Raw genomic sequence first — 58657 nt, 5'->3', positions numbered from 1 at the left:
GATTGTGAAACCATATCTTTAAAGTTTAGAATTTAACATAGGTTACAGCTATCTTTAATAATCACTTTGCATATTTTTATCAAATTTTAAGCAGGATAAAAGAAACAACGATTATGAGCATGAAAATATCGATTTGTTTTTTTGTTTCGACTGAAATTTTATTTTAACATCTTAACAATTTATATTTTTGTCCAATTGCGTCAAACAATTCAAAAACTTTAAAAATAACGATTATGACTATTGTCTTATCTAGGGTATATCTTCCCTGAAATATTATTATAACATGTGAGCAATTTATATTTTAGCTCATTTGCTTCAAAAAAATTTAAAAACTTTTAAAAATAACGATTATGACAATTGTCACTTTTATATAGTACATCTTCATGAAATTTTAATTTGACATTTTTACAATCTATATTTTTACTCATATCAAAAAATTTCAAAAAACTTTAAAACAACGATTATGACAATTGTCACTTATCTATGGTACTTCATTGATATTTTATTTTAACATGTTGCAATTTCTATTTTTGCCCATTTGCGTCAAAAAAATTCAAAAAATTTTAAAAATAACAATTATGACAATTATCACTTATCTAGGGTATATCTTCACTGAAGTTTTATTTAAACATGTTAGCAATTTATTTTTTGCCCATTTGCGTCATAAAAACTTAAATAACCTTAAAAATGATTATGACAATTGTCACTTATCTTGGGTACATATTCACTGAAGTTTTATTTAAACATGTTATCAATTCTTATTTTGGCCCATTTACGTCAAAAAAATTTAAAAATAACGATTATTACAATTGTCACTTTTCTGTGGTACATCTTCATAAAATTTTAATTTAACAAGTTTACAATATATTTTTACCCATTTGCAACAAAAAAATTCAAAAAAGTTTAAAAATAAGGATTATGACAATTATCACTTATCTAGGGTACATCTTCACTGAAATTTTGTTAACACTACTTATTTTAGCCGATTTATGTCAAAAAAATTTTAAAAACTTTAAAAATAACGATTATGATAATTGTCACTTTATGGTGCATCTTAATTGAAATTTTAATTTAACATGTTAAAAATACATATTTTACCGTAAAAAAAATCTAATATGTTTAAAAATACCGATTATGATAATTGTCATTTTTTTAAGGATCATCTTCAATAACGAGTATAAAAATTGTCAGATTAAATTATTTTCCTTAAAAAGATCATATAAAATAACATAAAATAAGTTAAATAAAAATATTTTTAAAAAATATTATTTAGAAAACTTAATATACTTAAAAAATAAATAATTTTACAAAAATGATAAAAAAACTATAAAAGATTTCACCTAAAAGATTGTTTGTTTATAATAAAATTCACAAAAGAATTCCTCGAAGAAGAAAATTTTGGTCGTGAAAATCACCAATAAATTGTAACAAAAATAATATTACAATAGTAGCTTATCATTTTTTTTATTAAAAATATATCAAAGAAAAGTAATCCATTTATTATTTCATAATATAATAATATAAATAAAAAATATATATCATATAATATGTTTATTTGTTGATAAATAAAATATTAACATTAAATATAAATTAAATAAATTATTTTAATAAAAAAATAATAATAATAGGCCGCGTTATATTTCGCTAAATAGTTTTCGCTATATTGTATTCGCGATTTATGTTTCGCGATATTGACTTCGTTATAAAATTTTCGCGATTATTGATTCGCGATAAATATTTCGCTCTAATATATTCGCTTTAAAGGTTTCGCGATAAGAGTTTCGCTATAAAAAATGCGCAATATTTGTTTTCGCTATATTGTCTTCGCGGAAAAGTATTCGCTAATGTGGATTCGCGATAAAAGTTTCGCTATAAAATTCATTCGCGATTAACGACATTCGCGATAGAAGTTTCGCTAATAAGTTTTTCGCGATAAAAGTTTTGCTGAATTGACATGGAACCATGTCATCATCTGTCGGAAAAGTTTCCAAGCTTAATTTTCTTTTGGCTAAAATATCGAGTTAGCCTTTTATCTTTAATACTCATATTTTGAAATAGGAAAAAAGTTGATTTTATAAATAATGATAGTAATATTTTTTTTAAGATATTTCATTTAATTTTTTTATTATAATTGCTTTCTTTAGATTCTTTATTCAATCTAAATTTGATTCAAATTTTTGAATTTCTAATAACTTTTGGTTCATCATACTTAAAGGTGTGCTATTGTCTATTTCTCTTATTAAAACTAGTTTTTGTTTGTTGACTAGAAAAACTGATTGATGGAATAATAAGCACTAATCTGGCATTTCATATGGTATGAGCTCACCCAAAAATATTTGTTTGTTTTCGCATATTGCCAATCATGGCAATTTTATCTTATTTTGTTGTTAAAAACTATCTACCAAACGAATTGAAGAATCAATGTAATAAATTTAAATTACTGATTTAAAGATTAAATGCTTCCAGAAATTTGGTTGATTTTACGCTTTAATGGGTGATATAGATTTTATTTCTCTTCGGTTACCTTTTTGTGTGTGAAAAAAATGAATGAAGAATTAATAAATATTAGCGCAAACCAGCTATTTTCCATTCTATCATTAATGCCAAATTAGGCAATTTTTCTTATTTTGCTAATAAACTTTTTCTTTATACAGTCTATTAAACGAATTAAATAATAATTAATACGGAACATCGATAAAATTTTCAGAATAAATTATTTCAGTCGCATAAATCATAGATTTGCCAAAATTTTGTTACTAATAGTTTTTTCCTTTTACGAGCTACTATACTGGTTTTAATACTCAATTGGTACTAATAAAGCAAGAAATATTGATATAATTTACAATTAGTTGGTAGAACTATTCAGCCGCCAAATTTAACGGCGCTGATATTAAAATATATAAATCTTGTCTATTCCTCTGTTTTTAACACAAGTGGAAGCATATAAAGAAATTACTCAGAATTATCAAATTATTATGGTAGTTATAGATATAAATAGCTCAAACCTTTGATTTTGAATGATACGATCAAGTTAGAATATTTTGAAAGAATTAAATAAAAATGTAAATATAAGCTTAAAAAATATGTAAAGATTTATTTTTAATTCTACATTTAAATGCTGGCTCAGAGATGAGTTTAATGAATATGATTAGGCGAAAAAATCCTTCTTCGGTCTCATTTGATTTATTAGAGGCCGAGAATTATGACATGAATTGCGAAGAGGTAAAATTTATTTTCATATATAATAAACTTTTAAATAAAATAAATTCCTTCCGATAAATATGTAGATTTGGATCTAATTTTTATATATTTTGACTTTATAAATATGGATAATATTCAAATTCAAATTTAAATTTATAAATTATAATTTGAAAAAAATTATTCACCAATATTTATATATAAAAGGATTGCAGTTGTCGCGCTTTCCCGCTTTTTACACTTTTAGTCATTAAAAATCCCACCTCACTCTTAGAATATGGGAGGTATCGCCGGGCCTAAAAAATTTTGCAATTAAAAAATGAGAAAATTGAATAAGACACCTATTTAATCTATAATTAAAATATAGCCACTTTTTATAATTATTTTTTATTATCCTTCATTTATATACTCTTCTCAAAATTTAGAAAATGTTTTTAACAAACCACCCCCCCCCCCCTCACCCTTGTCGTGGTAAAATATGTAAGAGTAAATAAATAAACACTCCATTTTGCTCTGGTTTCCCGATATTGGAATATCTTTATTTTCTTGATTTGGAACATTTTCTATTTATTTTCAAAAATTCCTGATTTTTTTTAATTCCATTTTATTAGAAAAAATGAGTAAAAGTGTGTTGTTGTAAATGTTAGATTTAATTTGCATAAAGAATTCTTTTGGATTTTGTTGTACTTTATATTTAATTTGCATAAAGAATTCTTTTGGATTTATTATTATAACGCGTGATAAAAATATTATATTTGAATAGTTATGAATATTAGTTATAAGAAGATTGAAAAGAGTATAAAAAGGCCAATTTTTACCATACAAAATGATCTTTTTTTTATAATTATTAACTTTTTGTATTTTATTTTTTAATTTTATTTTTTATTAATCTTTTTTATTATTTTTACTTTTATAAATTTGTTAATTTGATAATGTTATAATTTTGAATAAAGAGATAAATTGATTTCATGATTTCGTGATTCCTAATTATATTATTAATTTCTTTTTTATATATATATTTCTTTTTATATTTAGGTTTTGATTAACAATGACAAATCACCTCATTGTGACAATGGTGTTGGAGAGAGGAGGCGACAGTACCATTACAACTTTCAGTCTAATGCCAACCAAACTCCATACAAAAGAAAGAAATTCAAAACGGAAAAGGGGTAAGAAAAATATGAATTTGACAAGATGATATTTAAAATGTAGGTTGAAAAAGAGAAATTATTTTGATAAGATTAGGTTTATGTAGGAATATAAAATCTAAAATTAAAGACAAAGGTAACATTCATAGTAGATAAGATATAATTGTGTTTAGTTATTTAAAGGTGATAATTAGGAATTTTATATTTAGAAGTTACTGGTAAACTAAAAACCATTGGAATTTGAAATTAATAAAGACTATGATATTTTAGATTTTAGAATTATTTTAATTGATCACTAGAAATAATTATGACAAAGAAAAAGAAACATAAATAATTTGCTAAGATATAATAATTAAAAAATTCGGTGAATAAGATTAGAATATAACTTTATTGTTAGGAAATAGTTGATTAAATTCTTATTGAAGATTTACGTTTAACTTTTATTTTAAGGGCTGCGAGAGATAAAACAGCCTTAAGGATTAATGTGAATGTAGTATAATTAGAAAATTTATGCCGCAATCGAGCTCAATTAGAGATCGGATTTTTATTTTTTTGAATCATAAATAAGATTTGAGATCAATTATGCAACATTATTCTAATAATAACAGAAAGAAAAACATGCTTTAGAAATATACATATCAGTTTTCAACAACGGTTGTTCGAAAAATTATAATGATTAGAGTTCATAAGTTCTTCAAAGACGTGGGGTGAAAACCATAGTGATTAGAGTTAAAGGGTTGTTCATAAACGTTAGTATGAAAACTTTTATGATTAGATGTCATTGATTTCTCAACAACGTATGTATGAAAAGAGATTTATATATTTCAGCAGTTTTTTTTTAAAGACTTGAGTGTCAAAGAGTACATGAGGAAATAAATACACAATGATAATTTTTTTTAAAAGATAGATTTTGATATATATTTTAGAATAGGATTTTTAGATATAAATTTAGTATAGACATGGCTGAAAAGAAGATGAGGATCAATAGCTAAAGGATGAGTACAAGTATATTTTTCAAATATGGGTCTAAGCTTCATTAAGGGGAAAAAGGGGTGATAGAATTTGATATATTTTTATAATTTATTATATATATTTTTGTTACGTATTATAAATGTAAGATTTAGTATAATTTATGTAGATTAGAGGAGATAAATGTAGACATTAGGATGAAGTTGGTATATTTATATATTTTATTAGTATAATTGTATTAGGTAGTTTATATTTGAGAATAAATATAAAAAGTGATAAAATATTTCAGAAGTTATTTAAATAGATTATTTTAGGTAGAAGTAGATTAGATGTGATTACCCGATATCTCAGCAAGGGCAAACTGTCGTAGAAGACCCGGAAGTCTAAAAGATAGATACGATTACAAGAATTAGAGGCAACAACCAATCGATTACAAGAGAATGATAGGAAACAAGCTACGATAAATTGTAAAAAAGATTAAGACAGACTAGCAAAAAACAAGAGAGGAAAAGAAACTGGTTGTCATCGATAATCGTTCATCAATCGTGGATAGTGGAAAACAGGCGTGTATCAAGTTCGTCAGTGGCATACAGAGATAAAAAGCTGATCGTTTCACAGGGTGACAAGCGACAGAAGATAGAATCCAAAAATTTCAAGCGACAATCGGAAAGATTAAGAAGAATAAGTCGAGATCGAAAGAAGATAGATCATTCGCAGAATGTTGGGTCTAATTTAAGTAGGGAGGTGTTGTAAATGTTAGATTTAATTTGCATAAAGAATTCTTTTGGATTTTGTTGTACTTTATATTTAATTTGCATAAAGAATTCTTTTGGATTTATTATTATAACGCGTGATAAAAATATTATATTTGAATAGTTATGAATATTAGTTATAAGAAGATTGAAAAGAGTATAAAAAGGCCAATTTTTACCATACAAAATGATCTTTTTTAATTATTAACTTTTTTTTATTTTATTTTTCTTTTTTTTATTATTTTTACTTTTATAATTTTGTTAATTTGATAATGATATAATTCTGAATAAAGGATGAAATTGATTTCATGATTTCGTGATTCCTAATTATTATTAATTTCTTTTTATATATATATATTTCTTTTTATATTTAGGTTTTGATTCACAATGACTAATCACCTCATTGTGACAAAGTGTTTACAAATTGAGTAGAAGCGTTTAGCGGTGTTTTTATAAAAACGCTGTGATTTAAATTGAAATGGTATTATTTTAAAAAATGATGAAAACTATTTTACGTTTTTTAATTTTTATATTGTTTAGTTAGACTGAAATCAGTAAAAATAAAAAACTAAAATAACTGAAGATCTAATGATTTATTTCCATAATTTATTCTTCATAAATATTATTAATTTATGTAATCCAATAGAATATTTTGAAAGACACCTATTTAATCTATAATTAAAATATAGCCACTTTTTATAATTATTTTTTATTATCCTTCATTTATATACTCTTCTCAAAATTTAGAAAATGTTTTTAACAAACCACCCCCCCCCCCTCACCCTTGTCGTGGTAAAATATGTAAGAGTAAATAAATAAACACTCCATTTTGCTCTGGTTTCCCGATATTGGAATATCTTTATTTTCTTGATTTGGAACATTTTCTATTTATTTTCAAAAATTCCTGATTTTTTTTAATTCCATTTTATTAGAAAAAATGAGTAAAAGTGTGTTGTTGTAAATGTTAGATTTAATTTGCATAAAGAATTCTTTTGGATTTTGTTGTACTTTATATTTAATTTGCATAAAGAATTCTTTTGGATTTATTATTATAACGCGTGATAAAAATATTATATTTGAATAGTTATGAATATTAGTTATAAGAAGATTGAAAAGAGTATAAAAAGGCCAATTTTTACCATATAAAATGATCTTTTTTTTTATAATTTTTAACTTTTTGTATTTTATTTTTTAATTTTATTTTTTATTAATCTTTTTTATTATTTTTACTTTTATAAATTTGTTAATTTGATAATGTTATAATTTTGAATAAAGAGATAAATTGATTTCATGATTTCGTGATTCCTAATTATTATTAATTTCTTTTTATATATATATATTTCTTTTTATATTTAGGTTTTGATTCACAATGACTAATCACCTCATTGTGACAAAGTGTTTACAAATTGAGTAGAAGCGTTTAGCGGTGTTTTCATAAAAACGTTGTGATTTAAATTGAAATAGTATTATTTTAAAAAATGATGAATTTCTATTTATTAAAATGCGAATAGAAGAAAAAGGAAAGGTCAAAATATTCAAATGAATTAGTTACTATTATATCAGAAAGTTATATCGATGTGCATTATCTAAAAATTGTAATTAGGAGGCATTAATTATCAATAAAATCTTCTATAATTTTTAAAAATAATCTGAGAAAATCAATAAAAAATTCTTAGCTTTCAGTATATTTTTTTATCTAGATTGGAAAATAAGTATTTCATTTACTTTAAATGACATAAAGCACACTTTAAAATTTTATCTTGGAGGAGAGAGGTTAACTTATTCTGGTAAAAACTTAACCCAAAATGTCCCCTCCATATTCACAACCATAAGTGAGTGAGTGAGACCAGAAAGACTAATATATTTTTTATCACATCAGATAGAGGTTACATGCTTATTAAAAACAATACGTAATAAAATATTCTTAAAACATTCGCGTTTATGATATAAGAAACTTCGATTGGTAAATTCATATTGAAAATATCAATTTTACTTAAAATGAATTCGCAATTTGGTCATGCGCTCGCTATAATAATTTCGCGAAATACATTCGCGATAGAAAATTCGCTATAAATGATTCGCGATTAAAGTTTCGCTATAACGAGTTCGCTATCAAAGTTTCGCTAAAATATATTTGCTCTAAAGTATTCGCGGTTTAGGTTTCGCGGAAATAAATTCGTGATAATGAGTTGCGATCAAAGTTTCGCCAAAATGTACTCGCTATTAAGTATTCGCGGTTAAAGTTTCGCGAAAATAAATTCGCTCTAAAGTATTCGCGGTTTAGGTTTCGCGGAAATAAATTCGTGATAATGAGTTGCGATCAAAGTTTCGCCAAAATGTACTCGCTATTAAGTATTCGCGGTTAAAGTTTCGCGAAAATAAATTCGCTATAACGAGTTCGCGATAAAAGTTTTGCTAAAATGCATTCGTGGTTAAGGTTTCGCGGAAATAAATTCATAACGAGTTCGCGATCAAAGTTTCGCTAGAATGTATTCGCTATAAAGTATTCGTGGTTAAGGTTTCGCGGAAATAAATTCGCGATAATAAGATCGCGATATTGTTTTCGCTATAAATGTTTCGCGGAAAAAAAATCGCGGAATTGGTTTCGTGATATTACCTTGCTATAAAATTCCTTCGCGATAAACGACATTTGCGAAAAAGTGTTTCGCGATAAAAGTTTCGCTGAATTGACCTGATATGATAAATTAGATATCTTTTCTTCTCTTTTTTTTATGTGTTTTTAGGATAGCTATTTTTTTTTCTTTGAAAAACAGTTTTAAGTTAAATTTTTAATACGAATATATTTTTGATATTATTACAATCTACTATTATTTTAAGATATAATATACCAACTAGAGGTGGTGCGACAATAATATATAAAATCTTAATTACTTTCATCATATCGCTCTGGTTCTTATTTATAGTTACAAAATGTTTCATTTCTAATATGGCATTCTTGCCGTGTAAATAACTCAAAACTTCAATATATTTGCATAATTTCTTATAAAGATTTTTGCTGTTTTTGTTTTATCAATTTATCTAACATAATAAATTCTGATATGGGTTACCATCGTGAGTGTCATGTCTATGACTGCAAATTAACCAGCATCTATTATTTGTGTGGCTATGTAATTTAAGATTATTACTACAGCTGCTGAGAGCATATGATTGCATATTTTAGATAAGCAATCATGGTCAACTGTGTAGTCGTTTATATATATGGAAGATAATCTTTTAGAAATTTAATATCTCACAAAAATTTTCTTGATTACTTATCTAGCTTCCATCATGTCATCTAAGAGGAAGCTCTAGCCACCCATATAGTTTTATGATTTGGATTGGTCGTTTATATTCTCTTCTTCAAGAATTGCTGATTTGGTTAGGCCTATAAAATTTTCCTTATTCGTCCATTTTATAAAACATTGTCTAAAGTGGTAACAGAGAGTTATATTAGTTTCATGACCTATTGTCAATGTAACTTGCTAGAATTATATAGCCTTATATGGTTTTTAAAACCATTTTCAATTGAGGCATATGTATGAATTAATTAACCTTTTTTATCATTTGTAATTCTTTAGGCAAAATTTTTTTATATCAGCAATCGAAAATATTTTATACTGTAATAAATAGATTTTGTATTAAAAAATATTATTTTTAGAAATGTCTTATATTGCTTTAATTATTTATATGCTAGTTTATTTTGTATAAAATATTATTTTTAGAAATGTCTTATATTGTTTTAATTATTTATATGCTAGTTTATTTTGTATGTAAAATATTATAAATATATAATATATTAATATAAAACCCGGCCGAAGGCCGGGCAAAAGCGGGCCAAAGGCCCACAAATTGGGGAATAAGGGAGGCTTCGCCCCCCATAAATTTTTTTTTAGCTGAACCCCCTGAGATTGTAAAGGCTAGCGATGCCCCTGATAAAAAGGAAAAAATATTTTAAATATTAGACTTAAGTGTATCGAAAATATCTTAGTGACATCAAAACATGAAAATCAACCAATGCTGCTCCCAAAATCTTTTTTTCATAATAAAATTTATTCCCCTATTATTTGTAAAAATAATCATTATAGTAATATTTAATCTTGTAAAAAAGGATGAATCTTATACTTTTTGTATTATGACCAATTAGAATTATATCTATAAATTATTTTTATTACATTGGTTTATTGTGGTTTTTTAGACCTGGTATATCTTACGTATAGGATCAATGTCTTTGGTCATCGAGTCGTGTATAAGATCAATGTCTATGGTTATCGAGCTTTGCATAGGATCAATGCATCATTTCGCCTCTCTTCCTTCCTCTCTATTTTTTAAATCGGAATCGTCGAACTTATGTTTTAACTTATTAATATGTCTTGTCCATTAACCTAATTTAGTCTTAGCTAAAAACATTGTTGGTCCTGTTCTTTTAATGTTGATACCTAGCATCATAATATCTTTTTTTAAATCTTTTGCATATATTTTCTCATTTATATTAAAAACCCTGGTAACTGGTATATGTACGGATGAGGATAAATTGGTTTTATTAATTGTAAAGGTCCTATGGGTTGAAATTTATTGGTCATTATTTTGTGGTTATTTGCGGCGTATTTCGATAATTAAACATAAAATCTTTTATTTTATTAGAATCATTATGTTTTTTTTAAATTTTTTAAAAAGTTTGTACTACCCGCCCCGCTTCTCTCTCCGTTGGGGTACGGGGCACTATATACATTTCTAATTGATGATTTTTTGCAAAATAAACTGAATTCCCTACTTTAAAATAGGGGCCCATTATCAGTAACAATCGTATTGGGGTAACCGAAAATAGCATAAGTCTTAACAATATTTTTTCTTACTTCAGTAAAATTATTTGCAGACAGTTTTTGTAATTAGGCCATTTACTAAAACCATATATTATTACTAGATATGTATCTCCGTTAATTTTCCGGCAAAATCTAAATTAATTCTTACCCATGGTTTATTTGCGGAGAGCCATTTCCCTGTGATCATTTTATATCCAGGATTATTTGTTTGAACTAATTCCCAATTCTTACCATGTAATTCGATGTCTTCGTTAATATTCGGCCACCAAACGTTCTCAATAATTTTGTTTCAGTATAACTCTGATGACCCATATGTAAAAAATATTTTTATGGAATTATGGTTCTTAATCACTATAATATACACCCTGCCTCTGTGAGTTCATTTCGTAACTGGAAAAACGGTTTTAAATTTTCCTCTATTTCGGCCACCCAGTTGCAATGTAATGTGAAAAGTTTGATAATATCTGGACATTCCTTGTGTGTGATTTTATATCTAACGCTGAAATTAATTGTGACCCGATACTAAATTAATATCTAACTCTTCCCAAGCAGATGGTTTATCGTCAATTGGAAAACGGGAAAGCATATCCGCATTACTATTTTTTATCGTCCCTCGAAGTTGTAATTCATAATCATAATTTGCTAGTATTAATGACCATCTTATTAATCTTGATGACATATCTGTTATTCTTTTATGTAGTTAAGTAACGATATAAATGGTTTATGAACATTGATTATAGTAAAATGTTTACCAATTAAATTTTGTTTAAATTTAATTAATCCAAATATGAATGCTAAAGCCTCACGCTCTATCTGACTATAATTTTGTTCGGCGGCATTTATTGTACGAAAAGTGAATCCAATCGGCTTTTCCTCGTTGTAATGATATGATAGAACTGATCCTATTCCATAGACGCGTTAGCAGATAATCGGTTTTTCCGAATTATAATGTGTTAAAATTGGTGCTTCTGATATTAATTTTTTAAATTTATTAATTACTTTTATTCAAGGTTGTACATTTGACCGGTCAAATACGTTTCGGTCAATTGACCGATATTTGATCGGTCAAATATGGTCAAATACGGTCAAATGTGGTCAAATGTGGTCAAATTCCAATATATTTTTTTAAAGTTAATATTAACTTTATTTTGAATATAATAGTAAAATGAATCTATAATATTAATTTTTTAAATTCATTGTCATTCAATAACTAACGTGTAGCTATCTGTATCAGAGTCTTGTTCTGATTCATATTCAATATTATCATTTTCTTTAATATTTTTTAATCAATTTTCCTGATGTCTTATAAATCGATTTCTATTTCCATAAGAATATTAACCCAAATCGACTTCGAAGAAGTAGAACTAGGATTTGTTAGTCTCTTAATGGGCAGATGGGCAGAATAGACAAAGTTTAATCTATTAACTTTAGGTCGGAATTGATTGTTTCTGGAAATTACTACTTTCCACATAATTTGCTATATTAAACATGCTGTTTTTGCTTCTGAAATTAATTATATCACTTAAAATATTTTGGTCATCACTACCTTGTAAAATAGATAATTCTTGAATTATATCACATACTTCATTAATTTTATTACTAGTGAGTTCTCTTTTTGATAGTGTGGATCCAAAAAATAAGCAAACATTGTGAGAACATGTATTTACATCGTTTTTCCCTTTTTTAAACATATTTTTAATTTATTTTTCCTTTAAATTTTTTAGAGTATTTGACCGTATTTGACAGGTCAAATACTCCTCCGATAAATTGACCTGTTAATTGACTAAGTTTGACTGGTCAATTGACCGACTTGCCAACCTGCTTTTGTTTCATTATTTGTCCATTTCCATAACACATTTTTTCCTAAAAGCCTATATACGGAGCCGGGCAATCGTCGAAAAATTGTTTATAAATATTTGATAATAATTAATAATACCGATAAAAGCATGTAAATCTTTAACGTTTTTAGGTACCGGTGTGTCTAAAATTGCTAGCATTCTTATTTGTTGTTGTGATTCCCTCTTTGTTAATTACATGACCTAAGAATTTAATCTTTTCTTTAAAAAAATTACATATATTTTATTTAATTTCATACCGTTTATTTATAAAGTCTTTAATACATTTATCAAATTTTTTTTATGAATCTCAATTGATTCCTCATTAATTATTAATCGCCCAAATATACTGCTACATCAGGTAGTCTTTTTAATAACGAATCCATTGCTTGATGATAAATGGCTGGTGGGCTGCCCCAAACGGAAGTCGTGTGAAGCAATACATTCCGCTTGGCGTGTTGATCTCTAACAACTTTTTTGCCTCCTCATTTAGTGCTATTTTAATATACACTTCTGATTAATCTAATACCGTATATTTTGATCCATCCTTAATGTGAATAATAATTCATTAATTCATAGGATATTTATTTATAAAAATATTAGAATTAATGTCTGTCGGAAATCACCGCAAATTCGTAAGGATCTATCTTTTTTTAGTAAAGGCACGATCAGTTAAACGATATTCCAGTGTTTTAGTTTTCCTAAAACTCCCATGGATTCCAGTCGTTGTAATTCCGTTTCTAGCTTTGTTTTCCACGCAAATGGTATTGGTCTACTTTTCAGACATTGAATGTTGGGGTTGGGTTTTAGTGATAAACTCGCTTTAAACTCTTTCAGTAAACCTAATTTTTTAGTAAATAATGATTAAATTTTTTTCAATATTATTCCACCAAACCTCATTAACTGTATTATATTTATTTATTATTATTAAATTTAATTTGGTAATTAAATTTCTATCTATCAAATTAATACCATTGTTTACTATTATAAATATATATTTGTAAACATTGGTATTAATTTGAAAATTATTTGCCCAAGAGAATGTTTGGTGGCCGATTATTAACGAATTATAACATTATTTGATTGTCGTTTGATATTACATATAGTTATATATAATGTAAAAATACAAACTTGTAATAGGATCCTTATGAGTAGATAAAAACTGGTAAATCATAAGGATTTGTTAAGAGATTGCCACCCTTAAAATAAAGAAAAAATTGCATTAGATATTGGCAAAATACCTAAATAAGATATAACCTAAAATATTAAGAGCAGGAGTAAAAAATAATGAATTCATAGAAATAAATCTTCGGGTCTATTATTTGATATAATATAGTATTTATGTCACTGACATTATTTTGTTAAATCATAGAATTTTCTTGGTTACCAATAGGTCTAGTAACGAAAAAGACCTTGTTAACTAGCCAGTTTTATTTTCGCTTATCTTTAATAATAGATTCAACATAGCAATATTATTATTTTGACTTATTTCATCTAAAAATTTAACAAATTACCCTCAAAAAATTAATTCAACCTCTAGCCTATATATCTTAAATGCCCATACCCTACCCCCTTAAAAATAATTGAATGCAAACTGCCCACTCCCCGATATTGTGGATGCTGACTAAAGCTATCAAGATTAGGTAGAAAAATATTGGAAATTTCAGCAACTCGGGGATTTAGAAATGCTAAAAGGTTTCTATAAAGAACGTGTTTGAAATCTAAAATAGTTGAAACTAAATTTATAATTTACCAATTTGAGAAAAACAAAGTAAAGAATATTAATGGACAAAGGGGACAAAATGACAAATAATTAAAAGGCTTTGAAAGTAGTAGAATTAGAAAAGTTTTTTAAGTGAAGAAAATTCCATAACAAGATATTGTAATAAATCACAACACTCCTCCCCGCTTAATTACTGCTCTCGCTGCACCGCTGGATCAGGCGGATGTAAGGCCTAAATAATCTTTATTAAACAAACGAAAAAAAGAACGGCATCCGCTGCATTTCTGAATTAGAGCGGATTTAATTCCTATCTAATCATGTAAAAAAACGGCCTTCGCCGTACCGCTGATTCAGGGCGACGTCCTTATTAAATTAAAATGTCAAATACGAACGGCCTTAGCCGCACCACTAAATTAGGAGGAGTTTAGTCCTAAGTTAAAGACACACAAAACATCTAACAAAAATGAAATGGCATACCGCACCGTGGGTTCATGGAGGATTTAATTCCTACCTAAATCATTTTTTAAAAAAAAACCCGGCCTTCGCCGTATCACTGAGTTAGGGCTTATTTATATATCGAGGATAATTAGATTTTACAAAAAAAGATCAAATAATATTTTATATGGTAGGGTGTGGATATAAATTATTGAGACTAAGAGGTGGGCGACCGGGCGAGCCTTTTTTTAGAAAATAGCTACAGGTGGGCGAGCGGATTAAATATTTTAAATTATCGGGCGGGTGGGATAAAAAACCAGCCCATTGCAGATATCTAGTTCACAGCCTTTGTTATTTCTAGACATATAAAGTACGACTTGATTGATACCTACTAGTATAACTCTAACCCAGTGACCCCTACAACGGGGGGGGGGGTCCGAAGCAACTGCTTCTATAAATTTCTATGGGGGTACTTTTTTTTTAAATTTTTTATTTATTTTTTTAAAAATTTTTATGGTCGATGTTTAGCAAATTAGTTTGTTATCCGATATTTCTTATCATAAAATTATTTTTCCACTTTCAAGATTTGGCGCAAAATTAAAATTTTATCAAAGGGAATAGTAAAAATTTAAATATTTAATCTTATATATAATCATTTATAATTTCTAGATCATTGTCAAAATATGCCCAAAAATATTAACCAAAAAAAATATAAATGCTTGATTAAAAATTAAGATGGCAATATGATGAGCCTTATTAAACTTATTGCAGATTCTAGCCTGTTCTTAAAATGTATATACAAGATAATGAAGAAAGAAGAAGTGAGAAAAAAATTAAGGGATTAAAATCTAAATTATATTCAAATCTGTTATTATATAATAACATAAATATTCTTATTGAAACCATGAAAAATATGGTTATAAAAAAAATTCAAAAGGAGACTGAATTCAACAGGTGCTATTCAATTATAGTTGATGGCACATATGATGTATCGAAATCAGAAGCAATAGCTTTGATAGTGAGATATATTGGAAATAGTGAGACACCTAAGCCCGTTGAAAGGCTGATTAGACATTTATTGTACGGGAAATACAACGGGCCTCGATATTAAAAAGAATATAATATCCAAGCTTGGCTCCATATATCTACCCCTCGAATTCCTAGTGGGCAAAGCTATGATGGCACCTCAAACATGAGTGGAAGAATTAATGGAGTGCAGGCTTTGATTAGAGCGGAGGAGCCAAAGGCAGCTTTTATTTGGTGCTATTGTCATCGATTAAATTTAATAGTTGTTCAATTATGCCAATCAGTAAAAGAGCTGCGAAATGTCTTGGGAATATTAGACTAAATTTACGTATATTTTAATGATGTTAAAAGATATGAAGTGCTCAAAACATGTCAGAGTGATTTACTGACAAAATCACATAGATTTTTACGCATCAAGAATACCACTCGGTAATATTATCTTAATTGTTTTGATATATAATGTTTATTTTATATTTATAGACGCTGGCTAACATCATATAAGGCGATTGTAAATTTTTTTCAACTTTATGATGCTTTGAGGGCAGCTTTGGCAAATTTAAAGGATTCTGAAGATCCTGCCACTTCCACTATGGCTAGTGCTATAGTCTATAGAATAGAAAAATTTTATTTTATTTTATCACTATGTGTTTTGGATAAAATATTGTTGATAACAAGCTTGGCTTGTACAAAATTGCAAACCATTTCGAAGGATATAGGGTTTGCAATAAATCAAATTCAATTGGCAAAAGATTGCCTGATTAATATGAGAAGTATAATTTAAATTATTATCTTTTATTATTTTACAATCCTAAAATTGATAATAACACTGAATTTTTGGATGTCTTTTCAAAGGCCCAAGATTTTATAAAGAAGAGAAATTTACCTTTTGATTTTGAAATTTTAAGACTTCAAACATTACAATCCAAAAAGGAGAGGTATATATATACTTTCATCATTAAATATAATATTTTATTTTAGCTTTAAAATCAGTGTGTTTTATGCTGCACTTGATATGCAGTTTAGTGAAAGATTTAACGATGAATCGATAAAATTTTTGAGTCAAACATCATTTTTTACCCCAAAGGGAATGGCGGAAAAGGCAATTGTTAAAGATGATATCAAGGATATCTGTGAATTTTATCAATTAAATACAAGTCAAGTTTTTGAGGAAATGTTGATGTTTAGAAATATTTATAAAATGGCTAAAACGGGGGACGTAATTATTACTCGTGACCTAGAGGTTAAAGAAGATTTGTCAGATTCTGAGAATTGTAAATTTATTTAATTAAGATATTTTTACTAATACATTATTTAGCTTCTTCTGATGATGATAATAATTCTGAGATGAATGATTCAGACTGGAGAAACTATTCATTTATTTTACCTTATCGTCTGCTTATAAATTTTTCTGCTTTCCCAAATTTAACAATTTTATATAAATATTTATTAACTATTCCTACTACATCATGTACTGCCGAAAGGGTCATGAGTAAAATTAAAACAAGACTTCGTAGTGTCATGAAAGATCCATTTCTTAATAATTTAACCATTTTATCAATGGAAAATAATTTATTTAAACAATTAAATATTGATGAAATTATAAATTCTTTTGCTTTCTCTTCCCCTAATTTATCTAAATTATTAATTTAAAAATAATATTTTTAAAGCATATATTTTTTACATTATATTTATATTATAATAAATATTGATGCAATAAAAATTATTTTTGAAATTTATTGGTGTCAAAAAATAATTTACAATGGGGGGGGGGTACTTTAGGGGGGTATTCTGCTTCTATCCCTCAAAAAGTGTAGGGGTCACTGCTCTAACCCTATCCCTAACCCTATCCCTATCCCTATCCCTATCCCTATCCCTAACCATATCCCTAACCCTATTCCTAACCCTAAGTCTTTAACAATTTTGGCAGGTGCTAATAAGCCATTTTATAGTACGTGTCATATTATCTTATAAAACATGTCAACTTTTAGAACAAGAAAACACGATAATTCTGAAAGCGATGAAAAAGGTTTATTATAATATTTTGGGTTAATGCCTTATATAAAGTATAAAAGATTATAACAAAAAGAAAATGAGACCATCAGATGTTGCTGAAATTGAAAAAAGGCTTGAATCTCTTATTACAAGGGTTGGAGAAAAAGTTTACACTTGACGATAATTAATTATATATATATTTTGTAGACATCATCGTCCCTGGAAAGTAAAATTGAAGGATTAGCTCGTGTTTTAGATGCTGATTTTTCATCTTTTAAAACAAAAATAATCAATATATTATGCCACTGGTAATATATTATTTTTCCAAATTATAATATTGATTTTAGTGTTGTTAAGAGTCCTGAAAAATTATGTATTTATTCAACTTTAGTTGGTTTATTGAATGCCAAAAATAGTGATGCTGGAGGAGAAGTAATATTATTTTGTTAAAAACTTCAATATTAACTTTTGTTAGATTGTGGAAGCACTTGTTAAAAAGCTAAAAGAAAATTTGAGAAATTGTGATTTTGATTCATCATTGAATATAGTTTATCCTAACATTTAATTTTTACATGTTATAAATATATTTAGGTCTGTTTCCTGGCAGATTTAGTAAATGCAAATGTTTTGATATTAAATTCAATTTTAAATCTATTTGAAAATTTTTTGGATGTTATTTCTGAAGAGGGAAATCCTCAGGTTTTACATAATAATTCCATATGATTGAATAAGTTTATTAGGTAAGAGCTGACTGGTATGTATATACAATATTAGCTTCTCTACCATTGGTTAGTTGACTATATTTATATTTATAACAATAAAGGATGCTATATCATAGATTGGAAAAGAATTTAAGCACAAAAAAGAAAGTGAAATGAAAAAATTGTTTGCAAAAATTGAATCATACATGAGGTTTCAAAACAATTTTGCATAATGTTTAGATTTCTTAGTAATTTTTTTTACCAATAATTGAAAAATAATTGATTTTCAATCTTTAAAATATTTTTATTAATAAATTATATTTACTTGTTATATTAAAAAGTAAAAGAAAAAAAACTTATGTTCCTTTGTTGCAAGTTTGGTCTCCTTCAAATTCTTTACCCCAACAACCAGAAGTTTAATATTATCATATTGAATTCTAAATCTAGTTAATTTCGAAATTCAATTTTTACTCAATTTTTTTGTGCAAAAATAAATAATATTACACAAAGAATGTTTTGGTATAATAAAAATGGTAGCATAGGGCTGTGAACCAAAACCTTGAACTGTGATTAATGCTATATAAGATTATTATTCAATAATTATCTGATTATTATATATATTATGATTATGTTTGTGATATGCAATAAAAAAAGTATATTTATTTATTTTAATAGTGATGAATGAGTATATAATTACTATGAATAAAGAAAAAAAACCAACTACTGTAATTGACAAAAGTTATGAATCAAAGATTTAATGAATAAGAAATAAATTAATATTTTAAGTAAAATGAATGGTATTCAAGTAAAAAAAGAATTTTGAAGCAATAATTATCCAAGTAAAATTTGATAATTTTGGTCAATAAAACAATTTTTAAGGATATATTGAATATATGGAGGATTTTTTGGAGATAAGAGGAATATTGGTAGATAAAAACACCAATAAAATTGTATTATTTGCCTACATGAGGATTGGTAATTTGCCAGAGATGAAGTCTTATATATCCAGGAATTTTGAAAGAACTAAAGTATGATGATATAGGTAGGGAAGCTAGACCCATAGAAATTGGGGAATTGTGAAACAGAATTTTCAAGGTGTCTTAAAAAAAAGTGCCACAAGAATATAAGTTTGAATCATACCTTGATTGGAGATTAGAAAATCAGTTGTTTGCAGGAATATAAATGACAACATTGAGAAAGATATACACCAAATTCCCACATGGAATCATGAGCTGAGAGAAAGGGTAAGTTTCAACAAGTTTTATATTTGAAAATGGAAGAAACTGATGACAATATTACAAATATGAAGGTAAAAAAAGGGTAATAAACATAAAGAGCAATTGGAGAATAATCATCAAGGAAATCCTTTTAATCAAAAGTACCCACATTATAAAAGAAAAGGGAGATTTAATTATTACAATAATAATAACAATGTTGATAATAATACATATAGGAACAATGGCTGTTTACATTGTGGAAGAATTCATATCTCATTTCAATGTTTTGTATCAGGAGTACCTATTAAATTTGATTATGATATGGGTGCACATGTATGGGTAATTGGAATTAGAGGTCTGCATTGCCCACACCAACCCATACTTGGGATGGGCGTGGTTAGGGTTTCTAAAATATTTTCAACACTGGGTGGGTTTAAATAATGGATGGGTGTGGGCAGGTGAATTTTTAATATTTTTCAGGTGAAATGAGCAGAACAGACTTCAATTTATTAAAAATAATATTTTTATTTCATAATATTGCATATTATATACGTTTAATTAAAAATGCATCAAAACAAATAAATAAAGAGCCACCAGCCTTTAAAATAATTTTTAAACATTAGGTGGGCTGACAGGTTAAACATAATTTATAGATAAATTGCGATAAAATAAGTGGGTAGGTTAAGAAAATTCCCAACTAACAAGAGGGAAGTTTGGCTAAAAACTCACCCATTGCTGACCTCTAATTGGAATACAATATTATATGAAAATTTTGCAGACCAAAACTATTGTTAATTTATGATATTAAACAAGGACGTTCTTGGTGAAACTATGGTAAGGGGCAACTTGGGAATATAAACTAAACATTACCAATTGTGGTTACCCAATACTGTTTGGACTACCATGGATACTGGCATTAATTTTTGCTGTATTATACACCTAGCTTCACATTATTTTATAATAAAAAATCATGAGTTCTTTAGAATTTTTAGTGGGCAGTTCAAGTTTGGATAGAAAATTATTTAAAGGTTAAGGTTCGATAAAAAATACCAGTCATAAGGATCGGTTTTGAATCCATGCCTGCTAGTTCCTGTTTCATATAGATTAAAATGCATATAGGCAGAAAAGTAATCCTTGAATTTACTTCATCATTTTTATTTATAAAGAGCTTGGACAATTTATGGTCAATTCTGAAAAAGCTACTTTTATCTTGTGCCACTCATCACTCCTCGACTTCCAGAGAACTACCCAAATCTAAAAAAGAACGCCCCCTACCATTTGACCATGACTCTTCTTTGCTAAACGAGGATGACGATAATAATGATACCTTCAATCCCACTTTTCTATTAAATGTTCCACCATATGTGACCTTTGAACACGAACTTTCTCAAGCATTGCAGCATAGTTTACCCACAATAATACCTCCCATTCACAATCCTCACAATTCTTATCCTATACCTACCATAGAATTTTGTTTGTTCGAGCAGATCGATATACCAGAGGTTAATCTTTAATTTTTATATTAATTTTTTACTCAAAATTGTAATATTCATTAACAAATTACCAGAGAAGTTACAATAAAAAATGTCGCATCTCTATCTAGATACAATCTCATAAAAAGGAGATGTATCTAGATACAATCTCATATAAAGGAGATGTATTTAGATACTATTTTAGAGGTATCGGTATCTATTTTTATAACATTTTGATATAATTCGTATTCAGGGTTTAGAGAACATAAAAAAATGTTTCAAAATAAGACCTTTTTTCATTCATTTATTATTATACTTCATATATACACATTCATAATTTATAAATAAAAAATTTTTAAATGAATTTTAAATGTTTTATTCAATCGCATATTCATAATATCTTCTAAAATATCTTGAGATCCACGTAAATTAGACAATATATATTTTAAAGAAGAAAACACACGTTCTACACTGACCTAAAATAGATAGTTATCTTTATAATACATAAATGTTGTACTGTCACTGGTACAGCCATGACGATTCTATATAAAATATATAATTCGGGGTATATTAAGGAATTTTCATCCCAGAATTTTAAAATATTTGTATCCTTATTTATTTTCTTAACTTCTGAGAACTTTTTTATTAAAGATGTTTTTTGTTTCTCTTTTCTATATGATGATAATTAGATTTTTTTTCTCTATCTAAAAGTAAGATTTCAAGATCATCAATGTTGCTATCATTATTATCTACAACCAGGTATTGTCATAGCCTCCAATATGTTGTAAATAATGGAGTTTTATGTATGCTATAAATTCTTTAGATAGTCTTTAGCCATCTGTATTTGCTCAATACTCAATAAAACTTGATCTAATATTGCCATTGACCTTTTCATTTATTTTAATATTCTTGCAATTGTGAGAGTTCTTAAATATTTTGCAATGCATTCTTTTTATAGTTGTACTTTCTTTAGTGTTGTTAATCGGCTTAGCCGAGTCGGCTCGAACAGAGCTCACCCAAATTTTGGGTCGTTTTTTTCGACTCCAACTCAAAGTTTTGGTCGTTTTTTACGACTTCGACCCGAGTTCAAGCCGAAAAAAACGACTTCGACCCAAAATATGGGTCGTTTTTTTCGACTCCGACCCAAATCCAAGCCGAAAAAAACGACCTCGACCCAAAATATGGGTCGTTTTTTACGACTCCGACTCAAAATTTGGGTTGTATTTTTCGACTCAAACTTGAAATTTGGGTCGTATTTTTCGACTCAAACTTGAAGTTTGGGTCCTATTTTAGACTCAAACTTGAAGTTTGGGTCCTATTTTAGACTCAAACTTGAAGTTAGGGTCGTATTTTTCGACTCCAACTTGAAGTTTGGGTCGTATTATTCGACTCAAACTTGAAGTTTGGGTCGTATTTTTCGACTACAACTTGAAGTTTAGATCGTATTTTTCGACTCCAACTCAAAGTTTGGGTCGTTTTTCTGACTCAGACTCAAACATCGGGTCGTTTTATTCAATCCGACCCAAAATATGGATCGTTTTTTTTAAAGACGCCTTAAAGTTAGGGTTGCTTTTTTTCACCTAACCAAATATCTAGATCATTTTTTTCGACCAAAAGTCAAATAACATTTAGTAGATATTTATATTATAGGCGGGAAAGTTTCTTAAAGCTTCTTTAAATTATAACGCTCTGATTTAACTATTCCATCATAGTTATTTTTTAAAATTTTTAAGTAAAGATGTACCATAGAAAAGAGCCATTTGTTATGATGGTTATTTTTGAACTTTTTTATATGAAATAGATAAAAATATATATTGTAGACATGTTATATCAAAATTTCAGTGAAGATGTACCATAGATAAGTGACAATTGTCATAATCGACATTTTTGAACTTTTTTGAGTTTTTTTAGAGCAAATTGCTAAAAATATATATTCTGAACATGTTAAATTAAAAATTCAGTGAGGATGTATCATAGATAGGTGACAATTGTCATAATCGTTATTTTTGAACTTTTTTCAATTTTTTTAAAGGAAATAGCTAAAAATATATATTCTAAACATGTTAAATTTAAAATTCAGTGAGGATATATCATATATAGGTGACAATTGTCAAAATCGCTATTTTTGAACTTTTTCAAATTTTTTTAAAGGAAATGGCTAAAAATATATATTCTAAACATGTTAAATTAAAAATTCAGTGAGGATGTATCATAGATAGTTGACAATTGTCATAATCGTTATTTTTAAACTTTTTTCAATTTTTTTAAAGGAAATAGCTAAAAATATATATTCTAAACATGTTAAATTTAAAATTCAGTTAGGATGTATCATAGATAGGTGACAATTGTCATAATCGCTATTTTTGAACTTTTTCAAATTTTTCTAAAGGAAATAGCTAAAAATATATATTCGAAACATGTTAAATTAAATCAGTGAGGATGTATCATAGATAGGTGACAATTGTCATATTCGTTATTTTTGAACCTTTTTTAATTTTTTTAAAGGAAATAGCTAAAAATATATATTCTAAACATGTTAAATTAAAAATTCAGTGAGGATGTATCATAGATAGGTGACAATTGTCATAATATTTATTTTTGAACTTTTTTCAATTTTTTTAAAGGAAATAGCTAAAAATATATATTCTAACATGTTAAATTAAAAATTCAGTGAGGATGTATCATAGATAGGTGACAATTGTCATAATCGCTATTTTTGAACTTTTTTCAATTTTTTAGGAAATAGCTAAAAATATATATTCTAAACATGTTAAATTAAAAATTCAGTGAGGATGTATCATAGATAGGTGACAATTGTCATAATCGCTATTTTTGAACTTTTTCAAATTTTTTTAAAGGAAATAGCTAAAAAAATATATCCTAAACATGTTAAATTAAAATATCAGTGAGGATGTATCACAGATAAGAGACAAAAAATGGTTATTATTTATACGAGTAGTTAGGTACATAATAATCTTTAAGTGATAAAATAAGATGCTAATATATTTCTTGTAATTTTAATTTATAATAAAATTTTTAAATATGTTATTGTCATAGACTGGGTTAGAAAATCAACTATCACATAAACTCATCTATGTTTTATTCATATTATATTTTTAAGTTTGAGGATATAAAAATATTTCCTCTTTGAAGTTACTAGTTAGGATAAAATTTACTTGGCACATCTTACAATGATATTTATACTTGTTTTTTTTTCGAGAATAAATTTTATGCGATATCTCATGAAGGAAATTACATATCATTGTACAGAGAAATAACTTTGTATATATTATCTGCACCCATAACTTTTTTATCAATCTCTATCGATGACATTTTAAATTATATTGGAAACTAGATTGTGTAGATTTCTAAATATTAATTTAAAAGATTAAGATGCTATAATTAATTATAGATATATCTTAATAATTTGTATATGCATTTATTATTTAAAATCTCTCGTTTTAAGCCTATTTAGCAAGAAAAATATTGACTAATCCTGAAATTGATAATAGATATCTATACCTTTATATAATCTATGAGAAAAATTGCTCTCATAATATTCTTCTTAATAAAATAGTGAATAATTAACGCCTGAAAAAAAGTAAGCGCTTTATAACATGGTTCAAAGTTAATCCCAGTATCAATTTTAATGTGTAATTTTTCTCAAGTGTTCAAAATTCTATATCTTAATATCAAAAACTATTTTAGTTATCAATTTAAAGTCAAATAATATTAAAACACTAATATTCTACAGTATTCATAAAAAACAACAGCCTGAAACAAGAATACTAAGCTCAAAACATCTAAAATATTTGATACATTTATAGTTTAAATATTTTTATTTAAATTATATATATTTATTAATGTACAAAAAATTTAATTTAACAATATATATAGATATAAAAATTATATATAAAATTTATTACTCATGATATTGATATCCCATGAATTTAAACATAAACACTGTTTAAGTGTTTCGGAGGCCATGCGATTTCTTTTCTTTGTTACGGTGTCCACCCCTCTTGAGAAGACACGCTCACTCTCAACGGATGTACTTTGCTGCGACAAAAAATCTTTAGCCATCATGCAAAAGTACGAAAAACGCTAAGAATTACAGTACGACTTAAAAAAACTCGACTTAACACTACATTTTTGAAAAATATGGCTCTCCAAAATTACTAAATTATATTTAAAAAAATTCATATTTTATATTAAAAAAATGCATCCGGAATCGCAAATACTTATAAAAAATTTTTATTGTTTTATTAGTTTATAAATTCCATATGGAAGTGAAGTGACTATTTAAATTCTAAAATTAAAAAAGATATTTTATTTTACTTGGCGTGGTGCCAGCTAGACGGCAAATTTGTTGAGATTTTTTCTTTTCTTCATTGTTAGGGATAGGGATATGATTAATAATCATTTTTTTTAACTTTCCAAATTTTTTTATTATTTTTGAGGGTAGCCAAATTAAATTTTAATTTTTTTTTATTCATTTTTTGTTTTTAAAATTATAATTTAATTTTAAAGAGTAACATAAATTTTATTAATAAAAGTTGTCCAATTTTCAGGATTAGTCAATATTTTTCTTGCTAAATAGGGTTAAAACGAGAGATTTTAAATAATAAATGCATATACAAATTATTAAGATATATCTATAATTAATTCTAGCATCTTATTAAAAATTAATATTTAGAAATCTACACAATCTAGTTTCCAATATAATTTAAAATGTCATCGATAGAGATTGATATAAAAGAAATGGGTGAAGATAATATATACAAAGTTAATTCTCTGTACAACGATATGTAATTTCCTTCATGAGATATCGCATAAAATTTATTCTCGAAAAAAAAAACAAGGTATAAATATCATTGTAAGATGTGCCAAGTAAATTTTATCCTAACTAGTAACTTCAAAGAGGAAATATTTTAATATCCTCAAACTTAAAAATATAATATGAATAAAACATAGGAGTTTATGTGATAGTTGATTTTCTAACCCAGTCTATGACAATAACATATTTAAGAATTTTATTATAAATTAAAATTACAAGAAATATATTAGCATCTCATTTTATCACTTAAAAATTATTATGTACCTAACTACTCGTATATATAATAACCATTTTTTGTCCCTTATTTATGATACATCCTCACTGATATTTTAATTTAACATGTTTAGGATATATTTTTTTAGCTATTTCCTTTAAAAAAATTTGAAAAAGTTCAAAAATAGCGATTATGACAATTGTCACCTATCTATGATACATCCTCACTGAATTTTTAATTTAACATGTTTAGAATATATATTTTTAGCTATTTCCTTTAAAAAAATTGAAAAAAGTTCAAAAATAAAGATTATGACAATTGTCACCTATCTATGATACATCCTCACTGAATTTTTAATTTAACATGTTTAGAATATATATTTTTAGTTATTTCCTTTAAAAAAATTTGAAAAAGTTCAAAAATAGCGATTATGACAATTGTCACCTATCTATGATACATCCTCACTGAATTTTAAATTTAACATGTTTAGAATATATATTTTTAGCTATTTCCTTTAAAAAAATTGAAAAAAGTTCAAAAATAACGATTATGACAATTGTCACCTATCTATGATACATCCTCACTGAATTTTAAATTTAAGATGTTTAGAAAATATATTTTTAGCTATTTCCTTTAAAAAAATTTGAAAAAGTTCAAAAATAGCGATTATGACAATTGTCACCTATCTATGGTACATCTTCACTGAAATTTTGATTTAACATGTCTACAATATATATTTTTATCTATTTCATTTAAAAAAGTTCAAAAATAACCATCATAACAAATGGCTCTTTTCTATGGTACATCTTTACTTAAAAATTTTAAAAAATAACTTTGATGGAATAGTTAATCCAGAGAGTTATAATTTAAATAAGCTTTAAGAAACTTTCCCGCCTATAATATTAATATCTACTAAATGTTATTTGACTTTTGGTCGAAAAAAATGATCTAGATATTTGGTTAGGTGAAAAAAAGCAACCCTAACTTTAAGGCGTCTTTAAAAAAAACGATCCATATTTTGGGTCGGATTGAATAAAACGACCCGATGTTTGAGTCTGAGTCAGAAAAACGACCCAAACTTTAAGTTGGAGTTGAAAAATACGATCTAAACTTCAAGTTGGAGTCGAAAAATACGACCCAAACTTCAAGTTTGAGTCGAAAAATACAACCCAAATTTTGAGTCGGAGTCGTAAAAAACGACCCATATTTTGGGTCGAGGTCGTTTTTTTCGGCTTGGACTTGGGTCGAAGTCGAAAAAACGACCCATATTTTGGGTTGAAGTCGTTTTTTTCGGCTTGAACTCGGGTCGAAGTCGAAAAAAACGACCCAAACATTGAGTCGGAGTCGAATAAAACGACCCGAGCTTTGGGTCGGGGTCGCGAATCGCGGCGTTTTAACAACACTAACTTTCTTCAATCTCCTTCATAGCTACATTTCTCAAATTATATAATTTCATTTTATAAACTGTATATTTATTCCTAGAATATTTCTCCCTAATATTTTTACGGAATCAATTTTTAATGAAATTAATTTATTGTTTGTTTCTTTTATTATTTTGCTTGTATTTTTTTCGATTAATTAACTTATAGGTCTTTAATTTTAAAACTGTATATTGATATTCTAATTAGCATTGGGCCTAATTTTTCAAGCCTGGCCTGGCCCGAAATTAAAAAAAAAGTTTTGTCCAGCCCAGCCCGAATCCGGATTTTTTTAAAAAAAATTTACCTGCCTTGCCCAAATTTATTTAAATATAGAAATTAATTATAATTACTCAAAATAAGCGATATATGTTATATGGCGTCTAGTTTTTATAAATAAAATCAAATATTTTTATTTTACATAAAAAATTCAACATAAAATTGATAAATTTAAATATATTTAAAAAAAAATCTAAAGCCCGACCCATCAGGCCCGAATTTTCTAAAAAATATTAAGTTCAACACAGCCCGAACCCGATTTTTTTTAAAACAAATAGTTTCATTCTGGGTCTACTTTTGCAGATCTCAAATTCCAATTGCCTTACTATTAGGATTAATAAAAATTTTTAAACCAGAATCCTCAATAATATTGAAAGGTCTTCCATTTATTGTAACTAACTCAACTAAAGCATTCATCAAATTCTCTTCAGGCATTACAATATGAATGCTTTATTAAATCAAAATTTTTCATTATTATTTTCATCCTTCTTTACAATACTGACAGTAGACTTTGTAACAGTGTCTTCTTCCAAAAATTGATTTTTATATTTATGTATTCCTCAAAGATTATAGAATGATGTCTTCTTAAATATTTTTCCAGGTGTGTGAATCTTTTATTATGTGGCAGGTTTTGCACTCAGAATCCCCTTTAGTTACATTATAATACTCTAACAAAATATCTTTTATTTATTTACTAAAAAATATATAAACAAAATTTATAAGTTAGTTTAATAAATTTTTAAAAAAAACTAAGATTTGCAATTTAAAAATAAAATAACTATTTTTTTGATTTGATGATGAGAATATATTTGATAACTTATAATAAAAAGATATATTTGCAAAACACTGACACTTTTGATTAATTTAAATTTACTTCCCAAAAAAATCATAGCCTTGATATTGTTTATAATAAAATATATTATTTACACTACAAAATAATTACTTGATAAAATTGTTATAAAGTAAACAAAGTTTTTCTATTATATAAATTTACATAATAAAATATAAATAAAATGGAAGTCCAGGAAGGAAATTGAAAGAAAGATGTGAAGATAAAAAAATGATTATACATAAAATCCCCTTAATTCTTCTTTAAATAATGATCCAGGTGGCTTTACGCCTACTTTCTTATGTTAGATTAAATTATAATTATCAAGGGAATTCACGAAAATTTTCCATAAATTCCAATCCATTCGGTCAAATTCTTCAAAAATTGAGTTTTGGTAATTTTCTTGTCCTACCCCTGTTTCATTTTTATTATTTACATCAATATCCATAGGATTAATTGCATTCTAAGATATGCAGATTATTAGCAAATCTGTTCTAAAATTTATAATATAAAATGGGTATTAGATAAGTGAATGTATAAATTATATCATCAATATAAAAATTTCAAGTCTTCTGATAGCAAAAATAATTTTTTTTAACAAAACAATACCTCAGGTTACATCTTCCGTTATGTAATACAATAATTTGGTTTTATTTTTAAAAAAGATCTTACGACATTTTGATTATGTAAAATTTGATTAAAATTTCAAAAAAATATAAAATAAGTTTTGAAATGAACAGTTACTAGGTTTTGATGACTTGTTTATTTTTTGGTTTAAATATGTGGTTATATTATTTGATAGCAAAACTGATTTTTATTGGTTATTACACAATTTTTTAGATGATAGCTGACTTTTAGATTAACCCATTAATTCAAAAAAACGTATTTTGAAAAAAATGCAGTGGTGAAGATGACATGTACCTTTTTTGACTTATCAAATAAGGGACAACTAATAAACTAATTTAACCAAACTACATGTTGTCTGTCTTTTTGTATTATATATTTATTTATTGTATTTATCACTTATACTTGATTAATTTATCAAAATTTATTATCACCATTTTATGGAATGATGATTCAGTATTATATATAAATTTTATATATCTTTTCATATTCTTCACTCAGGGGTACAATTGGCCCAAAGTCAATTCAATAGACAAATGGTTGATAGCAAGAGATATGCATTCCATCATTAAGGCTAATTTTAAAGATAGAAAACAATGGTATATACCAACATGTGCTTATATATGTTTGGGATTTTTTTATAAAGGTAGGATAAAATACTAATTTTAGCACTAAATTATAATTAGAAATTAGCTAACTAATATGTATGGAAATCCGCCAGCACAAACTGGCTTGTATAAATTACTTAAAAGGTTTTTTGGCCAGACCCATAATTATTTTTTTTCTATCTATAAAATAATTTTGCTAATAAATTTTTCCCATAGCGCACACCAACCACTAATATGCAAATTTTATTTGTTTTTATTATTCAAATTTAAGATTCATTTTTAATACATGCATATCTTTTAAAATCAAAAACAATTTTAATCAGTGCGGCACAATTACTCAGTTATCGAATGAAAAACAAGATCCCTTTAAACTACATGATCATTGAAGTACTATTTATTTTAAATTTTTTGGCAAATATTTTAATAGATTAGATCATACATGTTTCCCTTAATATGCAAATTATAATAACTTTTTTGTTCTCAGGCAATATATGTTATTTTGTTTAAGAAGTTGGATATAATGTTAAAAATCTAGATTTACTAGATTTTTTAAAAAATGTTTAAATCAAGATTTTTACAAAAAAATTACCTCCTCAAGATTTTGCCAAAAGTGGGCCACACCTTTCTACCATCATTTAGCGAAACCGGGAGGCTTAGTTAATATTTGTTGGGTAAAATCTTGATTTCACCGTTTTTTAATAATCGGCTCAATTGATGTTTTTATCAAAGCTAAGCAGAATTTCTTTAAAATAGTTAAAAACTACATATATTCTCTGGACACACAAGAAGGATTATCTTCATTTAATGTTGGTTTTTTAGGTTTACCCAGGTAAGTCAGTTTGTCCTCTAATCCTCTTTCTTCAGTAAGATTCGTTTCTCATATCATCTGTTATTACCTTTACTAATCTTGTGTCCTCAAGGTCCTGATCCCCCAACTTCCATCAAGGTGCATCTCTTCACCCAATTATCTTTCCTTCAATATCACTAAACCACCTCAGTCTATTTCTTCTCATCACCACTCTAATCACTTCTATACAATCATTTCTCACATTTCTTTGGTTGTTTTTTCTTTCAATATCCCACACATCCATCTAACCATTCTTGTCTGCTTTTTCCCAGTTTGGCTTCTTGTGCCATTTTCATGGCTCATGTTATGCCACCATAGACTATGTCTTTTCACACAAATTATGTAAACCTTTGACGTCATAGAGAGTCTATTTGTTAAAATAGTTGATATTTTTCTAAATTTCTCAAATACATATCTGATACTTGCATCAACACCTCCATAAGCTTTAAGCATATGACCAAAATAACAAAAATTTCCAAAGTAAATCTCATGCCGAACTTCAGTCTACACCTTATCTACGTTATAAACATGGACCCCTTTCACACATGTACTACAGATAAATGGAAAGTTAGCTATTTTCAGACTAACTTTATCTCCACATCTTTTATGTTTACATTTTTGGCAGTTGGCATATTGAATTGAGTTTCTAGTAACTTCTTTTCCACAAGGTCAGCAACTTGATTCGTTCTATAAAGTTTCCCATTAATCATTACCTTTGTTTTTTATACATCCATTTTTAAGCCCTTTGTGTCCATAGCCATCCAAGAATTTTATAACTTCTGCCTCGCTGTTTGCCATTAGCATATAAAATCTTCTGAGGAATTCTTCTCTTATCTCTAGCTATTATATCCATTACCATGATAAATAGTAACAGACTTGGATCCTTGATGTAGTCCTACATCTACTCAAAGCATTCACTATCTCCATCATCCTTTAAGCACATTTGTGCTCCTACACAGATCATCACGCCAGTAACCAGCCATTCTACCACGTTATTTTTTCAAGACCCATTTAGTGACCTCATTTTATACCATATCAAACACATAATATAGTTTATTTCCACTCGTTCACACAAATTGCACCTGTTGGAGTACCAGGTGCGCTAAACGTCAATCGATTTTCGTTTGTTCCTTTATCCACCCATTTTTCTAACACTCAAATACCTATGGCCCGCGATATAATGGATCATCTTTTCCTTTGTATATCGTGTTAATTACACTTCTCTAATTCTCGGTAGTTCCTTGTATAACTTTTAGATTGCTTAAATTCGTAAGCCATCTCATCAGTCTTCAGAACCCCTTTGTTACCACTCTTATTGAATCTGCTGCTTTCAACTTTTTCAATACTTAATTTCTTTTTATTCATGCCTTTAATTAGGTCCTTCTACCTTTGCCCAACTAACTTCATTTATTTTGTTCAATAGTTTTCCGTTTTCTTCCAGACATTTAGTTTCATTACTATCATAATTTTTTCTTCAATATTTTTCAGACACTTTGCGCCTACCAAATCCTGCTTTTCACCCTCTGTTTTTTAATCCAAAACGTATTTCTCCTTCCTTACATGCACTACCATTTTTTGCGTACCCCTGTTCTTTGCCTCCTTGTACATCTTTATCACTATCCGCTTTTCTTTCATACCATCTTTTGTAACACATCCCTTTCTCGTGCACAGCCTTAACTGCTGACCATTATGTCCTTTTGTGACTAGAGGTCTAGTCCATTTGCAGATATCCTCAGTTGCCTTCAACCAGGCTTTCTTCGCAGCTTGTCATTTATACCTGATGCTTGGCATAACGTCAGTGCCTTATCAAATTCACACCTAGCACTCACCTTCATTTCCAAACATTCACCTTGGCACAAACCTTCTATATGTAGTGTTCATGAAAATAAATTCCTACAACTAGAAGGGGTGCTTAAATTTATGATATTGTATATTTACCGTAATAAAAGAAATTAGCTTCAGACTACTATGATAAATTTTAGAAAAAAAAACGAGATGGCACTTAGCATCTCTTTTATACTGCATATAACTTCAAAGCTCAATTGCTTCACTTATGATCACAATTATATAATATTTTTTTTTATAATTGTCTATAAAATACAATTTTAAAAAGTGCTTATTTGCCGAATTATTCAACCTACCTTCCCCCCGTCACATCCAAGCTATGTATGCTGCCTTGTTTATAGAACTATGCAAATTACAGCCAAGCTCTTTACCCCCTGTGGTAATATATTAATAAATTGGATGTTTTTATTTTATTTAATAAAAGGTATAAAAATTATAAATATATTTTTTAAAAGTTGAAACGTATCTATGTCTGTATGAATACTATTTTTTGAATATCTAATATTCCAAAGCAATTTAATTTTTATATTTTCACTCAGAACATCATTTTAAAACAACAAATAAAAAATTATTTAGAATTCAATTTCTTGATTAATTTTTCAATCACACTTTTCCACCTGCACAAATTAATTGTTTTCACTTATATCTAGGTTTCACATTTTTTCCTATACATACTTATTAGAACCCTTAATCGGTCTTGAACAATACCGGCCTGAAATTGTCAATGCAGTTTAGACCTGTCTGTACAAGGGTTAAATATCTATATCTATTAGGCATATAAAAAAACGAATTGAATAATGAATTATTCATATTCGATTATTTTGAATTAATTAAAAATTTACTATTTGTAATTATGCCAGATAAGAATAGTATAATTTACTATTCATGCAAATACGAATACCAAAGACCTGCTTAGGTACCATTTGCACAGCCGGGCCCTAATTTTTCTTAAAAATATTTTATTAGTCAGGCCTGGGTTTTATATTTTAAGGCCTGGCTCGGATTTTTTAAAAATATATTTATTTTTAATTTTTATATCTAATAATGGTCTTTTAAAATTTTGGTTTAAATTATACAGTTCCCTGGTATTTTTCTAAAATGTTTTAGGCCTGGTCCGGGTGTTTAAATAATTTTTTTAGGCCCAGCCCAGGTATAATAAAAAATTAAAAAACGGGCTGGGCCTACACATCTCTGACTTATACTAAGAATCGAATACAAATAATTATTTGATTTGTATTCATTTTTGAAAAGGTTCTACTATCTACCGTAATTTAAATATTTTTTTAGCTTGCCCAAGCGACCGAATTACTGTTTGAAAGGCTAGATTACATGCATATTGTGCCCACCGATCGGTTTGTTATGTTTTATAATATTGAATACATTTATTTTTATTATATTATTCCCGATAAGGTATTAATGATCAGTAAATTTATTGGACTCACTGCTTGTAGTATTTTAATTACTATAACTCAGTCGAACTAATGCTGCAACTAAATATCTAGATTTGAGTCAATTAGAGATAGATGTTTGAGTTTGTCTTGGTTAATTACTAACTAGATTTAAATTAACTTTATAGGAGTACGATTTTTTTAGAAAGAATTAGATCTTTTGGCCAAGATAAATTTTATATTGACAGGAATATTGAGATCAAGTAAATAGGGAAAATAAGAGATTGAGATGGGCCAAAGTATAAGGGTCCAAGATAAATTTTAATATGAAGAAAATTAAGATTATGTAAAGGAAAAATTAGTTAATATGAGTGAAAATATAAATTTGAGATTTTCCATTTAAAAAATCATAAATTAAATAAAAAGAAGTTAATATTATTTTCTTTATAGCGATTAAGTTCTTCTTGTTCTAGGAACTATGACTGATAAAACTATCAATTGTATTACTTCTTTATATATATACCAGATCCATTTTTTTATCGCTAGTACTAGAAATATTTAATTCTTTTACTCTCATAGTTAGCGTGAATTTGTGGCGAAGTATATAAATAAAACTATTTTCTGGAATTATTATATTTATATCATATTTTATATACTGCACCACAAATTCACTCTAACTGTGAATGCAGGGTTAGGCATGGAAGGTCATTTTAAACAAAACTATTTTCTGGACACGTTTCAAGTAATTTATTTTATTTCCAAACAGTCTAATTAATTTTAAATCAGTTTTTTGCATAATAATATATATTTTTTTTAAACTTGTGAATTTTGTTCCTATATTATGCAAGCAATTTATTGTATTTTGTTTGGAAATAAGAAAAATTGCTGCTTGGGAAATCGTCTTAGAATATATATTGTTTGGAAAGGGCTGAATGTAAATTTAATTGAATAAAAATATATTTAAATTTATTAGTGTAGTGTATCTTTAACAATGAGTTAATATAATTATTAATTATGAACACCCTGATTCAAATAGGGATCCAGGCCCACTACATCTTCCACTTCTCTAGTCTGGGATTATAGCTTGAATTTATATTTTACTATTTTTAAAATTTAACTTCAATTTTTTCCAAATCATTTAATATAATATTTAAAATGTTGGGCCAAAAGAAGGTAGAAAGATATTTTATTGCATGAAAAACATAATTATTTTCAGGCAGCAACTTGATAAACGAAGTTTGCCTATTTTTTAGAATGTTTAATATATACTATATTTATATTTACGCATAATAATTACATATATTTTTTATGAATAATGATAGCTTTATAACTTGGTTTTCTCACCACCTCAGTAACTTTCAGTTTAAATGGAGTTGGGAGGACTGGGAGACCTGTTTGGAACAGGATTTTGAAATGTCTCAACCTAAATTTATTAATGAAACCTTGACAAAATGCATCAGGTTAACTTTTATTTTAACACTTAATTTTTACCTCATTCTTTTCTAACCCTCGAAGGCTATCTTACTACCAAAGAATAGCTGAAATTGTGCCAGAAAGTTTTAAAGTCTTGTTACCACTACGTAATGAACACTTGTTTAGGTTTTATTTTGAGGGAGCTAGCGACGCCAAGACCGACGTTCAAAGTAATTTTCTATCCTTTTTTTAAATCTTGAACGCTATACATCTTTTGATCTTCACTTTAAAAGATGTCAAATGAGACTTGATTTAAAATTTTTCTACAAATGAATAGGCAAGTTAACTTAATTTAGGATTTTAAGCATTTTTAAGATTAAAGTAAAATCGTATGTTTCGAGTAGAATATAAAGGTCGACTAAATTTTTTTTCTTAATTTAGTTTTTATGAAATTGATTAAAGATGAAGAAATCTCCCTGAACCCTACTCAAATCTTGGCTAAATCCTTGATGCAGGCCTTTAAACGCAAAGAAGATTTTAATAATATCATAAATGTTTTGCAGTCAACTCAATTTACGGACGAGACCATTAGTGCCATGCTTTCACAAAGTGATAATACGACATTTTTGGAAAAACTTGCCATGGAAGTGAATTATGAACAAGAAGGTTTTGGATTTAATAATATTTTCATGATTAGATAAAATAAAGGAAGAAAAATATAGAAAGAGATAGAAAAAGGTGTATATTTAGAATATTGTTATTTTAAGAATGAATAAAAATTCATTTCTTTTAAAGATCACGATAAAGCAATATTTGGCAAATACACGGCTCTTAAAATCGCTGTTTTTACGGAAACTATCCTACATCACGGGAATAAGTCCTTCAGTCATTCCTTCAGTGCTATAGCAAAGTTTTTATTTTGACATTCTTTTATTACTTCTTTAAAAAATTGTTATTTTTTTTACTCAATGGCGGTCAATTTGAAATCCATTTCTAGTAGTAATTTTATTTTTGGAATTGCTCTCCTTTTAGAATTATTTATTTTTTATAATCCTTATTAGGGATGTAACGATATTTTATATCGGATTGGATCGGGCCGATATTTCACCCATTTTAAAATATCGATTATCGACAATTATTAAAAAAATTCCGATCCGATAAAAAATGGCGTTTTTACTAAAAATAAAATATAAAATCGAAATCCATCTTTATGTTTTAATTTTTTTTAATAGTAATAATTAGTTAATAAAATTCTGCCTTATTGTTATTTTTATTCGCATTCTGTTTATAAATGTATGCAATAATCTTTTCAGGATCTGTTTTTAGTTAAGCTAGTGATATTGACAGTCTCCATCACCTTAGACTGATCTCTGATAAATTTGATATTTCTAAAAAGAAATCTTCGATATATTAATTTTAAATTTTTATTTCAAATTTCATAATATTTTTGTTTATTACTTATTATGTAAATAGATTAATGTTATAAAAATATTTTATATACTTTTAGAATTGAATTGAATATAAACTATAACTGATCATTATAATATATTTAAATGACATATGTTATGGTATAGTTAAATTATAAATGTTATACTAATAAAAAGTATATTAAAAAATTGGTATCTTTACAGAATACAAAATTAGATATGATATCGGATCGGTAATCGGCCGATATCAATTTAATATCGGGAATATCGGATCGGCCTTCAAAAAGTGGTATCGTTACACCCCTAATTTTATTGTAGTTTTTTTTAAAAAATAAATTTATTTCATACTAGGGCTGTGCCTATATTAAATATCGGATCGGGTCGGCACCGATATTTAGCGTTTTCCAAAATATCGATCGGGCCGATACCTGTAAAAACAATCTGATTTTTTTACTTTTCTTTTTTTTGTTTTTTTATGTATGTATATTTATTTTACATTATTATATTTTCTAAATAATTTTTTTTTAAACAATGCAAATACACAACAAACACCCTCTAAGTTTTATTACTTTTTAAAAATAAATTTATAGTATTATAAAAGTTTTTTTATAAAAATAGAAAGGAACACCAATAATAACGCCAATTTTATTATTTATACTTTAATAAAAGAATTTTTTTAAATATGATATCTGAATTATGGAAATATTTTACAAAAGACAAAGATAATTTTGCAAAATGCTAGAAAATCGTGAGGCTCTCATATTTATTAAAAAAATTTAATAAATATTACAATTTTATAATTCATACCAACATAAAATGGATATATTATTAAATATATTTTTATTTAATAAGTCTTGTAGAAATAAAAAAATTAAATTAAATGCATAATTATTTTTTGCATAAAAAATAATGATTTCTTAATTACATTTGGTTCAATAGGGAATGGTGAAAAATCAGTATAAATATCGGATCGGTTTTGAAGCAATATCGGATCGGATCAGTGAAAAATATGTGGATCGGCACTGCCCTATTTCATACAGAACTTTCCTTTATATTTTCTTTCTTCGTTGTCTTAGTTAATATATTTTAATATAAATTAGTATCATCAACCAACTGAAACTGAACCTTTGGGTAAATTAATGTGAAGGAAAGTAGAATTTGTATGTATACAGTTAGGGAAAATTAGAAAAATGATATTTAATGTTCGTTATATTAATTTAAGAGTATCACTAGACTTTTCAATTTGCCTAGGCCCGAAAAATCTTTAAAAATTAATATATATTTATATTTGCTTCAAATTTGTATATTCGAAATTTTGATAAGGCAACTCCCGAAAGCACTTCACCCCCCCCCACCTAGTGGCATTAATTATTGACAATTAAAAATAGAAAAATATGCAGATGATTTATTAATCTTCTTATATTTAAATTATAGCATCTAAATATATTATAATATCTAAAAGTTTCTTTTTACTTCTATGTAGGGTCGGCAAAATCATGATTTTTTAAAAAAATAAATTATTGATTAAATCAGATTTTTGATTCAAATTAAATTTTTACAAAATTAATTTAACATTTTTACACATACATATTTTATATTAATATAATAAAATAAAAACAATTTTAAAAAATATGCCCTGGGGAATTTCATACGGCAGAATTATTTACATTACATCTGTTTTTCTGTGAAATTTATAAATAAACCATTGTTAAATTAACTAATATTAAATTAGCTAAAAAGTATTTATAATGTTATCAATATTTGCCAATTTATGATAATTATTACATTCTGTATATAAAATTTATAATTAAAAATTAAATTTTAATATTAAAAATGATTTATTATTTTATTACATAAATTAATATTTATAAACTGTATCTTTGAATTAATCTTAATATGGACCAAATATTGAATATATTTATAAAACTTATAAGAAATAAATATAGATTTTTGATAATTTTAACATTATTCTAAAATAATTTTTATAGTAATTTATGAATAATTTTCAGGATTAAGCACCTTATAAAATCATAATAATAATAAAATTTAGCAATTAATCAAAACGTATATTTAAAATATAAATAAAAAGATTATATTAAAAAAACAATAGAATTGGAATGGCACCTATTTCTATATAAAGGTATTATAAAAACTTTGGGATGGATAGCCATCAGAGACCTTCATGAGCCTTCATTTTGTGACCAAGCCCGGCCTAGGCCCGCAGTAAAAAATTTATTGGCTTAAGATCGGCCTAGCCCATATTTAATGTTAAAAAAAATTCAGCCTTTAATAAGTTTCACAAAGATTTCCCAAGCCCGTGTATACAAAAATTTAATTTTTTTTTATTTAATGAAAATTAACAATATTTAAATATATTTAGGCAATCATTTTGTTTACAATACTGAAATTTATTATTATTAGAAGAAAAAAAGGCAATATTTCATTAAATTAACAACTGTTTTAAATAATTTAAATTTAATAGTTTTAGGCACAAGCCCATTAAAAAATTTTTTTAAGACCCACCGGCCCAGACCCTAGAAAATATGATATTGGCATGTGGGCTAGCCTGGCCCATGAAGGTCTCTGATAGCCATAGCGTGGCAAATATAATATTATTTTCATCAACTTAAATTGCAACTGATTGTTTGAATAAGCTTAACTGATTCACCCCTTAATTGGTTCGTATATTTTTAGTAAATGTGTTAAATGCATATTTCTACACTCATACTCAGGTTTATAACTTATCACAACCTTATATGGTAATTTATTAATCTTGTAATAATTGATTTTATATATTTTTCAGAACCGTTCCAAGAATGGAACAGTTTTTTTTACTACAACACAGAAATGCAAAATGCCCTGTCTGCTTTTAAATAATGCCAAATTTTTAAAATATATTCATAAAGGTATTTTAGCATTTTTAAACAAATATCTGAATTCGAGGAACATCAATACGTTATACTTAGGTCCTTATATGACTATTGGAGAAACAATACTCAAGTAACCAAATTCTTTAATATTTTTTTGAGTTTAATATATTATCTTAATTTATCTGTTTTTGATATAAATCGATTATAAATATAATGTAAAATATCATGTATATTGTAGAATTTATTCTCTAATTTTCTAATACATTTTTAGTTCGTAACCATAATTATCGAGAAAATGATCAAGACACAGCTACTTAATCCAGCTATGGTTTGTAATTGGGTTTTTTCGGACGAAATGTCACAAGATTTTACTAAATCATATATCTGGGAAAATATAATCGTGCATTGTTGTTTGGGGAGAATCATTAAAAGGGTACAGAATGCCGAGAAAGATATTTTAGACGTCAAAAAACGGCTCAAGATATCTGGAGATTTTGAAAAGGTTATTATTTTGTTAGTTAAATTTATTGTTATATCTTAATATCTTATATATTTTAAAAGGTTATAATTTGAATATTATATTTGTAATAGAATATTATAACTTTCCTACATTTAATATTATATTATCGAGGTTAATCAAATTGCATATTATTAGAAGTTAAATTTAATGATAATTATATAAAAGTATATATATATAAAAGAATTACAAATAAAATTTATTATTGTTTTTAAACTTTAATGGATATAATATTTATAAATAAATGTATGCAATTGCTGAAATATTTTTAATTACCTTCATGTTCATTATAGATAGACATGAGCGCCGACGAAACTATCGGCGGCATACCAATTTTTAGCCGCCGTCAACAAAAGCGGCATAAATCGGCGCAGTTATCAATTTTTATTGAAAAAAATTTAATCAATATACACTACACTACAGATATCTCGGCATATTTTTTATATCCTTTATTTGAGAGAAAATTAAGCATATATCCAAAATCGATTTTGTAATTTTATAATTATCATGTGTAAAATAATTTTATCTAAATTTTTGGGTCATAATGATAATCTCCTTGAATTCAACTCAGCGGTAGAAATAAACTCTTTCACTGGGTTTGTTAGTTGCCTAAATAAAAAGAATTTTTTGGCGAGCATAGAAAGATTAGGAAGTTCACCCTTCTTTTCTTTAAATTTAGAACATCCATATCTTGTGAATGGCGTTTTCCAAGAAGAATGTGGCATTCTTGTTCTAAGTCACCTAAGGTTATTAAAATTATTCATGTCTATGTTGAATCATATTGTTGACATGGCTACGAAATTAAATTATTGTAAACCTCCCTCAGCAGCCAAAGCTATTTCAATAGATCAAAAAGACAGAGGTAGATCTTGTTCTTGTTTAATAAAAATGGGAATTAGTATTCTAAATAATATATCTATTTTTTTATAAATTTGATACCTTCAACAAATCTATCATTCCTATATCATCAATGGATTGGAAGGATAATACGTTAACACCACATAATAACACATATTTTCTAGCTAGGAGCCATTTTTTAGAGGTTTTAGAATCTGTATGGGATTTAATCTAGAATATTTTTTAAATCTTGCCACTTAAGTGTTTTAACAAATTTCCTGTACTAATGTTGATTGAAAAGTTTTGAATTATAGCTAGATTATATTTTACAAAACTTATATTTTAACTTATAAAGATTTTGGCTTAGGAGAAAATAATATTTGAAAAAATATACTGTGAAAAGGGCTTATTCGAATCATTATCGTCTACAGTAGCCTTTTCTAACCAACAATTACAGTAAAATTTGTCAAAATTTATGGAAATTGTTTTATTATCAATTTTTTAAGTATAAGAAACCAAAGAATTTCCAAGAATGATTTTATATTTTACTTCTAAAATATTAAAATTATTTATAGATTTATTAAATGTAGATGCATTCATTAAAAAAATATGTAAGATTATGGCAACTTTTGGAATTTTTGATTGATTGAATTCTTAAATGATGTCAAAATAATTATGATTTTAAAATAGGTAGAAAATAAGAATTCATCAAAATCCTGATTGACATTAAAAAAATTACAACAGTGATGTTGACCAATTATTAGAATAAAATGTATAAAATATGAAAAAATTTACGCCGGCCAGCGTGATTTTCAAAAACGGCGGCCTTTTTGGCATAACCAATTGACAAGCCGGCACATAATAGCATTATTGCTTTTATTGCCAAAAATGGTTAATTTTCATTTCCCCTTATTAAAGTATTATGTAAAATTTTATAATTTAGGAGGATGATATATCCATGGACGTAATTGATGACGACTCCAATAAGAATGATAATCAAAACGTAACACCCGAAGACCTTGAAAGAATGGAGGAAAAAATGGAAGCTCTTAAAAACGAACAAAAAAGACTCCTATTGATTTCATTGCAAGTAAATGTGTTTTGTTTTTGTTACTTATGAATATCGATTCTAAGAGTTTAAAAAAATTTTCACGTTCTTGTTTAAATTAGAATCCTTTTTAAATTTTAACAGAGTTTTAGATAAACTCAAATATTTTTGCTTTTTAAAAAATATATTCAAAATCGCATAAGTAAAATTTTATAATTTTAATCGGTACTATTTGAAATACAAGAAATACAAACACAGATTTTTAAACAGCAGATCAGATATTTAATAAAAACATGTAAAAATGTCCTATAGGATATAGAGTAAAAATGTTACCTATAAAGCTAATAACCTATCGCAATTTAAAAAAAACATAAATAACATGATTTAAAAAAAATTCATTATTAATATACTATCGGACTAATCCCATATTAAAAATCTGTTCATCCAAAATACATTATTTTTAAAAAATAAGCTTAATTTGGAATCGTTATATAAAATAATATAAAAGACATTAGCGTCACTAGGGAGCGCAGGGGCTCGAGCCCCTGAAAAATTTAGAATTTTTTTTATACCAGATGCAATTTTGATAATATTAGCTTAAAAAAGGGTAATTTTGGATAAGGTTGGCTAAAAAAGAAGGTAATTTTAGATAATACTAGTTAAAAAAGAGGTCATTTTGAAAATAATTTTAAAAAGTAATTTTTGAGCTCCCTGTAAAGACTAGTGACACCCCCGAAATTTTTCTTATTCTTTTTTTATATTTTGTTTTTTTAAATTTATTTTTAATAATTCCAAAGAGATTTATTATAGTCCTTGGCGAATATCTAGTCAAATGCGACAACGAAAGCATTAACTACAGTACTCCTTGGTATAAATATACCTCTGGAAGATTGCAACAAATTTTCCTTCATTTTTCCAACCAAATTAACAAACCCGACACTATGAATTCTTTGGAAAGTCTGCTTTTTACTAGTGATGTCGATGAAAGAATAAATTCGGTATTCAAGCAATTTAAAGCTCTTACATCCTAAAGAAATAAACTATATTAAAAAAAGTGTATATGATTGCTTTTATATAAAACTTACATTAAATAAAACACTAACATTATATCTGTTTTTTTATAAAATATTCTCTATCTAGATGGATTGAGTTAATAAAATATATTGAAAGATATTTTTATAATTCGAAACAATAAACAATGATTTTTTTATTCAATTCAGTTCCTATATATTAGGCCATCTTATTTATATACCGCTTTCTGCGTTAATTTCAAAGTGTCATCTCCGACTTTGACCTTGATGCCGTCGTTCTCACTCCAAAATCACTTAAATAACAATTTTCAAAATGTCATTATTTGTATTTATGTGTTTATAGTTTTTTGTCATATTATCCACGTGTCTTATTTCATCATTATTTAAAACTTCATTCTATACTTATTTTAAAATTTGGCTAAAATATTCATATATTCCTCCATCACTTTTATAATTTATTAAGATGTGTAAAACCCTGCCCTCGGGCCAGGCAAATTTTTTATAAAATATAATGGGCAAGGCCGAGCAATTCATGCATAAAAAATTTTCGGGTTGGGTCACACAATTTATACATGAAACAAATGTAGAACTTGGTAAATCTCTGATTTTTTTTAAAATTTTAATAGACCAGCTTGATAGAAATAAATTTCTCTTTCTAACACAATTAATTTATAAAATGGTTTGTAAAAATAGATAGTTATAGAGGAAATATTTATGAGCCTTAAGACTTTGGGGAAAAATTAAGTATACACTTCCCAATTATTTAAAAAATCTCTTTAGTCTTTAGCATTCTAAAATCGAAAGAGCCATAGGAACAGGTTTCATAACCTATAAAATCATATATATAGCCTTATAATATTCATCTAACGACTTTCATTATCTGAAAATCTGTAATTTAGATTTATCACGATATCCGTCAAATGGCCATTCTCCTTAATAAGTCTTTTAATTTCACGGAGTTATAGAAACAGTTCAATTTTGTTATAATCAGATATCCCATTTTTCCCTTAAAAATGGCTGTACAGTTTGGAGGATACCCATGTTTATTTTACAACTGAGGTTAAAATATTTTGGGAAACAATTTACACTTACAAAGTGTAAATTTTTTTTATAAAAACCTCGTAAAAAAAGAAGAAGAAATTCATTATATTATTTTTTTTTTAATTTATATTTTAATTTTATTTTAATAAAAAGTATAAGCGTAAAAATTATTCAATAAAAAAAAAGGGTAAGAAATAAATTTAAGAACCAGTGATAGGAAAAATCGTGGGAAATTTATTATTGATAGAACCTAGTGGTCAAAACTGAGAAATTCTAGTGGTCAAAACCAAGAAATTGGTGCCGTGACCTGTAACAAATTGAGCAAATCGCTGGGAAATTGGCAAATATTGTTAAAGCGAAAAAAGCGCTAGTACAAATAAAATTGAAGCGATAAATCGCTGTGAAAATTGCAAATATTGGTAAAGCGAAAAAGTGTTAGACAAATAAAATTGAACAGTGAAATTTACAAATAGTGTTAAAGCGCTAAAATTGAAGCGGCAAATCGCTGGGAAATTTGCAAATATTGGTAAAGCGAAAAAAGCACTAGTAAAAATAAAATTGAAGCGATAAATCACCGGGAAATTTGCAAATATTTGTAAAGCGAAAAAAGCGCTAGTAGAAATTAAATTAAAGCGATAAATCGCTGGGAAATTTGCAAATATTGGTAAAGCGAAAAAAGCCCTAGTACAAATAAAATTGAAGCGAATAAAACGCTGGAGATTTGTAGAGATTTTTAAAGCCAGTAAAACGCTGTTACAAAAAAAAATAAAGCTAATAAAACGCTGGAGATTCGCAAAGATTTTTAAAGCGCTATTACAAAAAAAAACTAAAGCGAATAAATCGCTGGAGATAAATAGTATTAAAGCGAATAAAACGCTATTGTAAATAAATTTAGATAAATTTTTGGAATAAAAATTGATTTACAATAAATTGAAGCGAATTTACATCATACTGTGTTATAAATATTATATTAAGTATTAAAATATAGCGGATTAAACACTTATAAGTGTTAAAATTATTAGTTAAATTGCTGAAATTCAAAACGAATTTTACATTAACTATCGTTGAGAGTAAACACGGAATAAAGTGTTTTTAGTTGAAAATATCATACAAAGATATAAATTTTAGGCATCATATTGATGTATATGTGCTTTATAGGAATATTCACAGTCCTAGTCATTTCTTATCTCTTAACTCTCCAAGTGATAAAAATTTTTATTTTAAAAGTTATAGTTAATTTCTTGTGAATTGTTATGAAAAGCTTAAAATACTGGGAGATCCAGTATAATATTCTGGAGCACTGCTCATTTTAATAATATGGATATGTAGTTTATTTTTTGGAAGAAGAATTAGAAGGAGTAGGAATGTAAGGATTAAAGGCCAAACATTGACCATCGAAGGACATAATGGAAGAGGATGTGATGGGTAATGTAACCTGGTTACCAGTACAGGAATTAATCAAAGGATGGACTGATAATAACTTAGGAGAGTTGAATATAAATGATAGGATTGATAACAGGCAAAGAAGAGACCGTTATAGAGGGTCTGGATATAACAATCAATTGGGGCCTTATAGATGGTCAAGAGAAAATTCGCAAGGAAGACGAATGGAAATAAGACCAGGTTTTAATCCCCGAGGGAGAGAAAATATAAATTGTAATAATTGTGGAAAACAGGGCCATATGGTAAGAGACTGCCAAGAAACGAAATGTTTCGAATGTGGAAAATATGGACATATAGCTCCTTATTAACCGGGAAAACGTGATAAATTACGTTGTGCGGGTTGTGGGCGATTCGGTCACATTAGGGAAGAATGCAATGTTAGCAATTTCAATACAAGGGGCGGTTTTCCACAGAGAGATATGGCTCAAATTGCTCCGAATGTAAGAGTTCTTGAAAGCGGGAAAAATGAGGATATAAGAATACCCAATTTTACGGAGAATAAAAGTTTAAATAATATGTGTTTTCGATGCCGCAAGGAAGGACATGTGGCGAGAGAATGCCAGTATTTGTGACTATATGATGGCAAAAAATATATCACAGAGGTCGAGGGACGGTGGTTCGAAAGGGTGGAAAAATTTAATTATAGAAATAAAAGGGAGAAGTCGAAATGTATAAATATGATCCATGAGGAAATAGTACATGATCCTTGCACTAGAGTATGGATTAATTTGAATGGAAATATGATATGCATGTTATTTGACACCGGGGCAGCTGTCTCGGTGATGGGATATGAGAAATTTCGGAGTATTTGGTCGGAGGGAATGATTAAAAGCGAAGACATCAAGATCCGGCAGTTGAATGGATCAGAAGTAGACGTGATGGGAAGAGTAGAAATAAAAGTGATGTTGGAGAATAGAGTGGAGATATTGAATTTATGGATAATTAATCGATATGTAGAGACCGTATTAGAATGGGACTAGATAACGCGAATAGGTCCAGATTGTAGTTTTTGTGGTGCATTCGCTTGGTGCGGTGTATTTTTACCTATTGAAAGGGATGAGGAGAATAAATATATAAATTATTGGTATAGAGATAAATTGCCTGGAATTGAGACCTTTTTGGGGGGAGATATTGGGGGTATAGGGGAGATATCGGGGGTATAGAGGAGGTATCGGAGGGAATTATAGGGAAGATATCGGGGGGAATTTTAGGGATTGACGCGACTTTAGGAGAAAAGAAGGAAGAGAAGATATTGAAGAGAAGGAAGAAATGACAATAAAGAATTAGAAGTAAAACTAGATGAAATTCCGAATGGTGAAACAGCTGCGGAAAGAATGGACGGAAAATGATGGTATGAAATAAGGAAATACAAAAAGAATATGTAATCAAGAAATAGTAGTGAAGGAGAAAGAGACAGGACGGCAAAAAGACGAGGAATTTGGAAATGAGGAAATGGAATTTGGGATAATCAAAGTGCAAGAGGGAGTGCGAAAAATGGTGGATAATTATAAGGAAATCTTTGAAGAAAGTTTGGGATGTCTAAGAGATTACGAGGTAGATATCAAATTAAAGGAGGGACATGTGCCAAAATTTTGTGCTTTACGGCGAATACCGTTTGAATGGCGAAATGAAGTGGATAAGGAATTGGATCAATGGGTGCAAAAAGGCAGAGTATGTCCTGTAGAATATAGCGAATTGGCGACACCATTGGTACCGGTGAAGAAGGCCAATAGAAAGCTCCGTTTATGCGCAGATTTTCGGGTCAAGCTAAACCCGTGGGTAGTGGAGGTCAAATATCCGTTGCTTCGAATTGAGGAAATATTGGCCAATTTGAAGGGTAGTATGTACTTTTCAAAGGTAGATTTTTCCAACGCCTATTTACAATTGCGGGTAAAACCTGAGGTACAAAGGTTATTAACTATCACTACTTCAAGTGGGTTGTATGCATTTTATAGATTACCGTTTGGACTTAGCGTGTCGGCTCCGATTTTTCAACATATAATGGCAGCTGGTTTTCAAGGTCTAGAATGAGTATTTTATTACATAGATGATGTATTAGTAATGGGAGAAACTCCTGAATAGCATGACCGAAGATTGGAGAAGGTGTTCAAAAGGATCAGGGGTAAAGGATTGCGGGCAAGCGCAGAAAAAAGTGTATTAGGAGTGTCGGAGGCTATATATTTGGGTCTTAAAATCACAGTGGAGGTACAGGCTTTCCTGGGAATGGTAAACTATTATCACCGTTTTGTGGAGGGCTTTGCGCAGATAGCGGCACCGTTATATAAATTATTTAAAAAGGGAGAAAAATTTATATGGCAAGATGAGTAGGAAGAGGCTTTTGAAGAGTTGAAACGTAGAATTGGAAGAGAACCAATTTTTGTATGTTTTAATAACGATTTGGAAGTGATATTGTCCGTGGATGCTTCATAGGGGTGTGGGTGGAGCATTGTTACATTACATAGACGAGCTGGAGAGACCTATTTTGTTTTTCTTGAGAATTTTTAAAGCAGCGGAGACAAGGTTTTCAGTAATTGAGCAAGAATTCTTGGCAGTTATTTTTGGATTGACCAAGTGCCGGGATTACTTAATGGGACGCAGATTTATAATCTATACAGATCACAAACCTTTAGTCCATCTTTTCCAAAAAGATAATAAGGAGCTAATGTTATCTCCTCGTTTACAAAGATGGTCATTACTGGTTGTCAGTTTTGATGTGCAGGTGAAATATAGGCGGGGAAGGGAAAACTATTTACCTGATATTTTGTCTCGATGTGGGGCTGGAGAAGATGTGAGAGAAATAGGATCTGAAAAAGTGGATGAAAAGAAGGAAAAGGGATTAATTCGAAAAATAGCAGGGATAGCTAGAGGTGGTCCCGTGACCTGGGAGGAACTAAAGAGGATCACTTTGAAAGATCGCGAACTAATGAGAATTAAAAGGAGCTTTATGGGAAAGAGACCGTGGAAAGAGGGAGATAAATATTTCAAATCCATAGAAATATAGCTGGCCATAGTGGATGAATGTCTGGTGCGAGGAAACCGAGGAGTAGTACCAATGAAATTGAGAGGCACAGTGTTATCTATGATACATGCGGGACATCAAGGTATTGATCGAATGACGCAATGGGGGTGTGAATATGTGTGGAGGCCTGGCATGAATAAGGAAATTGAAAATATTTGCCGAGGTTGTTTGATGTGTAATTCATGGGCCAGTATGCCCCGTAAAGACGAGAAAAGCATATGGCCGAAAGCGGTACCACTGAAAACAAGATGTATCTCCTGGTTTTAGATGCCTTTTCCATATGGGTAGAAAACGAAGAAGTGAGGGGATTAACAACCCAAGTCGTGATAAAAATGTTGAAAAAACTTTGGGCCCGGTTTGGAGTAGCTAATATAATATTTTCGGATGGGAGTCAGACCTTCATAAGTGGTCAGTTCAAGTTATTTTGTGAGGAAACAGGAGCGAGACACTTTAGCGCCTCCATACCATTCAAGCTCAAACGGCCAGGCAGAAAGAATGGTAGCACTTGTGAAGAGCTGGTTAAGAAAATCAAAGTATGGAGGTGGGAAATTTGGTTAGCCGTAGCATATCATAACAACAGTCGAAAGGGGGAAGAGCAATCTCCAGCAGAGTAGTTTTTAGGGTAGCGAACCAGGATATTATAGGATTTATTATAGCCGAAACCACATCAAGAGGTGGAGAGGGAGATAGTGGAGAAACCTGAGTTTGTAGTGGGACAAACCGTGTGGGCAAGAATATATGGAGGTACAAGAAGATGGGAATCTGGGGTGATCGTAGAAAATATTGGACATAAATTAAGTCGAGTGAAATTCACTGACGGAAGAGAAGGAATAAGGCATCGGGATCAACTAAAAAGGGGCCTGGAGCCAGGAAGATTACGATCATGAGTATGAGGCGGAATGATATTATATGGGATATTATATGGAATTGAAAAGAAATGTATATGTTTATGTAGTGCTGTAAACATTTCTATAAAAATCGAACGCGTTCAACGTTAATTGACAAAAATCGAGGGCGTTCACGTTTATGTTCAGGTTTAAAAAAAAAGGAACGCATTCACGTTCACGAACGCGTTCATAAAACCGTTTAAAATTTTATGATAAATTTTAAATTTAATTTAATATAAATAAACTTATAGTTTTTAATACAATATATTTTAGCCATGTTAAAAAATAATATAGTTTTATTTTGATAATATAATTATAAGTAAAATATTATATAATATAGCGAATAAAAAATATTTTTATTTATAAAAAATTTTTCTTATTAAATTTTAATAACAATTGCTTTCAAAACATTTATCTGAGAGACAGGAACACTTGGCAGCTAATAGGCATTAGCTATACTAAAAACGCGCTCTACAGGGGCAGATAAGGGTATTGCGGTATTATACTTAATAAACAGCTCTTTTAACGTGGAGAATTGTTGATTGATTGATTTTTTTATTTAACTTAAATTGTTATTATAGCCTTAAAATATATATTTCGTTTAAATTGTTTTTTTATAATACATATATATATATACCTTTAGTATCATTTTTTAGTTTTAGAATAAAATTATTATAACTTAAAACCGCTTTTCTTACCATCGTTATTGTTATATAACATGGTGCCCCGGAATGATAACTCACAATGATATATAAAAAAATCTCATATAAATTGTGCATATGCCAATAAATGATACACACACAAAATTATGACATGGATGATTCAACTGGGAAGGAGAATTACTAAACTTAATATCAAACTAGACGAATCTATCATGGATATGAGTTGTTATAAATCATGATTACTAAAATTGGGTATATGAACTTACAAGAACCAAAATGATAGTTAGACAATAGGTTATGAATTCTATAGAGTAAAACCAATGACGATTTATAAAATATTCGAAATCCAAGTAAAAAAAAAAGGAAAGTTATTATAAAATTCGAATATAACTTAATAAAATAATTTAATAAAAAATTTAAATATAAATCAGTCATAATGGACATATATGAATACTTAGATAACCTTAGAAAATATTTACATAATAATGAATTAACAGTTAAATTTCTTGATGACCTACCTATTGATATTTTTCGTATTTTTGATTTCTGGGATAATGACCAAAAGTGGGAATTAATTAAATTGCCTAAAGATAAATTCTTAGCTACAATTAAAAAATATTACGTAAATAGGTCGTATTTAATTCAATTCCCAGATCATTATAGATTTCATATTGACAAAATTCAGTCTAAAAAAAATTATAATACTAGTGACATAAGTTATTATAATAATAATAGAAATATTAATTATAACAAAAGAAGTTATAATGATTATAAATCTAATGAGCATTTTAAAAACAACTTTGGACGAAACTTTGTTAAAAGATATGATATTAATTATTATAAAAATTGCAACAATAATAATTTTAGATATTATGAAAATTGTAATTGTAGAGACACAGAAATTTTAACTTTAGATGTCATACCTGTGAATCCCATGATAAGAAAAATAAATTGGACAATAAATATAATAAAGAAACACATTATAATAAAAGAAATTATCATTGTAATAGTAAATCTCTTAGTAACAAAAAATTGAAAAATATTGAATTAGAACCAAATATTCAAAATGAAAGAGATTCTTATAAACTAATAGAGATAAATTATATAATAAAATTTAAAATATTCGTGATTATAGAAAAAAAAGAAATAAACATTAAAGAAAACAATGAAACAAAGATTAAAGAAAATATTAAAATTAAAAAAAACTCTTACTAAAAGCGATAAAAAAAAATTGAGTCTTATAAATTTGAAGACAATTAAAAGTATCACTAAGAGAAGTCATATAAAAACTAAACGTCTTCATCCTAGAATAATACTCAAGGATGTGATGAAGAGATCTTTTTCTAAAAATTTGAGGCTCAAAAAATTATTTTTCACTAAAAACAATCTTATGAATAATTATTATTTCAAAATACTTTTTAAATTAAAAAATAAGGGCATAAAGTTTAAATTTCTGAAAAGAGAGATGGATGTACAGACGTACATATCTTCTTTTATAAAAAAAAATACATAATATAATATTGATTCTTTTCTGTTTATCTAAAAGATTATATAACTTAGTATATTAAAACATGTAAAAATAAATTAAATACTAAAACTAGTAAAAATAAATTAAAGACTAAAACGCAAAATAAAAATAAAAACGCCAAAAATATCATATAAAAAATAATAACTCTAAAAATATTATCTAACAATCTTGTTGATTTATCTTATTATTCTAACATCCAAATTTGATCAATTCTCTAATTATTCATATATTCTGAAATCCTATTTAATAATGATAATTTTACTATTGGTGATAATAACAATTTTGTAAAATTGATAATGATAACGACAGAGCTTGACGACGAGCCAGCGTACTCAAAACGATATTAACAAACCAACGTGATAGAATCAAACCAACGACTACAATGACTTATGAACGACTTGAACAATAAAAATGAACAACCATTGGAACGACATATTTTCTATGATAGCTCAGATGGATTATGGGAAGGCTTTTCAGAAGAAGGGGAATGTTGATTGATTGATTTTTTTATTTAACTAAAATTGTTATTATAGCCTTAAAATATATATTTCGTTTAAATTGTTTTTTTTATAATACATATATATATACCTTATATTTATTTTTAGTATCATTTTTTAGTTTTAGAAATAATTATAACTTAAAACCGTTTTTCTTACCATCGTTATTGTTATATAACAAGAATTAATTAAAAACATATTGTTTTGTTATTTGCAAAAAATTGTTATCCTCCTCCAATCCATTCTCTACTCTAGATAAAAAAAAGGATATCTCGAAATTAACAGTTCTCTAGGGTTTTCAAAGCATTTTTTTCAGTGACGCTATAGGTTTATTTTTAATAGGTTCGTTCTGTGGAAGTTTTATCCATGGCCATTGAAGTTTGAATGCTGGATGTATAATTGCAGAAAGAACATATTGATCCTTATATATATGTTCAAATCTTTAAAAAAATAAAATATATGTAATTAATTGAGAGTAATAGGTTTAATACCTTTTATTAATCCCATTTAATACGGCGTCTATCAATGGTTGACCATATTTGAGGCCACTAATTTTTTTAATTTAAAATAACTATCGTTATTGTTATGGTCAAATATCCCAAATGCATTATTTTTTCAAATTTAATGATTTAACTTAGTTATATCATATAAAATCAAATAATTAATATTAAAATCAAATGTCGTTTTAAATTGGAACCTGAAGATTTTGACAATATAATACTTTTTGGCCACTTTACACTTGGTAAGCATTGGATTAGTTCCTTCATTATAAGATGTTAATGTAAAACATTTATCATATTTGGCCATAGTAATGATAATTCATCTGATTTTGGATTTTCAGAATCAGATGATGAGGATTAATAATAATATCCATGCTTATGCTAATCTATTAAATTAAAATATAAACAATAATATTCAAATTAATAAACTATGTGTTAAAAAAATTGAAATGTGAAAAGGAAATACACAGCCGATTTAAAAAAAAATAATACATTTTTTTAAAAAATTCGGAAATATTAAATTTTTCAAATAAATAAAAATAAAATATTTTTAAATTTGAACGAACGTTAAATTCGAACGCGTTCGTCATAAAAAGGGAACGCGTTCACGTTCAAAGTTCGTCAAAAATAAAAGAAACGCCGTTCATCATTTTTTTCAAAAAAACGAACTTCGTTCACGAACGCGTTCACACTAAAAATAATACATCTTATTATTCATCCCATGATGTGTATTCTTATTAGATATTATTTTTTTTACGTATTTTTAGGAAAGGTATTTTTTTTCTTCCTTGAAAAACAGTATTGAGTTAAATTTTTACCACGAGTATATTTCTGATATTATTACACATGAATACAAATTGTTACTTATATTTATTATTAAAAGCATTTATTGGTAAAATTTATTAAAATATTAACAATATCTCAAATAAGTGGCATTTTATCTAATATTTTATAATCAATTTTATATAATAGAGGGTTATCAACTATATGTCTACTTACTTTTTATAAAGAAATCTCTTATACTTATTTGGACCCTGAAAGTATTTTTAGGAAGAGGTTGGATAATTAAATTTAAATATGAATAATATAGTTGCATAGTGATTTTGAACCGGCTAATTACAATATTTAATTTGTTAATTTTCTATTAATAAATTGTATTTAATAGGGTTATAAAATAATTTAAATAATAAAAGTCAATTAAGCTTCATCTGAATAGAATTATAAAAGAAATCGTTTCGGGGGTTATCAAAAAATTTATTTACAGTTCAGGGGGATATTAGGAAGCCAGTAAGAAAAATTTTTTTCGCTTTAGTGGGCTATTCAAATTTTTCAGAGGGTTATAGCCCCTACGCCACCCCTAGTGACTCTATTGATCTATTAATGGTCAACGTACCATATCTGCAACTGTTGTTATTTATTAATTTCTCACATATAAATATTTTTCTGATTGAAATAATTACACATGATTCCTATAGCTCGAAGATTGTACTATAATATAAAAAATCATCTTTAAAAAATATTTATTTTTGAGTGCACTAGATGTCATTCGACTGGACTATTAATATGCCAAATATTCTAGGCCCTTCGTAGAAAAAGTATTCATTTATTATTGGCATAAATTTATTTCTTATAGTTGCCTTAACCTATTCCTCTTTATTTTGGCCAATCATTCGATCTATTCTCCGATTTATAATCATATGTTTTTTATTGTACCATCCATGGAACATTGACTATATAAGGGTTCAAAAAAAAACAATTTTTCTAAAAAATTATATAAAAAAATTTGTCACAATATTTTAATATTGTTTATTTCTTACCAAACAAAAATACTATTTTTTGATCATATTTATATTATTTATAAAAAAAAGAAAATTCATAATTTTATTCTTATTCTCATTATATTTTTTCATTTGAATATAAAAATTATTTATTATCATCTTATATTTCCCATTTTTATAAATAATATAAAAATATTATGACAAAGCAATTTCTAACAGTTAATGAAGTCCTATCCATGCTTTTCGATAATATCCCTGTTTATAAAACAGATGTTGTAATTATACCTCCTAATGCTAGCAATGAAGAAGATTTCGGTGAAAACGATCTAACTGACACGCCTGATCTAGATAGAGATCGAAATCTAATATCCAGCAGACATTGATATTGTCTCAGAAACCTCAATATCTAAAAATCAAGAAAGAAAATTAAATTTTCAAAATAATTTAAAATGGAAAAAAACTGATCCAATTTACACATCGAGACCCACTGATAATGATAATGAATTATTATCGAATTTCAATTTGATTTTATCCAAAAAACTCCAATATAAATATTTGAAATAATTTTTGATCAAGAAATGTATTCACTGTTGTGGATCAACCATATAATTATTCCAAACAAAACAATTGACCAAATTTTATTATAAACGAGTCAGAGATAAAAAGATTTATAGGAATTCTTTTGCTATCTGAATATCATTCCTTACTGCAAAAAAAAATATATTGGTCCAATGACGATGATATTACTATAATCGTTAGGAATTCAATGACATAACATACATTTCGCAATATCAAAAGGAATCTACATTTATCTAATAACTCAACTATTTATAAATAAGATAATCTTTATAAAGTCCGCCCATATTTAAATTTACTAAATAAATGTTTAACAATTTGGTATATTTTTAGATAATTTATGCATTTATGAGCAAATGATATCGTATCAAGGAAGACATTCCTGTAAAATGTCTAACAAAGGCAACCATTCGATTTGGAAATAAATCATTGATCCTTGCTCCCTCCAATGGATATATATTTGCGTTTAATATATATCAAGGTAGGTAAAAATAAAAGGCAAATGGAGTCGATTGCATTCTATACACTTATATAAAAAATTTTTTCTACATCTCTAAGGCTTTCATCATATTTGAAGCATGTTGGATTTTTCTCAACTAGGACTATAAGAGAAAATAGATTTAAAATTCTCTCCTAGAAACAATTAAATTTATGGCAAAAAAAGAGAGGAGCTATTACGGTTACTTATTTGAAAAGATATATGAAATATTTTTTGCTAGATGGAATGATAGTTCAATGATGACAGTTGCACCATTATCTATTAGACCTATAATCAACGCATCAAGATTCTCTCTAAAGATTTTCTCAAAAATAAAAAATACACAGTCTAATAATAAATTCCTATAATTCCCATATGAATAGTATTGATATAACCTACTGTCAACATATAGAATAAAGAGGTAATAAATGGTGGTGGCCTAAGCAATTTTATTTATTAGCAGAAATAAATTCATTAAGTAATAGAATCGAATGAATCCTGATGATATAAAATCATTACCAACATTTTAGCGGAAAATAACTGACACTTTTGAAAACTCCTCTGGTAAATAATAGAATGAGTATAAGTAGAGTCCATCCTAGTTATTCTTATGGCCATTATGTTACAACTATTATCGATAACAAAAGGCGACGTTGTAAGCTTTGTCATTCAGACAAGATATATATGTAACATATGTCAAATATCAATACATATTGAATGTTAAAAATTTCATAAAATATACAAAATTGTCTTATAAATGTAAAATATGTAAATAAATTTTGAAATTATCTATCGTACTTCGATTTTTTGCAATAATATAATTTTATATTATTTTTAAGACTCTAATGGTCAACTTTGCGATACGCAACAATTCAGATTTCCTATTTAGGTTGATTTTTTTGTACCAATTTTTTTATGATTTCTTAGTTAGACTAAAATAAATAAAATTTGAAAAAATCAAGAATTTTTATCGGCTTGAAAAGGTGGACAATGGGTTGACAAAGATATCTGTGATTGCAATGCATAATAACAGCATGTAGATTTCTAAATGTAAAATCATGCCTAATTATAAATCCGCCAATTTATTTTCGGTAAATTCTTTCAGAATATTTAGACAGCTTTTATAATTTCCATTTAAAATATATCGTTTTAGAGGTTCATGATATTTTAAGATTCTTACAATGCCGGCCATTGATGATAATAATCTGATAAGGACATGTCGTGTTATGCTTCATTCCAATGCATGATGCCTGTGCTTGACATTTGTTGAAATATGAATTTGAGGAGTCATACACTGCTATGTTTTAAACAACTGGTTTTAAAGATAAATTGCTCTTGCTTAAAGGAACTATAATAAATTAAATAGGTCCGATATAATTTATAAATATGTTATATATTTTAATGAATATAATGAGAATTTAATTAAGAGAAAAGGGATTTATTTCGAAAGGTCATTCTAAATTAAATTTTTTTTAACCATCGAAAACAATCTAAATTAAATATATAATTTTAATTATATTATTTTTATTTTGTATATAAGCGGTGAATTAATTTTGTTTACCAATAAACTTATTGTATGTTTCAGTTGTTTTTATTGTATTAATATAATGCTTTAATAACAATATTATCGTGCAACAAATCACTTTAAAACATTCTTCATGCCCCAAATTCGATCAAATATTAATAATTTAAGCATAAATCAATAATTAGGTGATACGTGATAATTAAACGTCTAGACCCAATTGTAAAGAAAAATATTAAAAATTCAAGGGATTGATGTAAATTCAAAGTTAATTTTTTAATTATTATGCTAATTTCCGATTCAAAAATCATCGCTTGGCAATTATCTGATAAAAATAGGGTTATTAACATATAAATGAGACTTTAAATTTTTCGCATTTAACTGATATTTCGCAAATAATTGATTTGCATTTAAAAATACATTTTAATTGAACGCGTTCGTGAACGAAGTTTTTGAAAAAATGATGAACGGCGTTCCTTTTATTTTGGACGAAATTTAACGTGAACGCGTTCCTTTTTATGACGAACGCGTTTGAATTTAACGTTCGTTCAATTTTAAAAATCCTTTTTATTTTATTTATTTGAAAAATTTTATATTAATCTGATTTTTTAGAAAAAAGTTTTATATTTTATAATCAGTTTTCTTTTAGTGACATGCTATTATTATAGTTTATTAATTTGAATATTATTGTTTATATTTTAATTTAATAGATTAGCTTAAGCATGGATATTATTATTACATCATCATATGATTCAAAATCAGATGAATTAACATTACCATAGCCCAAATTTGATAATTATTTACAGTAATCCTATATTGAAGGAACTAATTCAATACTTACTATTATATATCAATAAGGTAGTGTTGTATGGACAAGAAAAAATGTTTTATTTATTATAAATATATCTAAAATTAAAATGATACTAAAAATAAATATAAAATAGGGTATATATATATAGATATATATATATGTATTATAAAAAAACAATTTAAACGAAATACATGGTTACAGGCTAACATGTTTAAAATAATAGCAATTTAAGTTAAACAAATTTAAAAAATCAATCTCGATTAACATTCCCCTTCTTCTGAAAAATCTTCCCATAATCCATCTGAGCTGTCATAGAAAATATGTCGTTCAAATGGTTGTTCATTTTGATTGTTCAAATCGTTCATAAGTCATTGTAGTCGTTGGCTTGATTCCATGTTGGTTTGTTAATAACGTTTCGAGTACGCTGGCTAGTCGTCAAGCTCAATCGTTATCATTATCAATTTTCAAGATTGTTATTATCATCAGTTGTAAAATTATTATTATCAAATAGGATGTTGGAATATATTAATAATCAGAGAATCGATCAAATTTGGATGTTAAAATAATAAAAGGATGATAATTCAACAAGATTGTT

At 27.2% G+C, this 58657-nt stretch overlaps 2 protein-coding genes across 3 annotated transcripts; both read left to right on the top strand.

Annotated features, from left to right (window-relative positions):
• Positions 1 to 17833: 17833 nt before the first annotated feature.
• On the top strand, positions 17834 to 43360 carry LOC135922989 (nuclear cap-binding protein subunit 1-like). 2 transcript variants are annotated; one of them, XM_065457563.1, is made up of 22 exons: positions 17834 to 17932; positions 17979 to 18064; positions 18106 to 18206; positions 18246 to 18330; positions 18374 to 18445; positions 18490 to 18597; positions 18639 to 18686; positions 18737 to 18810; positions 18941 to 19013; positions 20983 to 21318; positions 29991 to 30088; positions 30421 to 30484; positions 33058 to 33168; positions 34077 to 34141; positions 35500 to 35637; positions 35693 to 35820; positions 36032 to 36256; positions 36386 to 36500; positions 39924 to 40017; positions 40159 to 40389; positions 42185 to 42331; positions 43087 to 43360. In XM_065457563.1, the coding sequence occupies exons 1-22, from the start codon at positions 17881 to 17883 to the stop codon at positions 43318 to 43320; spliced, it is 2685 nt and encodes an 894-aa protein (XP_065313635.1). In that variant the 5' UTR covers positions 17834 to 17880; the 3' UTR covers positions 43321 to 43360. The 2 variants fall into 2 exon arrangements, with proteins under 2 accessions (XP_065313635.1, XP_065313636.1); XM_065457564.1 differs by having other exon boundaries at positions 36053 to 36256; positions 43087 to 43358.
• A 5681-nt stretch (positions 43361 to 49041) lies between these two features.
• Positions 49042 to 55058, top strand: LOC135929938 (uncharacterized). The gene is made up of 2 exons (XM_065466696.1): positions 49042 to 49356; positions 54882 to 55058. The coding sequence occupies exons 1-2, from the start codon at positions 49042 to 49044 to the stop codon at positions 55056 to 55058; spliced, it is 492 nt and encodes a 163-aa protein (XP_065322768.1).
• Positions 55059 to 58657: the final 3599 nt, after the last annotated feature.

This window comes from Gordionus sp. m RMFG-2023, chromosome 1 (genome assembly GCF_954871325.1).
Source record: "Gordionus sp. m RMFG-2023 chromosome 1, tfGorSpeb1-WG-v2, whole genome shotgun sequence".
Classification (NCBI taxonomy): domain Eukaryota; kingdom Metazoa; phylum Nematomorpha; class Gordioida; order Chordodea; family Parachordodidae; genus Gordionus; species Gordionus sp. m RMFG-2023.
Note: the sequence above shows the minus strand (reverse complement) of the source record. Positions and strands in the feature narration are given on the sequence as shown.

Excerpts from the sequence above, each read along its gene's own strand:
- LOC135922989 (XM_065457563.1), top strand. The coding sequence starts at position 17,881 with ATGTCAACTTTTAGAACAAGAAAACACGATAATTCTGAAAGCGATGAA. Across the intron at positions 18,598-18,638 it reads CTGAAGAGGGAAATCCTCAG|GTAAGAGCTGACTGGTATGT; the intron begins GTTTTACATAAT and ends TAAGTTTATTAG. Across the intron at positions 33,169-34,076 it reads CAAGCTCTTTACCCCCTGTG|CTTGCCCAAGCGACCGAATT; the intron begins GTAATATATTAA and ends ATATTTTTTTAG.
- LOC135929938 (XM_065466696.1), top strand. The coding sequence starts at position 49,042 with ATGGCCGAAAGCGGTACCACTGAAAACAAGATGTATCTCCTGGTTTTA. Across the intron at positions 49,357-54,881 it reads AGCTGGTTAAGAAAATCAAA|CAATTTCTAACAGTTAATGA; the intron begins GTATGGAGGTGG and ends ATTATGACAAAG.